The 72,089-nt window shown below is 48.9% G+C and overlaps 1 protein-coding gene across 1 annotated transcript; it reads right to left on the bottom strand.

Moving 5' to 3' along the window:
* Window positions 1-26,711: 26,711 nt before the first annotated feature.
* LOC139280977 (mitochondrial Rho GTPase 2-like) lies at window positions 26,712-71,084 on the bottom strand. The gene is made up of 15 exons (XM_070900816.1): window positions 71,034-71,084; window positions 64,852-64,904; window positions 64,301-64,409; window positions 63,470-63,571; window positions 60,372-60,470; window positions 53,505-53,613; window positions 50,953-51,073; window positions 50,193-50,277; window positions 49,939-50,084; window positions 46,682-46,782; window positions 45,684-45,814; window positions 40,612-40,692; window positions 40,176-40,298; window positions 38,508-38,710; window positions 26,712-34,339 (listed from the first exon to the last, which is right to left on the bottom strand). The coding sequence occupies exons 3-15, from the start codon at window positions 64,355-64,357 to the stop codon at window positions 34,222-34,224; spliced, it is 1,476 nt and encodes a 491-aa protein (XP_070756917.1). The 5' UTR covers window positions 64,358-64,409; window positions 64,852-64,904; window positions 71,034-71,084; the 3' UTR covers window positions 26,712-34,221.
* Between the last annotated feature and the right edge of the window lie 1,005 nt (window positions 71,085-72,089).

Below are 72,089 nucleotides of genomic sequence, written 5' to 3'. Positions count from 1 at the left end.
TGTGTGTGGCCTCCCTGTCCTCCTTTGAGGGCTGCAGAGTCTTCTGCCTGCTCTCTAACGGTGTTGGGAACCTGGCTGTTCCAGGTCCCATTTGGGGAACTCGTTGGTTCTGACCTTTCGCTCCCAGACATGGCCGAGGTAGCGACTGGGTCTGGGGGCTGCTCTGTCTCCACCCGGGTGGTGGGCGACAACGACCAACTGCGCGTATTGGCCCCGTTTTCGTTTACAGGTCCGTGGCGAATAGTGCCATCGGGTGCCTGCAGCGTGGGATAGACCTGGGGAAGGGTATCAGGATCAGTGCCTTCACCCTCCTGAGGTCGCTGACCCATAACTCATGGGAACACCTGGAGCAGGGCATCAGGATCAGCGCCTTTACCCTCCTGAATTCGCTCGCTTGCTACTCTTGGGGACACTCTATTCCTGACATCTCGCAACAACATTTTGTTCTTTACATTCTTAATCGGTTCGTTACATTGACTGCCATGCATACAATGTCTCTTTAAGTTCAGTTGGTTGCAGGTCTCCTGTAAGAGAACCCTGCTGGCTTTACCCCAATCAAATCCTTTGTTGGAAACCACATGTTGGTCCCTCAGCGTTGCACCTCGTGATATTGCCGCAGCCATCTTTTTTTTCAGCCACGCTGCCCCTCGCTGCAGCAGGAACGCCATCTTGCCTCTGTCCTTGAGGTCGACTGCCTTGATCGTTCTCTCCCGCGATTCTGCCACAAAAGCTGGAAGGGTACCTGTGAATTCGATCTTCCTCCCCAGGAGTCCAGCCACTGGAGCCGGGAAGGTACTTTTACGTTGTTCCGGTCGGATCATTGCCATGCAGTCATGATGGACGGTCTGTGCCTCAGGTGCTGCGTTGGTCTGTTTTTTGGTGCCTGGCCCAAGTGAAGGTGAGCTTTTGCTCTGCCTCTGAGCACGGAGGACATCGATTGCTGGAGTGAAGAGGTCTTCCCATTTCCACCGGATCTTCCCCATCCACCTTCTTCCGAGTAGCGTTAGATCATCACCTGCAACAATCCACAGAGGTAACTTGTGCACCACGCCATTATGGATTACACTTAGATCCGCACTACCAAAGACTGGGATCGACTCCTTGGTGTAGGTGCACAACTTTTCCTGTACTGGGACCAGCTCGGGTCGTTTTTCCACAGCCTCTCAAAGGCATCCTGGCTCATTACTGACTGGCTCACTCCTGTGTCCACTTCCATGAAGACTGGAATGCCGTTTATCTCGACTTCCATCTTCACTGGAGGACAATCGGTGGTGCAGGTATACACTCCATACACTTCTTCTTGGGGCTGAGCTGCCTCTCTGGCCAAATCATCATACTCCCCGCTGGATTCAAAGTCATCTACCGACTCCTCTGCTAGACGGTGAGTCGTATTTCTTTTACACATACGCTGGAGGTGGCCCTTCATGTTACAGGCTTTGCACACGTACTCAGCAAACCGACACTGGTGAGCCCTATGGTTTCCTCCGCAACGCCAGCATGGTGCTACTTGATTAGCACCCCTCGGCGGACTCTGATTTCTGGAACCCTGAGGTCTGTGCTCTCTGCCCTGGGCAGAGCCACGTTCTACAGTTTTGCCTGTGAAAGGCACCATTCTGTGTACAGTACTCGCTGGGTTTGAGTCCACAGGATGAATAATTTGCTTGGTGCTGGAGGTCGAGGTCATGAACGCCTGACTGATGCTGATGGCTTTCTGCAGGTTGACTGTGGTGTCGGCAGATAATAGCTTGTGAAGGAGGCCCTCGTGGCCTATTCCTATAACGAATGTCTCGCAATGCTTTGTTGAGGTGTGTGCCAAAATCACACGGTGCCGCAAGTCTCCTGAGGTTGGCAGCATATTTTGCAATCTCCTGGCCCTCAGGTCTGCGGTGGGTGTAGAATCTGTGCCTGGCCATGAGGATGCTCCCTTTTGGTTTTAGTTGGTTGCGAATTAGTTCAGTCAGCTCATCGTATGTCTTATCCTTGGCCTTCATGGGTACCAGCAAGTCCCTGACGAGGCGGTAGACCTCAGGCCCACAACTGGTCAGCAGTATAGCCTTGCGCTTCTCCGCCAATGTGTCCGTCTCCCCTGCCAGGTCGTTTGCCACAAAATATAGCTCGAGCCTTTCTGTGAAGGCATCCCAATTATCACCCTCTGCAAAGTCTTTTAGTGTGCCAAAGGTAGCCATAATCGCGTGAAAGTCCGTATTCTCGTCGCCAGTTATTATGTCTGCAGTGTACTTATGAATGACTCCACGAGGGAATGTGTTGTACTCAAACTGTAGTGACCTTGGTCCTTTATTCGTAACTCCAGAGTGAGACAGCCACATGGTGGCTCCCCTTTTATACAGCCCCTTTTATACAGCCCCTGCCACCAGGGCAGGAAACCCCCGTCTCCACCAGTTGCACCCTCCAGTGGTGCCAGCATGTATATACACAGTGTAAACCTTATTGATAGTACATCAGGTAAACAAGTCTCCATCTTATGCAACTATACAGTGACTACACAGAGAGTATATCAATAGTCTGCATATATAACAGACCCAGAATGATGCAGGGCCCTGGGCTTGTATCGGTCACATTGGAAAGGCTTGGTGCAGAAGTACATACATACCTGCTTGAATCAGACACTAGGAGTGATTATCCCAAGTCAGGCTGTCATCGAGACACTCATACGTTCCCCTGTTCGTACATTCCCACCATTCACTTAGCAGATCTATTTTTCAAGTACCAGCCAACATCTTGGCTTGTGTTCTTATAATAAGCATCTCATTGCCACACGGCTATGCTCAGACACACTGACTACCGGTTCCAATCGCACATCTCATTCTCACCCTACCAATCAAGCCGCTGATATATCATCTCTCCCCCAAAAGCTATTGAGGCTGGGGGGGTCAATTGAAAATTTCATAACTGAGATTGACAGCTTTTTGTTATGATACGTCCTTACTACACAGTATAAATGCACACAAGGCCCATGCTTGAGAGAAGGTCAGTCTGTGACCTGTCCTTTATTCCTTAGCACTCAAGTGATGAAGGTGGGTGGAGCTTCCCCTTTTATACCTGAAGGTCCAGGTTAGGAGTGTCTCCCACCTAGTGGTCAGTGTTCTCACGGTGTACAACTTAGGTCAGTTTATACATGGGTTACAATGCTGGTTGAATACATGACATCACCTCCCCCCCCAAAGTCTTATTGGGATCACAGGTTGAGTCTCTCTGGTGGTTTACGCTCCCTTGTAGAGCGCCTGAGTTGGGGCTCCGGTTGTTGGGCGCTGGCCTGAGTGTCTGCTGTTTGCGGTGCCTCAGGCCTGTCCGGACTGCCCACAGTGACTGGGCTCTCCTCCCTTTGGTTCCGGTGTTCGGTCACCTGTGGTGGAGTGAACTCTATATCGTGTTCTTCCTCTGCTTCTTCTATGGGGTTGCTGAACCTCCTTTTTGTTTGATCCAGATTTGTCCATTGGTAAGTTTAACTACCAGAATCCTATTTCCCTCTTTGGCAACCACAGTGCCAGCGAGCCATTTGGGCCCTGCAGCGTAGTTGAGGACAAAAACAGGATCATTTACATCAATACATCGCGCCCTCGCATTCCTGTCATGGTAGTCATATTGTGACTGGCACCTGCTCTCAACAATTTCTTTCATGGTGGGGTGTATAAGGGATAACCGGGTTTTGAGCGTCCTTTTCATTAGTAGCTCTGTGGGTGGAACCCCTGTGAGCGAGTGTGGTCGGAATCTATAGGCCAACAGGAGGCGTGATAAGCGGGTTTGTAGGGAACCCCCTTGGATTCTGAGCATCCCCTGTCTGATTATCTGCACTGCTCGTTCTGCCTGGCCATTTGAGGCCGGCTTGAACAGTGCCTTTCTAACATGGTTAATTCCATTGCCTGCCATGAAGTCCTGGAATTCAGTGCTTGTGAAGCACTGGCCATTGTCGCTGACCAAGATGTCCGGTAGACCGTGGGCGGCGAACATTGCCCGTAGACTTTCTACTATGGCAGAGGATGTGCTTGAAGTTAAAATGTCACACTTGATCCATTTGGAGTAGGCGTCTACTACAACCAAAAACATTTTCCCCATGAAAGGACCTGCGTAGTCCACATGGATGCGTGACCAAGACTTGGCAGGCCATGGCCAGGGGCTAAGGGGGGCTTCCCTGGGCGCATTGCCCAGTTGGGCACACGTGTTGCACCTGCGAACACAAAGTTCCAGATCTGCGTCTATCCCTGGCCACCAAACATGTGACCTGGCAATTGCCTTCATCGTGACAATGCCCGGGTATCCATTGTGGAGTTCTCTGATGAACACCTCTCTGCCCATCTGGGGCATGACTACGCGGTTTCCCCACAGTAGGCAATCGGCCTGAATCGAGAGTTCATCCTTGCGCCTGTGAAATGGTTTAAATTTCTCAGGGCATGCCCTGAACGTGGCTGCCCAGTCCCCATTCTGGACACATTTCTTGACTAGAGACAATAGCGGGTCTCTATTTGTCCAGACTTTAATCTGATGGGCTGTCACGGGTGAGCCTTCGCTTTCGAAAACTTCAACAGCCATGACCATCTCAGCAGCATGCTCGGTAGCCCCCTCAGTGGTGGCTAGTGGGAGCCTGCTGAGTGCATCAGCGCAGTTTTCGGTGCCCGGTCTGTGCCGAATTGTGTAGTCATAGGCAGCTAACGTGAGTGCCCACCTCTGTATGGAGGCCGATGCATTTGCATTTATGGCCTTGTTGTCGGCCAAAAGGGACGTTAGGGGTTTGTGATCTGTCTCCAGCTCAAATTTCCTGCCAAACAGGTCCTGGTGCATTTTTTTTACCGCATATACACATGCGAGCGCCTCCTTTTCTACCATCCGTAGCCCCTTTCTGCCTGGGACAGACTTCTGGAGGCATAAGCTACCGGCTGTAACTGACCCTTGGCATTTATATGCTGCAACACACACCCGACACCATAGGACGACGCATCGCACGTTAACACAAGTTTCTTACATGGGTCATATAGCATTAACAGATTGTTGGAACATAACAAATTGCGTGCTCTATTAAAAGCCCTTTCCTGGCTGTCCCCCCAGACCCATTCGTGACCTTTGCGTAGGAGCACGTGTAGCGGCTCTAGCAGCGTGCTCAATTTGGGAAGAAAGTTACCAAAATAGTTCAGGAGCCCCAGGAACGAACGCAGCTCCGTCGTGTTACGGGGTCTGGGTGCTCTCTGGATCGCTTCCGTCTTGGACGCAGTAGGGCTGATCCCGTCTGCTGCTACTCTCATCCCCAGGAATTCTACCTCTGGAGCTAGGAAGATGCACTTCGCCTTTTTCAGTCGCAGCCCTACCTGATCCAGTCTGCGTAGCACCTCCTCCAGGTTGTGGAGGTGTTCTTCAGTATCGTAACCCGTAATGAGGATGTCTTCCTGAAAAACCACCGTCCCTGGAATCGACTTGAGGAGGCTTTCCATATTTCGTTGGAAGATCGCGACGGCCGAGCGAATCCCAAACAGACATCTGTTGTACTCAAACAACCCCTTGTGTGTCGTGATGGTGGTCAGCTTCTTCGACTCACTCGCCAGCTCCTGGGTCATGTAAGCTGAGGTCGGGTCCAATTTTGAAAAAAGTTTGCCACCGGATAGCGTCGCAAAGAGGTCCTCCGCTCTTGGTAGCGGGTACTGGTCTTGGAGTGACACCCGATTGATGGTGGCCTTGTAATCGCCACATATCCTGACTGACCCATCCGTCTTGAGCACCGGCACAATTGGGCTCGCCCAGTCACTGAATTCGACTGGCGAGATGATGCCTTCCCTCAGCAGGCGGTCCAATTCGCCTTCTATCTTTTCCCGCATCACGTACGGCACCGCTCTGGCCTTGTGGTGTACTGGCCTGGCGTCCGGGTTTATGTGAATCACTACCTTGGCCCCCATGAAAGTGCCAATGTCGGGTTGAAATAATGAGTCAAATTTGTCCAGGACCTGTGAGCATGATACTCACTCCACAGAGGAAATTGCATTGACATCGCTCCATTTCCAGTTCATGACAGCAAGCCAACTCCTCCCCAGTAGTGTGGGACCGTCCCCTGGGACAATCCAGAGTGGCAGTCTGTTCTCCGAATCTTTGTGGGTCACGACTACTGTGGTGCTGCCTAGCACCGGAATGATCTGCTTTGTGTAAGTCCGTAGCTGATCGTCAATCAGCGCTAATTTTGGCCTCCTGGCCTTGGATGCCCACAACTTTTTGAACTGTTTGATACCCATCAGGGACTGGCTGGCACCCGTGTCTAGCTCCATTGATACTGGGATGCCATTGAGGAGCACTTTCACCATTATCAGTGGTGTCCTGGTGTATGAACTGTATATGTGCTCCACATGAACTCGCTGAACTTCAGCTTCCAGCGATTTCCCCCAGTGTCCATTTCTGCATTTTCTGCAGGTATTTTGCTCATCTCTGCAAACTCCGGCTGAATGTATGCCTCCACGCCTCCAGCATGAGTTGCGGTTTGAAACAAAAGGTCCCTTGCCAGTCGATCGTCCCTGACTGCCCCTGTTATTGTCCTTGAGTGCACCATTAACAGGTGTTGATGGCCCCATTACTGGCCGCATTGTCCCCTGCAATGGCGTGAATCGCTGTTCAGCTTACCATTGTCTCTGTCGAACTCCCCCTCTGGGTTCGACTACATGTTGGGGCATGCCCGACTGCCCTTGTCTGCCTGGAGAACTGTGTGCTGCTTTAACAATGTTGAATCTCTGTCCCAACCATTCCTTAGCACAGTACCTCTCATCTGTTCTGCTAGTGGCCATGCTCGCGTGATTTAAATCCCAGTTTCTTATCGCCATTGATACGTCCTTACTATACAGTATAAATGCACACGACGCCCATGCTTGAGAGAAGGTCAGTCTGTGACCTGTCCTTTATTCCTTAGCACTCAAGTGATGAAGGTGGGTGGAGCTTCCCCTTTTATACCTGAAGGTCCAGGTTAGGAGTATCTCCCACCTAGTGGTCAGTGTTCTCACGGTGTACAACTTAGGTCAGTTTATACATGGGTTACAATGCTGGTTGAATACATGACATGTTAGGTAAGGATATTAGGGGTTATGGAGCAAGGCAGGTAGATGGAGTTAAGATACAGATCAGCCATGATCTCATTGAATGGCAGAGGTAACTCGAGGGGCTGAATGGCCTCCTGTTCCTATGTATCTGCCAGACAGTTAATCCTGTCTTTTAGTTTGCATTATGCAAAGAAATCCATCCATCCCTCAACACTTGTGTAGAAGCCAATACATGAACAGCCCAACATGTAGCCTGAACCCAGAGCTCCAAAACCCAGATCTGTGCACACACCTGTGACCAAAGAGAACGTGGGGAGCTCAGGAGAGGAAGTGACAGAAGTGGAGGGGAATGTAATGAAGAGGAAGTGTACCTGAATGTGATGCCCTCTGCTGCCCGGTGCATTGAGTCCCACAGGCACCGCAGCCACAGTACCCTCTGCTCATTCGATGGCGCTGCCTGGGGGCAGAAAAAACACCAAACACTGACCTTGTAAATTACAAATAAAACTGTGTGTCATTTCTGTATTACCGGAAATGTTGTTTCTAATAAAGATATGTTCAATTAACAATTAATAAATAATCTCATTATTGAGCACAAGATCACCCTCTTTTTAACACATTCTTACTCTGCCCTTTCATCGCTTCCCTTAGCAGAGAGGTCAACAACCAGTGGGCAAAGAGTTCATGTAATTGGGGGGAGGTTTAGAGGGGATATGAGGGGAAACTTCTTCACCCAGAGGGTGGTGGGGATCTGGAACTCACGGCCTGAAAGGATGGTAGAGGCAGAAACCCTCACCACATTTAAAAAGTACTTGGATGTGCACTTGAAGTGCTGTAACCTACAGCGCTACGGACCTAGAGCTGGAAAGTGGGAAGCTGGTGGGAACACAATGGGCCAAAATGGCCTCCTTCCGTGCTGTAAATTTCTATGATTCTATGATCACGACCCATCTGCGACTGCAAGGGTTCATGGACAACCTGCTCTCAGGGTTTTCACTATTGCCATTCCCAACTGGGCTGTCGGGATCATTTGCAAAGAAATAATGACATGGAAACAGGCCCTTTGGCCCATCAGTCCATGCTGGTCCTCCAGGTGAACAGCAGTCCCACTGAAGGGCAGTTCCATGGATGTCAGCTCCCTCTGACCACAGGAGGGTGAGTGAACTGAGCTCCATCGGGTTTCAATAATCGATGGAACTGATTTCCCTCCTTGTGGGGAAATTATTTGGCGTAATTTTTCTGTACACAGATACCAGGTAGGGCATGACGGGCAAAGCTCAGAAACAAACCATTGTGATCGCGGTGTATGGAAACAAGGAATGATGCAGGGGAGATTACTGGAAACACTCAGCAGGTCAGGCAGCATCTGTGGAAAGAGAAATATTAACGTTTCAGGTCGATGGCCCTTCACCAGTTCTGAGGAAGGGTCACAGACCTGAAACATTAACTCCGTTTCTCTCTCCACAGATGCTGCCTGACCCGCTGAGTATTTCCAGCATTTTCTGTTTTCTATTTCAGATTCAAGCATCCGCGGTAGTTTGCTTTTGTATTTGCAGGGTGCGGGGCCGGGGGTGGGCAGATTACTGTCCATGATCTCTGTTGGGCTTTCTCTTGCATACTCGATTCTTGGCTCTGACATTAACTCCATCCCTTTGCTGCCGTGTGATTAACGACGGTGACTTCATCCATCTCCGGCCACCTGGTCGGTAACTGGCTGTCTTTATTTGGGATCCCTTTGGGGTTCCTGGTGACCGGTGGAGGTGGTGCCCCACTGACAAAGGGTGCCCAGGCAGGGTCCCTGCATGTGCAATTACATCGCCATAAAAGGCGAATGGACAGAAAATCCCTGGCTGAGAGAGTGCAATCTCGTGACATTTTAACCCTTACTCCACCAGGGCCAAACGCTCCATTTCTGATGGGGTTTACAAGTATGGTTTCTGGCCCCATTCATGCCGCTGTCTAAAACGTCTGTTATTCCTGGAATGTTCAATTCTGTCCTTAATTTTCTCACCTCACGCTAAGCTGTCTATATATCCCATAACTTACCAAGATTATAATCTTCCCATTGGATAAAACAACTTCAAATGGATAGTTGTGATTGATGGTCATTGTTCTCTCACAGAATGTATCTAAAATCGTCAGAGTGAAATAAGTGTTAAAGCCGACAATTTATCCTAAGGAGAGGTCACAGAGAGCCATCTTAACACAGCTCACAATCAGAGGACACACGCACAGACACACACACACACACACATAGCCATCTTAACACAGCTCACAATCAGAGGACACACGCACAGACACACACGCACACACACACACATAGCCATCTTAACACAGCTCACAATCAGAGGACACACGCACAGACACACAGACACAGACACACATAGCCATCTTAACACAGCTCACAATCAGAGGACACACGCACAGACACACACGCACACACACACATAGCCATCTTAACACAGCTCACAATCAGAGGACACACGCACAGACACACACGCACACACACACAAAGCCACCTTAACACAGCTCACAATCAGAGGACACACGCACAGACACACACGCACACACACACATAGCCACCTTAACACAGCTCACAATCAGAGGACACACGCACACACACATAGAAACATAGAAACATAGAAACATAGAAAATAGATGCAGGAGTAGGCCATTCGGCCCTTCTAGCCTGCACCGCCATTCAATGAGTTCATGGCTGAACATGCAACTTCAGTACCCCATTCCTGCTTTCTCGCCATACCCCTTGATCCCCCTAGTAGTAAGGACTTCATCTAACTCCTTTTTGAATATATTTAGTGAATTGGCCTCAACAACTTTCTGTGGTAGAGAATTCCACAGGTTCACCACTCTCTGGGTGAAGAAATTCCTCCTCATCTCGGTCCTAAATGGCTTCCCCCTTATCCTTAGACTGTGTCCCCTGGTTCTGGACTTCCCCAACATTGGGAACATTCTTCCTGCATCTAACCTGTCTAACCCCGTCAGAATTTTAAACGTTTCTATGAGGTCCCCTCTCATTCTTCTGAACTCCAGTGAATACAAGCCCAGTTGATCCAGTCTTTCTTGATAGGTCAGTCCCGCCATCCCGGGAATCAGTCTGGTGAACCTTCGCTGCACTCCCTCAATAGCAAGAATGTCCTTCCTCAGGTTAGGAGACCAAAACTGTACACAATACTCCAGGTGTGGCCTCACCAAGGCCCTGTACAATTGTAGCAACACCTCCCTGCCCCTGTACTCAAATCCCCTCGCTATGAAGGCCAACATGCCATTTGCTTTCTTAACCGCCTGCTGTACCTGCATGCCAACCTTCAATGACTGATGTACCATGACACCCAGGTCTCTTTGCACCTCCCCTTTTCCTAATCTGTCACCATTCAGATAATAGTCTGTCTCTCTGTTTTTACCACCAAAGTGGATAACCTCACATTTATCCACATTATACTTCATCTGCCATGCATTTGCCCACTCACCTAACCTATCCAAGTCGCTCTGCAGTCTCATAGCATCCTCCTCGCAGCTCACACTGCCACCCAACTTAGTGTCATCCGCAAATTTGGAGATACTACATTTAATCCCCTCGTCTAAATCATTAATGTACAGTGTAAACAGCTGGGGCCCCAGCACAGAACCTTGCGGTACCCCACTAGTCACTGCCTGCCATTCTGAAAAGTACCCATTTACTCCTACTCTTTGTTTCCTGTCTGACAACCAGTTCTCAATCCATGTCAGCACACTACCCCCAATCCCATGTGCTTTAACTTTGCACATTAATCTCTTGTGTGGGACCTTGTCGAAAGCCTTCTGAAAGTCCAAATATACCACATCAACTGGTTCTCCCTTGTCCACTCTACTGGAAACATCCTCAAAAAATTCCAGAAGATTTGTCAAGCATGATTTCCCTTTCACAAATCCATGCTGACTTGGACCTATCATATTACCTCTTTCCAAATGCACTGCTATGACATCCTTAATGATTGATTCCATCATTTTACCCACTACCGATGTCAGGCTGACCGGTCTATAATTCCCTGTTTTCTCTCTCCCTCCTTTTTTAAAAAGTGGGGTTACATTGGCTACCCTCCACTCCATAGGAACTGATCCAGAGTCAATGGAATGTTGGAAAATGACTGTGAATGCATCCACTATTTCCAAGGCCACCTCCTTAAGTACTCTGGGATGCAGTCCATCAGGCCCTGGGGATTTATCGGCCTTCAATCCCATCAATTTCCCCAACACAATTTCCCGACTAATAAGGATTTCCCTCAGTTCCTCCTCCTTACTAGACCCTCCGACCCCTTTTATATCCGGAAGGTTGTTTGTGTCCTCCTCAGTGAATACCGAACCAAAGTACTTGTTCAATTGGTCCGCCATTTCTTTGTTCCCCGTTATGACTTCCCCTGATTCTGACTGCAGGGGACCTACGTTTGTCTTTACTAACCTTTTTCTCTTTACATATCTATAGAAACTTTTGCAATCCGTCTTAATGTTCCCTGCAAGCTTCTTCTCGTACTCCATTTTCCCTGCCCTAATCAAACCCTTTTTCCTCCTCTGCTGAGTTCTAAATTTCTCCCAGTCCCCGGGTTCGCTGCTATTTCTGGCCAATTTGTATGCCACTTCCTTGGCTTTAATGCTATCCCTGATTTCCCTTGATAGCCACGGTTGAGCCACCTTCCCTTTTTTATTTTTACGACAGACAGGAATGTACAATTGTTGTAGTTCATCCATGCGGTCTCTAAATGTCTGCCATTGCCCATCCACAGTCAACCCCTTCAGTATCATTCGCCAATCTATCCTAGCCAATTCACGCCTCATACCTTCAAAGTTACCCTTCTTTAAGTTCTGGACCATGGTCTCTGAATTAACTGTTTCATTCTCCATCCTAATGCAGAATTCCACCGTATTATGGTCACTCTTCCCCAAGGGGCCTCGCACAACGAGATTGCTAATTAATCCTCTCTCATTACACAACACCCAGTCTAAGATGGCCTCCCCCCTAGTTGGTTCCTCGACATATTGGTCTAAAAAACCATCCCTTATGCACTCCAGGAAATCCTCCTCCACCGTATTGCTTCCAGTTTGGTTAACCCAATCTATGTGCATATTAAAGTCACCCATTATAACTGCTGCACCTTTATTGCACGCCATCTTAACACAGCTCACAATCAGAGGACACACATACACATACACAGACACATGCACACACACACACACACAATCAGCTTAACACTATTCACAATCAGAGGGCACACAACATCGTAACTAAATGTTACAAAGAATGACTTACAAATCTGACATCAATTCTGCCCCATAAGATGCCCTGTGAGGAAATTACAGAGGAACAGTTTAATATATTCATATTAAAAAAAACATTATTCAATATCTTATGGGTGAATGTAATTCTATTGAAATTCAATGGTAATTTTCAGTGTAGTAAAGCATTGGCAATAATAATAAAAACAGAAAATGCTGGAAATCTCAGCGGGTCAGACAGCATCTGCGGAGAGAAACAGAGTTAATGTTTCAGGTCGATGACTCTTCGTCAGAACTGGAAAAAGTTTGAGATGTGACAGATTTTAAGCAAGTGAAAGGCAGGGAAAGGGTGGGGGGCAGGAAAGAACAAAAGGGAAGGTTTGTGATAGGGTGATAGGCAGAAGAGATTAAATGACAAAAGGACACTGATAATATTAAGCCCCATTTCTGAAAGGATACAAAAGGATTTATATTATTTTGAAATGGTTTATAACAATTACCATCTCACTTTCATCAGACTAGTGCATAATTCTGAAAGTTCACCAACACAGAACTGCACTCTCTCATTCAACACGTGTTCTTGTGTTTGGGACGGGTGTGTGGAGCTGAAATTATCATTAAAAGTACTCTCATTGAACTGTTCCGTCAGGAAATATAAACCTGCTCATTCCTGAAACACACATTTCTGAAATTTCCATCATTATCTTGTGATTGACTAAATGATCATTTTAATGTCTCCTGTGTGTGGTGAGCAGCGGTGTGGAAGGAGCGTCATGTTCAGTATGGTCGAGGGAAACCTGATTAATATAAAGCAGCAGTTCCTGGGTGTGCTACCTCACGGTCAGTGTCGTTTTTGATCTTGTAGTAACATAACGTTATGTCATTCAGAACAAATCGGTAAAAGCGCCAGTTGAATTTCTGAAAGACAGGAGACGTGACACATTCAGCAGATACGAGTTAGGGATCAGAACACAGACTTCCAACTCGCTCAACATCGGCGGACATGAAATTCGGGCGGTTTCTATCTGGGCGGCCGATCGGCACCGCCTGTTTTACACCCAACAAGTGAGGAATCGACCGTACACTCGGTTTGTTAAATTGTGTTTCAGGTGGCAGCAAAAACAACGCTGTAAGTGAGAGTTTGAGATGGGCCAAGGTGCCGAATGCCTGCGCCCTGTGTTCTCCACCCTTGGTCACTCAGTATTGTGTTGTGAGCTTCGAGCAACCAGCAGTTTTTGTTTTATTGTGTGTCCTGGTTCTGTATGCCTGATTTCCTTCACCCTCCCATTGGTGGCCGTGCCTCCAGCTGTCTCGACCCTAAGCTCTGGAATTCCCTCCCTAAACTTCTCTGTCTTCCACTTCTTTCTCCTCCTTAAGTCGTTCTAAACCTACCTCTTTGAGCAAGAGCTCAGTGTCAATGTGTTTGTCTGTATACAGTCTGTTTCATCATCATAGGCAGTCCCTCGGAATCGAGGAAGACTTGCTTCCACTCTTAAAATGAGTCCTTAGGTGGCTGAACAGTCCAATATGAGAATTACAGTCCCTGTCACAGGTGGGACAGACAGTCGTTGAGGGAAAGGGTGGGTGGGACTGGTTTGCTGCACGCTCCTTCCGCTGCCTGTGCTTGATTTTTGCATGCTGTCTGCGATGAGACTCGAGGTGCTCAGCGCCCTCCTGGATGCACTTCCTCCACTGTAAAGGGGTGGTCCCGGGGGTCAGGTTCACCTCTGACCAACTTGAGCGGTTCGAATCGCTCCCACTCCCTTGGGTTCTAGACTCTGGGTTTATTTGGGGGGATGTGATAAAGTGCAAAGGACAACTGGTTTAGTGCAAAAGAACTTTGACTTTATTAAAGACAAGAAATTACAAACTTATAATTACTCTAATAAGAAAGTACAATGTCAAAACTTATTCAAACTTATTAAAGAACAATACCTTACACACTCAGAGGGGGTTACAATAGCTTATAATGACATTAATAGAGAACAACACATTACATATTCAAAGGGGGTTACAGTAGAATTACACCTCCCACTTCCCAATACCGAATTCTAGCTAGGTTGGACTCCAGGGCAGGCAGGGACTATGCTTACCAATCCTTTTGACAGTGGCAGATCACGGTTTTGGGGTTCGCTGGATGCGGTAGGGTCTGCTTGCCGTACCCCGAACGTCGGAGAAGACTTCTTGCTGCACAATCTTCAGTTGGGTTGAGTCCACTGATGCGGTAAGGCGCGTTTTGGATCTGTGGCTAGAAATAGGTTTCTACAGTCTTTTAGGTAATGTTTTACCCGTTGGTAGGTCAGGATTAGATTGTAGAGTGGAAACTTTTCGATTCTTCGTTTTTTTCCCCGTTGGAGTTTTGTTTCGAGTTTGGTCGATCGCGGTGGTTTTCCGTTGGTACCACAGTGGTTGTGGTCGGTTGCTGCCGTGATGGTGATGTTCTTCCTTCCTTCAGGACTTCAGGACTTCGAGGCTGGAGAAGTTAGTTTACAACTTCGCGTTATTTTCTCTCCTTGTCTTGATGACACAAGCGTGGTCTCGGTTGTATGGCAAAGTGTATCATACCCTCTGTTGAAACAGGGGGCCAGTTATACGGTTTGAGTTGTTCTAATCTTGGCGCCAAATCAGTTCAGAATTCTTTGTTTAAATTTAGCGGGCTTGACTCTTCTTTGTAATATTTTGGCGGGCTCGTTAAAAGTTAACATGTTTTGGGTGGGTTGATGTTCTAAAACTGTTTCCTAATGGAAATATTAGCTTGGTAATCACAATGTCCTTTTGTGCTTAGTTTTTCGCATACAGGCTGGATTGGGCCTCTTTGTGATGTACATGCTGAAATGGTTTTCCAGATTCAGGCTAATGGCTGGCTATCTCTGGGTTATTTGTTGTAATGTTAATGTCTCTTGTGGAGAAGGATTCTCGAATACCCATTGCTCCAGACAAGTTAACTTAGTCCCAGCACCCAGACAATTCCAATAATCAAATTGTCTCTTGTTAGTTCTTTAGGCCCGCCCACTGCCTTGAATTTGTCTTTTAAAATCCAAAATTCGATTAAAGTTCGTAGTTTCTTCCATAAACATTTTAGGATTTCAAACTTTCTGGTAGATATCCCAAATTAAATTTCCTTTCGAATGAGCCCAAACATTGGCCGGGGGGGGGGGGGGGGTGGTGTTCTTGTGAATATTGCACCCTTCACCACTTAGGGTGGTCTTTGGCCAGGGACTCCCAGGTGTCAGTGGGGATGTTGCACTTTATCAGGGAGGCTTTGAGGGTGACCTTGTAATGTTCCCTCTGCCCACCTTTGGCTCGCTTGCCGTGAAGGAGTTCCGAGTCTGTTTAGTGGTATGCCTGTACTGCTGAATATCGAATCATACAATAGGATCACTCACAAGTGTAACTATAGGACCCTCTTGTGAACCGAACTGGGCTTTCATGTCCTTCACGTGTCTCCACATGTGTAACATGTGGAACGCTAATTTTTTCAAAGGCAATCTAAGAAAACACTAATGCGACAAATTGTTAACCTATTATTTCTTACCCAGCAAGAAAACTTAATGGTTATAATTGGAACTTATTTATTGAATCAGTACAACTTGTCTTTGTATAATAATACAAATTAATGAACATGCTACATTTTACCCATCCCTAATTGCCCCTTGAGAAGGTGGTGGTGAGCCGCCTTCTTGTACCATGTGGTGAAGATACTCCCACAGTGCTGTTAGGGAGGGAATGCCAGGAATTTGACCCAGCAACGATGAAGGAACAATTGCTATCGAGTTGAATATTGCGATTATTTGGTGTCCAGAATAGGTCTCCATCCACCGGGGACTATTGGCAGTGTGCTCACTGTCCTGGAGGTTTTGAAACACCAAATTTTTCCCGGGGATGTTCTCTCGAACAGGAGCTGTGACCAATGCTGAAACTTTGGGACAGTTTCATTCTCAGGGGTCAGGTCAGGGCCAGAGAGCGTCCTCCAGCTACAATCTGAGCAGGAAGCAGTTTTTGATGTATTTGCCTTCGTCAAATCCAACAACTTCCAGCCAGAGAATGGTACCTTTACCTGGATAGCTGGTCGCTCCATTTCCAGCCAAAGTGATTATCGGCATGAACAATTTTGTGTCCTTCTGCGTACTGGGGGAGGGGGATGGGGAGAGAACCACTTCCAGCCTGTCGCTGCTGTTTGCCTTTGTTCTGTTTCCTGGGCTGTGAGAAACAGTTCCGTTCTCCACTCAGAACCCCAAAGCTTCTTTCTCCGTCGTCACCCCTCTCCTCAAAAAAATAAACCTCGACTCCTCCGTCCTTACAAACTACCGCTGAATCTCCAACCTCCCTTTCCTCTCCAAACGTGTTGTCGCCTCCCAAATCCGTGCCCATCTTTCCCGGAACTCCATGTTTGAATCCCTCCAATCCAGTTTCTGCCCCTGCCACAGTACCGAAACAGCTCTCATTGAAGTCACAAATGACATCCTTTGTGACTGTGACAAAGGTAAACTATCCCTCCCCATCCTTCTCGACTTAATGCCTCTCCGCCATCGTCCAGCTGGGTGGGACTGCACTCGCCTGGTTCCATTCTTATCTATCTAATCGTAGCCAGAAAATCTTCTGCAACGGCTTCTCTTCCCACCCCCGCATCGTTACCTCTGGTGTCCCCCAAGGATCTATCCTTGGCCCCCTCCTACTCCCCATCTATACGCTGCCCCTTGGCGACATCATCCCAGAACACAGCGTCAATTTCCACATGTACGCTGACGACACCCAGCTCTACCTCACCACCACTTCTCCCGACCCACATAGTCTAAATTGTCTGACTGCTTGTCCAACTGGATGAGCAGAAATGTTCTCCAATTAAATATTGGGAAGACCAAAGCCATTGTTTTCGGTCCCCGCCACAAACTCCATTCCCTAGCCACTGACTCCATCGCTCTCCCCAACCTCTGTCTGCTGCTGAACCAGACTGTTTGCAGCCTTGGATGTTACATTTGACCCTGAAATGAGCCTTGGACCACATATCCGCAGCATAACTAAGACCGCCTATTTCCACCTCCGAAACCTCACCCATCTCCGCCCGATACAGCTCATCTGCTGCTGAAACCCTCATCCATGCCTTTGTTACCTCTAGACTTGACTACTCCAATGCACTCCTGGCTGGCCTCCCACATTCTACATAAACAAGAGGTGATCCAAAACTCGGCTGCCCGTGTCCTAACTCGCACCAAGTCCCGCTCACCCATCACCTCTGTGCTCGCTGACCTACATTGGCTCCCGGTTAAGCAACATCTCAATTTCAAAATTCTCATCCTTGTTTTCAAATCCCTCCATGACCTCGCCCCTCCCTATCTCTGTAATCTCCTCCAGCCCTACAACCCCTCTCCCCCCCCCCCCCCAACCAAATGTCTGCGCTCCTCTAATTCTGCCCTCTTGAGCATCCCTGATTATAATCGCTCAACCATCGGTGGCCGTGTCTTCTGTTGCCTGGGCCCCAAGCTCTGGAACTCCCTACCTAAACCTTTCTTTCCTCCTTCAAGACGCTCCTTAAAACCTACCTCTTTGACCAAACTTTTAGTCACCTGTCCTAATTTCTACTTATGCGGCTCGGTGTCAAATTTTTAAATCTCATAATACTTTTGTGAAACGCCTTAGGACGTTTCACTACATTAAAGGCACTATATAAATAAAAGTTGTTGTTGTACAATACTTACAATCAACTTTCAAAAACATGGACTTCACAATTTCACGAATCTCTTCTCTCTCCACTAAATACTGCCTTTCTTCCCATCACATATCTTGATGCCAGTTTACCAATAGCAGCTCTGATCCCTGCAGTAGTGTCTGTCCAGCACCATTGCTGTATGTCAATAACTGGGCCAAACGTCAGCGCAGACAGAGAGGCCCACGACACACGGCGCCATTGCTCCACGGCACAGGCCGCGAGTCTCCGCGGCAGGTGAAAGAGGCTATTTTAAATACCGTAATTAAAGTTGCGCTAAGCTGGTGCTGAAACTATGAACGAATCTACCACTTGTTTCAACAATGTGTATTTATATCGCGCCTTTAATGTGGTAAAACATCCCAAGGTGTTTCACAGAAGCAATTATCAAACAAAATTTGACAGCTCACGTTTTTACAGAGCAACTACCTTTACCTGCCTCTCACAAAGAAAGACTTGCATTTCTATAGCGCCTTTCACGACCTCAGGATGTACAAAATTGTTTTACAACCAATGAAATCCTTTTGAAGTGTGGTAATGTGGGAAACGTGGCAGCCAATTTGTGCACAGCAAGCTCCCACAATCAGCGATGTGATAATGACCAGATAATCTGTTTTCGTGACGTTTACTTGGACCTACCGAGATGGCAATGAGATGGGGTTTGTGGCTCAGCAAGTTTACCCAATAAAGGATGGGATCCATACATGGTCCTAGGTTGGTCCGAGTTTTAGGCAGGGTTAGCCAATCTCTCACAGAATGGGGGGAGGGGAGGGGGGGAGCGGCTCAATAGGCCTCAGTGCCCTTGCGGGGGGGGGGAAGAGGGGAAATTGGGCTATGTTCCCACTCCTGATCTCGAGGCACAGGGGTATTGATGGGGGGGGAGGGAGGGGTGTTGGGGGGGAGGGATGTTGAGGGGGGGCGGGATGTTGGGGGGAGGGAGGGTGTTGGGGAGGTGTTGAGGGGCGGTGGAGGGGAGGGAGGGGTGTTGGGGGGGGAGGGAGGGATGTTGGGGGGAGGGATATTGGGGGGAGGGATATTGGGGGGAGGGGTGTGGAGGGAGCAGGGGTGTTGGGGGGAGGGGTGTTGGGGGGGAGGGGTGTTGGGGGGGAGGGAGGGGTGTTGGGGGGGAGGGAGGGGTGTTGGAGGGGTGTTGGGGGGGAGGGAGGGGTGTTGGGGGGGAGGGAGGGGTGTTGGGGGGGGAGGGAGGGTGATGGGGGGAGGGAGGGAGGGAGGGAGAGGTGTTGGGGGGGAGGGAGAGGTATTGGGAGGGAGGGGTGTTGGGGAGGTGTTCGGAGGTGCCGAGTGTTGGAGGGGGGGGGTTCAGGCTTGACTGCGATGTCACACATGGTGGAATACCCAGCTGACATTCATAGTTAAACTCAAAAAAATAACCACTCTGGAATTTATTAATAACTGAAAAATACACTTTAATAAAGGGCAGAGAACAAATAAAAACCACCCCTAAATATTTATTATATTCTGTAAATATTTAAAGATATACTCCTAAATAAATATACTCCTAAATATTTTGTACTGAAAGTATTTAAGTATATACTTTTAAATATTTTAGATACATCAATATATTTAACATATTCCCCAATATAATCATTTACTTGTATATATTTAATGATATAACCCGACATACTAAAATACTTGCCTAAATATTTAATATATATGTCCTAAATAGTTAATTATTCTCCAGTTTGCTGAGAAGCTAGTGTCCCAATTGCCTCCCAGCCTCTTGCACTAACATACCAAACTGAGCTGTGCACACAAACACAGTTAGTGTTGGTCTATTTACACACATACATTACACAACACAGAATCAGGACAAAGAACCCAATATGCAGGCAATCTTTTTATTGCAAACAGTCCAATGCTTCAGATTACATTTTATTTTCTCGAATAATTTCCTCATTACACTGAACAGTACTGAGCTCTGTCTATTAATAGATTGTTTCCCTGTAACTGAGAACAAGTTTGCAGTCGTATTGCTTGTAGTATTCTCGTGTCACTGTCTATCACTGTGTGCGGGTCCCTGTCTGTCTGTCTGTCTCTCACTGTGTGCGGGTCCCTGTCTCTCACTGTGGGCGGGTCCCTGTTTCTCACTGTGTGTGGGTCCCTGTCTGTCTGTCTGTCTATCTGTCCATTGTGTCCCGTAGGGAACGAAATCCGCACTGTGATTCCGGGAGGAGCTCCTCGGCCACAGGGAGAAGACGGTTGGGGAGAATTCTAGTGACAACTTTTCCAGTGGCTGATAGCAGGGAGATTCCCCTGTAGTTGCCGCAGTCGGACTTGTCCCCTTTTTAAAAGATGGTCACGATCACTGCATCTCTGAGATCTCCCGGCATGCTCTCCTCCTTCCAGATGAGCGAGATGAGGTCATGTATCCGCGCCAACAGCGCCTCTCCGCCATACTTTAGCGCCTCAGCAGGGATTCCATCCGCACCCGTAGCCTTGTTAATCTTGAGCTGTTTTGTGGCTTTGCCTACCTCATGCAACGTTGGGGTTTCACTGAGGTGGTGGCGGGTCGCATGCTGTGGGATGGAGTTGAGAACACTCGAGTCAAAGGCAGAGTCCCGATTGAGGAGATCTTCAAAGTGCTCCTTCCAGCGGGCCCTGACAGCCTCGGTGTCCTTGATGAGTGTTTCCCCGTTCTTGGCCAGCAGTGGGGTGGGGCCTTGGGAGTTTGGACCGTAGGTGGCCTTGACTGCGGTAATGAATCATTGCACATCATGGCTATCGACCAGTTGTTGTATCTCCTGTGCTTTCTCCATCCACCACTTGTTCTTTAGGTCCCGGGTTTTTTGTTGGACCTCAGCCTTGAGCCGTCTGTAACGTTGCTTTGTAGCTCCCGAGTTGGGTTGTTGCTTGAGGCTCAGAAATGGTCTGCGCTTGCGATCTATTAGTTCTTGGATCTCCTGATCATTTTCATCAAACCAGTCCTGATGTTTTCTGGTTGAGTAACCAAATGTCTCTTCACAGGCACTGGTTATAGAGGCCTGGAGGGCAGACCAAGCGCTATGGGGATTCAGCATCTCAGGGTCATCAAGGCACGCCAGGTTGGCTGTGAGGGGCTGGCTGTATAGGGCTCTCTTAGCTGGGTCTTTAAGTGCCCCGGCATTGACTTTTTTGCGGCACTGCTTCTGCTGTCCCCTTGCTTTGGGGCTATGTTAATGTTGATGATGGATCGGATTAGGCGGTGGTCCATCCAGCAGTCATCGGCTCCTGTCATGGTGCAGGTGATGTGCACATCCTTGCGATCCCTGGCTCGAACTATGACATAGTTGAGCAGGTGCCAGTGTTTGGAGCGAGGGTATTGCCACGATGTCTTGTATTTGTCTCTCTGGCGGAACAAGGTGTTGGTGATGAGGAGTTCATGTTCTAGACATTTTGTCAGGAGTAGGGTACCACTGGAGTTGGCTTTCCCTATCCCCTCTCTGTCAATCACGCCTCCCCAGAGGGCTGTGTTTTTGCCGACCCTGGCATTAAAGTCACCTAGAAGGATTAATTTGTCGCCCGTGGGGACACGGGACAGGGATGTCTCGAGGTTGGAATAAAAATCCTCTTTAGCCTCATCTGTTGCATCGAGTGTTGGGGCGTATGCACTGATGACTGTGGCGCGTTGGTTCTGGGATAGAGTGAGTCGAAGAGTCATGAGGCGTTCGTTAACCCGGCAGGGGAAGGTTTTGAGGTGGTCGAACAGCTAATTTTTGACGGCGAAGCCAGCTCCATGAAGGTGGCGTTCTTCCTCTGGTTTTCCTTTCCAGAAAAAGGTATAACCTCCACCATGTTCCTTGAGCTGGCCTTCCCCTGCCCGCCGGGTCTCACTTAGGGCAGCGATGTCAATGTCAAAACGTCTAAGTTCCCAGGCAACTATGGCAGTGCGGCGTTCCGGCCTGTTGCTGAGGCTTGGTTGGGGGCAAGCATTAGGGAGGTCAGCTGTCCGCTGGGGTTCCGAGGGATGTTTTAAAAAGCTTCTTCCAAGGTTTCTAAAGTTATTTAAAAGTTTCTCCAAAGATTTCCAAGTTGTTTAAAAGTTTATAAGTATTTCCAAATTGTTTAAAAAGTTACTCAGGTTGATTAAAAGTTTAAAAAATATATATTGAATTGATTAAAAGTTGATAAAAAGTCTAAAATGTAAATCAGTAGTTGGTTAAAAGTTTAAGATGTGAGTAGTAGGAATTCCGGCCCCTTGAAGAAATTACGGCAGCTTGGTCCCTTTGGATGGTTGAGCGGCGGCCCCGGAGTCCCTTTGGCCGGTTTTAAAAAGTCTTGGATGATGTCCCGGTGTAGGCCGCAAGCCCTGAACAGGAGCCGCAGGCCGGTGCAGGGGTCCCTCCGGCCCGGGGTAGAAGCGGGCCAGTATGGGGTCCATTAAAAAAGGAGGGAGAGAGAAAACAGGGAATTATAGACCGGTCAGCCTGACCTCAGTAGTGGGTAAAATGATGGAATCAATTATTAAGGATGTCATAGCAGTGCATCTGGAAAATGGTGACATGATAGGTCCAAGTCAGCATGGATTTGTGAAAGGGAAATCATGCTTGACAAATCTTCTGGAATTTTTTGAGGATGTTTCCAGTAAAGTGGACAAAGGAGAACCAGTTGATGTGGTATATTTGGACTTTCAGAAGGCTTTCGACAAGGTCCCACACAAGAGATTAATGTGCAAAGTTAAAGCACATGGGATTGGGGGTAGTGTGCTGAGGTGGATTGAGAACTGGTTGTCAGATAGGAAGCAAAGAGTAGGAGTAAATGGGTACTTTTCAGAATGGCAGGCAGTGACTAGTGGAGTGCCGCAAGGTTCTGTGCTGGGGCCCCAGCTGTTTACATTGTACATTAATGATTTAGACGAGGGGATTAAATGCAGTATCTCCAAATTTGCGGATGATACTAAGTTGGGGGGCAGTGTGAGCTGCGAGGAGGATGCTATTAGGCTGCAGAGTGACTTGGATAGGTTAGGTGAGTGGGCAAATGCATGGCAGATGAAGTATAATGTGGATAAATGTGAGGTTATCCACTTTGGTGGTAAAAACAGAGAGACAGACTATTATCTGAATGGTGACAGATTAGGAAAAGGGAAGGTGCAACGAGACCTGGGTGTCATGGTACATCAGTCATTGAAGGTTAGCATGCAGGTACAGCAGGCGGTTAAGAAAGCAAATGGCATGTTGGCCTTCATAGCGAGGGGATTTGAATACAGGGGCAGGGAGGTGTTGCTACAGTTGTACAGGGCCTTGGTGAGGCCACACCTGGAGTATTGTGTACAGTTTTGGTCTCCTAACTTGAGGAAGGACATTCTTGCTATTGAGGGAGTGCAGCGAAGGTTCACCAGACTGATTCCCGGGATGGCGGGACTGACCTATCAAGAAAGATTGGATCAACTGGGCTTGTATTCACTGGAGTTCAGAAGAATGAGAGGGGACCTCATAGAAACGTTTAAAATTCTGACGGGTTTAGACAGGTTAGATGCAGAAAGAATGTTCCCAATGTTGGGGAAGTCCAGAACCAGGGGTCACAGTCTGAGGATAAGGGGTAAGCCATTTAGGACCGAGATGAGGAGAAACTTCTTCACCCAGAGAGTGGTGAACCTGTGGAATTCTCTACCACAGAAAGTAGTTGAGGCCAATTCACTAAATATATTCAAAAGGGAGTTAGATGAAGTCCTTACTACTCGGGGGATCAAGGGTTATGGCGAGAAAGCAGGAAGGGGGTACTGAAGTTTCATGTTCAGCCATGAACTCATTGAATGGCGGTGCAGGCTAGAAGGGCTGAATGGCCTGCTCCTGCACCTATTTTCTATGTTTCTATCAGTGGCCGTGCCTTCAGCTGCCTGGGCCCCAAGCTCTGGAACTCTCTCCCTAAACCTCTCTACCTCTCTTTCCTCCTTTAAGACATTCCTTAAAACCTACCTCTTTGACCAAGTTTTTGGGCACCTGTCCTGCTATCTCTTGATGTGGCTCAGTGTGACATTTTCTTTGATAACGCTCCTGTGAAATGTCACTGTGGTTAAGGTGCTATACAAATGCACCTCCTTGTTGCGAAGAGATCGGTAATTCATGAAACATTCCTGTAAAAAGGGTGCACTTTGCTCGGGGGATTGTCTACCCTGTGAAGTGTAAATGTGTCTCCCTCACTGGCTCAGTGTAACTGGACCCCATAGGCCGGAGGGTCAACTGTTCCTGGGGACCCCAAAAGGGGGGAGGAGGGAAATTAAAATGAAAAGCTAAGAATTGGCAGAGTTAACGATGGCAGGGCTGGTTCAATCATCTACTCCTGTTCCTTCTCCGTATCGCCTTCTCGGATCTCAGCCAGGGGCCCGGGGGAAGAGGCTCCACACTGGGGCCCGGGGGGAGGGGGGACTCCACACTTGGGCCCGAGGGGGGGGGGGGAAAGGGAGGGACTCCACACTGGGGCCTGAGGGGGGGGGGGGAAGGGAGGGACTCCACACTGGGGCCCGGGGGGGGGGGGGCTCCAAACTGGGGCCCCGGGGGGAGGGGTCTCCAAACTGGGGCCCCGGGGGGAGGGGTCTCCAAACTGGGGCCCCGGGGGGAGGGGTCTCCAAACTGGGGCCCAGGGGGGAGGGGCCTCCAAACTGGGGCCCAGGGGGGAGGGGCCTCCAAACTGGGGCCCAGGGGGGAGGGGCCTCCAAACTGGGGCCCAGGGGGGAGGGGCCTCCAAACTGGGGCCCAGGGGGGAGGGGCCTCCAAACTGGGGCCCAGGGGGGAGGGGCCTCCAAACTGGGGCCCAGGGGGGAGGGGCCTCCAAACTGGGGCCCAGGGGGGAGGGGCCTCCAAACTGGGGCCCAGGGGGGAGGGGCCTCCAAACTGGGGCCCAGGGGGGAGGGGCCTCCAAACTGGGGCCCAGGGGGGAGGGGCCTCCAAACTGGGGCCCAGGGGGGAGGGGCCTCCAAACTGGGGCCCGGGGGGGAGGAGGGGCTCCACACTGGGACCGGGGGGGGAGGGAGGGGGCTCCACACTGGGACCGAGGGGGGGGTGGGGGCTCCACACTGGGGCCCGGGGGGAGAGGGACTCCACACTGGGGCCTGGGGGGAGGGGAAAGGGGGCTCCACACTAGGGCCTGGGGGGGGGGGGGGGGAAAAGAGTCCCCACTCTGGGGCCCGGAGGGGGGAAGGGGGCTCCATACTGGGGCCCCTGATCTGGGGAGCTGGGTCAGCCGAACGGATCTCGATCCCAGGGCTCCTGCTAGAAAGTGTTCATGTGGGGCTATTCGATAATGAGCGCACAGATTTTATTCCTGAAAACCTCATAGAAGTATGGCACAGAAACTGGCCATTGGGCCCAACCGGTCCGTGCCGGCTTTTATGCCCCACCCAAGCCTCCTCCCACCCTATCTTGCTACTTCTTTCTCCCTCATGTCCTTCAATACATCATTGGTGAGAATGGATGTCCGACTCTGGGCTTATTGGGCTGACATTTATTTAGACCCCGTATCACGGGCTGTTTTCCAGGAAGAACAAAGTCACATTAAACACGTGGAGCACCGACTATTGATGGAGCCTGTCTTGATAAGGTTTACAATTAGGTTGCAGTTTAATGTTTAACGTACATCGAAGGGAGCAGTCGAGTGAGATTGTCTTGCCCCTTTGGGAACAGAGGTCAGGGCCATTCTGCCCCTTTACTGCACGATCCCCACTGTCTACTGCACCAATACAGCCCACACCTCATCAATCTCTGGTTTACTCCTATCACTAGCTTTCTTTTTATTGGAGTACTAAGGTGAAGGGTCGAGACACAGAGTGAGAGTGCCAAGCTCAGAGGAGTAAAGGGCACTAATTTGAGTAGACAAGCCCTTACACCCAATACAGGTAAATGTGGCCCACGTGTTTACTCGACAAAAATTGTCAGCCACTCAGTGACCAAGGACGTAAACCAACCACATCGACCAAACTTCACTCTCATGCTCTGCTTTTCATCTTACCACAAATATCAACGTTCACAGGCATACAGCGTGTGAATGAATATTGAGATTGCAGGGCCGACGATGGTGTCCGTTATTCATTGATTATTTACTGATCAGACATGCAATGAGCCACTTCTGGATTCCCGATTAACCAGATGTGGAGAGTGGCCATTTCTGCGGTCTGGAGGAGTCCGTGTTCCACCTGTATGTTGAATGTGCGAGGTTGCAGACCCTCTTCCATTATTTGAAGGGACTGCTCCTCAACTCCTCATCTTTGGGCACCCTGTGCGGAGGAGAGCAGGCAGGTCCGAGGGCCTCCTCGTAGGACTGCTCCTGGGCATGGCCAAGGGGGCCATCAGCCGGTCCAGGCAGCGGGCGGTTGAGGGGGTCGTTCAGCCCGACTGCCTGCCTCTCTTCTGCGGTTACATCCGAGCCAGGGTGTCCCTGGAGATGGAGCACGTGGTGTCCACCGGTACGCTCGCGGCCTTCCGCGAGAGGTGGGCGCTGGAGGGACTGGAGTGCATCATCACCCCCGGCAACCAAATTTTAATTTGAACCATTATTGTTAAAAGTTAATTTGTTTAATGTGTTGGTTTTGGTGCCCCCCCACCTTTAATCAAGGGGCACGTGATTTACTTTTGATTTACAGGTACAACAAAAATAATTGTGGAAAGTGGCCAACGTACTGGTCTACACTGCACTAAACCATCTCAAGGAGCTCGGAAATTAATCATTGCATTATTCAAAATAACCTGTAGAAATGTACTGCAACACAATTAAAGACAAAACATTAGTTCTGAAAAATATATTTATCTTTCCAGTAAAAGGACAGGTACAGAAAGTCTCATTTAAAAGTCACCTGGAAACAGTTTCTGTTCACTGGCTTAAAGAATTTTACCACATGACCATTTTTAGACAAACAGGAACAAAAATAAATTTCAGTTCCAGTTACTGAGTGCAACAATCCGAAGATGTGATTAATGGTTTAACCCTGTCCGTGACCTTTTGTCAAATACTATTCTTCCCTCTCACACTGAGGGCTGCAGCACAAGGCAGGCAATTGATGGCTGGAGACACACCTCAGGGAACCGGTGAATCCTGAAAGCTCGGTGAGTTTGTGGAGCGAGAGACACTGGGAAGGTGGCTGGCCCGTGCCAAGGCAACTGGGGGAGCGGTGACAGACCTCAGTGTCCTCAGACTCTGGGTCGGGTGGGGAAAGGGACTCTATGGATATTGGATCAGGGCAGGTCTTATCTGTGACTTTATTGCAAGGGGGTTGGAGTACAAGAGTAAGGAAGTCTTGCTACAATTATACAGGGCCTTGGTGAGACCACACCTGGAGTTCTGTGCACAGTTTTGGTCTCCTTATCTAAGGAAGGATATACTTGCCTTGGAGGCGGTACAACGGAAGTTCACTCGATTGATTCCTGGGATGAGAGGACTGTCCTATGATGAGAGATTGAGTAGAATGGGCCGATACTCTCTGGAGTTTAGAAGAATGAGAGGTGATCTCATTGAAACATACAAGATTCTGAAAGGGATTGACAGGGTAGATGCAGGGAGGATGTTTCCCCCAGGCTGGGGAGTCTAGAACCAGGGGTCACAGTCTCAGGATAAGGGAAGGCCATTTCAGACTGAGATGAGGAGGAATTTCTTTACTCAGAGTTGTGAATGTTTGGAATTCTCTGCCCCAGAGGGCTGTGGAGGCAGAGTCTCTGAATATATTCAAAGCTGAGATCGATAGATTTTTGGAGTCTAAGGTAAAAAAATCAAAGAGCAAGTTATTATTTAAATGGAGAAAGATTGCAAAATACCGCAGTACAGCGGGACCTGGGGGTACTTGTGTATGAAACACAAAAGGATAGTATGCAGGTACAGCAAGTGATCAGGAAGGCCAATGGTATCTTGGCCTTTATTGCAAAGGGGATGGGGTATAAAAGCAGGGAAGTCTTGCTATAGTTGTACAGGTTATTGGTGAGGCCACGCCTGTAATACTGCGTGCAGTTTTGGTTTCCATATTTACGAAAGGATATACTTGCTTTGGAGCAGTTCAGGGAAGGTTCACTAAGTTGATTCTGGAGATGAGGGGGTTGTCTTATGAAGAAAGGTTGAGTAGGTTGGGCCTCTGCTCATTGGAATTCAGAAGAATGAGAGGTGATCTTATCAAAACGGAGAAGATTATGAGGGGGCTCGACAAGGTTGATGCAGAGAGGATGTTTTCACTGATGGGGGAGACTAGAACTAGAGGGCATGATCTTAGAATAAGGGGCCGCCCATTTAAAACTGAGATGAGGAGAAATTTCTACTCTGAGGGTTTTAAATCTGTGGAATTCACTACCTCAGAGAGCTGTGGAAGCTGGGACATTGAATAAATTTAAGACAGAAATAGACAGTTTCTTAAACGATATGGGAATAAGAGGTTATGGGGAGCGGGCAGGTAAGCGGAGTTAAGTCCATGATCAGATCAGCCGTGATCTTATTGAATGGCGGAGCAGGCTCGAGGGGCCAAATGGCCTACACCTGTTCCTATTTCTTATGTAAACTAGGGATATGGAGATTGGATGGGAAAGTGGAGTTGAGGTCGATGATCAGCCATGATCTGATTGAACATAAGAAATAGGAGCAGGAGTCGGCCATTTAGCCCCTTGAGCCTGCTCCGCCATTCAGTAAGATCATGGCTGATCTGATCTTGGCCTCAACTCCATTTCCCTGCCCGCTCCTCATAACTCTTGACTCTCTTGAATGATGGAGCAGCCTTGAGGAGCCACATGGCCGACTCCTGCTCCTATTTCTTAGGTTCTCCACTGAGGTCAAATAGCCTGCCAAGCCTCACCATCAAGACTCTCATGCGACGAAAGGTCATTTGGCCACGGTACCAGAGGGCAACTGGTGCCCATGGAGCTGTAACCCAGCGAGCATATAATAACAGAGGGGTTGTGGCCCTGGAGCGCCGCAGCATTTAACAGCAGTGGGGTCGGGGCCCAGGGGAGGTGCAACAGAGCTTGGTCTCCAGTCATCTTGGTTAATCCTTGCCACTGGACCAAGACCTAGCTCTGTCAAGCCTGTGTGGTGGCTGGTGTGCAACGGTCACCCCACGTTAAAAAAATCCACGCACAGGCAGCTTCCACCCTTTAAGATGTAACACCTGTGAGCTCATCATTTTTTGGTGTGAAGAGCGTCATCCTCGTCACGAGGGACTGACCAGTCGTCATAATAACCCAGCCACCGGGAGCGGAAGGGAGAACGGGGACCAAATTCAAGAGGAAAACAAAAGGTGGCTTCAAGTGAAAGGTGCTGACGTGGTCAGAACCATTGACTGATGGGTCATGCAATGGCCAAGCAGGAGCACAAAACAAAATCAATCAACATGCCAACATACTCAGCGGTACATAAACGTACATGTTCAGAGTGAACAGGATCAGGACAAATCCTTCATTGGGTGGTAGCAGTAAAACCATATCGGGTCGGATGTTTGGGAAGAGTCGAGGGGGCTCAACGTTTGGGGAGTGGGAGCTCCTTGGGACCAGATACCCACCCTGGATGACCCTTTGGGTCTTGTACCCACCTGTAGTTTGGGGATTGCGGAGGCACCAGTTGGCACTGCACAGTCTCTCTATATTGCAGAGCAGGGAAAAGTCTACAAGCCGGCATTCGCAGCCAATGTTTCCCTCAGCCAGTGGCAGAGCAGACATGCAAAACGGGCAGGGTCCGAAGGGAAGGGGCAAGCGGGCATGGGTCAGTGCCTGTGTGTCGACCCCCCCGCGTTCTTGATCCCAGGCGTGACACTGGGCAGTGGCGGTGACACAGAAGACATTTGGAAGCGCCGCTCAACAGCTCCAGCCAGCCAAGTCGTGGCAGCGTTGGGGCTTGAGAGGGGAATGGCCTGGTTGAATATCCTCCTGCCAATTAGTGGATGTCTTGGGCCCAGAGATAAAGGGGCAAAAATAACCAGCGGGAGGAAGAGCTTTTAAAGAGATGGTTCGGGTACAGTCGAGGTACATTCCCACGAGGGGGAAAGGTAGGGCCAACCAAAGCCAGAGCTCCCTGGATGATGAAAGAGAGAGAGCGATAAAAGAGAGTGAGATAAGCAGAAAAAGGGGGGGGGGGGGGAGAGGGGGGTATGACCAATGTCAGGTTGAGAATACAAGTGAGAACCAGGCTGAATATAGAAAGTTCAGAGGGGAAGTGAAAAAGGAACTAAGAGGGGCACAGAGAGAGTATGAGAATAGAATGGCAGCTAACATAAAAGGGAATCCAAAAGTCTTCTATAGGCATATAAATAATAAACAGGTAGTAGGAGGGATGGGGCCGATTAGGGACCAAAAGACCTACACATGGAGGCAGAGGGCATGGCTGAGGTAATAAATGAGTGTGCGACAGCAACCACACGTTAAAAAAATCCAAGCACAGGCATCTTCCACCCTTCAACGTGTAGTTCGGGATCTGGAATGTCAGGTCCGTCATTGAAACACCTGTGAACTCACCCTTTTTGGTGGAAGCGAGTCATCCTCGACACGAGGGACCGCCCAAGAAGAAGAAACGAGTACTTTGCATCAGTCTTTACCAAGGAAGAAGATGCTGCCGAAGTCATAGTGAAAGGGGAGGTAGTTCAGATACTGGATGGGATAAAAATTTATATACTCGAAAGGCTGTCTGTAGTTAAAGTAGATAAGTTACCAGGACCGGATGGGATGTATCCTCGGATGCTAAGGGAGATAAGGGCCAAAATTGCGATGTACTGGCCATAATCTGCCGATCCTCCTTAAATACAGGGGTGACTGGAGAATTGAAAATGTTATTCCCTTGTTCAAAAAAGCATGCAAGGATAAACCCAGCAACTATAGACCAGTCAGTTAACCTCGATAGAGCAGAGAAGGTTCAGAGATTTGATCGAGGTGTTCAAAATCATGAGGGATCTGGACAGAGTAGAGAGAAAGAAACTGTTCCCATTGGTGGAAGGGTCGGGAACCAGAGGAGACAGATTTAAGGCGATTGGCAGAAGAAACGAAGGCGACATGAGGAGAAACTTTTTTACGCAGCGAGTGGTTAAGATCTGGAATGCACGGCCTGAAAGGGTGGGGGAGATAGATTCAATCGTGGCTTTCAAAAGGGAATTGGATAAGTACCTGAAGGAAAACAATTTGCTGGACTACGGGGAAAGGGCGGGGACGTGGGACTAGCTGAAGTTCTCCTGCAGAGAGCCGGCTCGGGTTCGACGGGCAGAATGGCCTCCTCCTGTGCTGTAACCGTTCTGTGATTCTAAGAGCCAGTAATAAACTTCCCAAATATTTTTTAATCAAAGCAAAAAAACATGCAGGATTTCACAAGAATAGGAAAGATTTGCAGGGTTGTGGGGAAAGAGCAGGGGGAGTGGGACTGATTGGAAAGCTCTTTCAAAGAGCCGGCACAGGCTGGATGGGCCGAATGACCTCCTCCTGTGCTGTACGATTCAATGTCATTCTGCTTTGTCGGTAGAAGAATGCAAGAGTAACGAGAGATTGTGGAGATTTTAGATCCAGTTCTTGGAGGACACAGTCCCAGTTCAATCTCACTCAGCAAAACCAACACTCCCTTTTCACAACTGGCACAGAAAAGCCATTGGAATACAAACGAGGAATAGAACAGTCCCGGGAGTGTTCCGCTGCTCAGGCATATTCTCGAGTGAGCTCAGGATTGGCACAATCGCTGCACCCGGCCTGCGTGGGAGAGTTCAACTCCCTTCCGGGGCTGACAAAACTTTCCAGCACACCTACCCTCACCTGAAGACACATCTTACTCAGTTTGAACATACTGGGTTGATGCTTCTCATCCAGTGTTACCAGTTCTGCCCTGCCTCAAAACCCTCGGACTCAGTTTAATTCATTGCCAGCAAAAAAATCCAGGCTGGTAAATATCCCCCAAGGACAGAACATTTACAGCACAGAAGCAGGCCATTCGGCCCAAGTGGTCTATGCTCCACACGGGCCATAAGTGGATGGGGTCAGCACGATAACAACGGGCTAATGCTGTACTTCAAATAATACCTCTCTGGCGCTCCAGCACTGGAATAGAACGAGGCCATCCCACGATATTCGTTATGTTGCAAACATACTACAAGGTGTTGGCGGGATGATGCCAGGCAGCAAATGAGCAAACATGCAAAAGCAGCTCATTATTTCTCACATTATTATTATTATTTCGCCTTTGGACAAGAGGCGGGGCTGATCTCAGCCAAGGCAGCGAATTGAATTGGCAGCAGCTGCCCCAGAAGTGGAAGGTTGGGAGTAAGGCACGTTTGGTGGTACAAGGTAGAGGGAGCTTTATTCAGCGACTGACTGAGGAAGCCGACAGCGAGAGCCTGAACTGGGAACGCCAGCATTCGTATTCCATAAGTTAAAAGCTCAAACATTCAACACTTTAACAAAAGGTTAGGCCCAAGGCAACACGGAGCAGGGGAGTTAATGGTCTCTCTGCCCTTTGAGGGTTTGCAGGGAGAAGTGTTTGGGGATGGGAGTGGGATTTAAGTCACAGAATTATCTCTGTGCATCGTGCTTACAACTATTTTATATTATTGTGCTTTTAATCAAAAATGGGACAATTAATCTTGGGACACAGCATTTAAAAATACTTTAAAAAAAAAAGGACCCTCTCACTAACTCAGTATGATTCAATGCAGCGAATCTTAAGGCTCATGAGACAGGCCTGTGACCCAGTGATGCCACAGGGACACTGCCAGTGTCCACTCACATCGGTCATATATCTGCAAAAAATACCACACCAATTGGTTACAGAGCCAAGGCGGGTAAATGGAGTTAAGATACAGGTCAGCCATGATCTGACTGAATGGTGGAACAGGTCCAGGGGGCCGAATGGCCTCCTCCTGTTCCTAACGTCGTGTCCCGGAACATGAATTGCGGTTAGGATCTCAACACAGGAATTAAGGAACATGGAGAAGTCAACGGTTAAGGAAACAATTTGTGTAAATAGAGACTAGAATCTCCAGTACAGTTCAGGAAAGGTCACTGATAGCATTTAAAGAAAGGCAGATGTGCCTCATCACAGGATCAGGAGATTTCAAGGCAGTTCATAATCAATAAATTACTTTTTTTGAAGTGTAGTTACAGTTATATAAATAAATGCAGCAGCCAATTGTATAGATCGTGCATTATTTCTCAAACAGATGGGTTTGTGATATAACCTTGTACCTGTTTATCCAGTGATCAGGAGAATCAAAATTGTAAACGGAGATATTGGGTGCTGGTCCAGAGCGGGTTGTTTTGGGTACACAGGGCCTGGGGCCTGCTCTGGTACACACAGGGCCTGCTCTGGTACACACAGGGGCTGCCCTGGTACACACGGGGGTAGGCAAGTCTGGTACAGTCAGGTCTGGTACACAGGGGGGCAGGCAAGTCTGGTACAGTCAGGTCTGGTACACACGGGGGCAGGCAAGTCTGGTAGAGTCAGGTCTGGTGCACACAGGGGCAGGCAGTACCTGGACTGTACACTCAAAGCGCAGGCATTTGTAGAATCCAGACTTCCATTACTTTACTCACACACAATCTGCAGAGACGACGCGAGTCTCATTCTCTACACCAACAATATCAAAAGGTACAAACGAAATACCCTCTGGTTTTTCTTCCCTTAAATGAAAAAATACACAAGATACTTACATTGAGTTGTAAATTCTAGTATAAAAATAGGGTGAGAAACACTTTGGTTCTCATACTTTACTGAAGTACCATTGTCTCCGTTCTCCTGACAGCTTTTAGATCATCCCACAGAACAGAGAGGTTTTACTTTACAATCAGAAACGTGTTCAGTGTCCGATACTAAAAATAAGTCGCCAGAAAAATGTGCTACTTGCAGTTTAACCGGGGCTCTGCTGGGAGACGTGTCGAGCTGCTGAGTGGGGTAGAGGGTCAATAGGCCCATAGAATCGGGGGGCAGCAGGAGGACAGTAGAAGTTGGCCAGATATTGAGGCGGGTAGGTGCGGAGTTAAACACACTGTCGTTACTTGCGACTGGCCAATTGGGGAGCGAGTCAAGCCAACGCTCCACAGCTCAGACTGGTCCAATGGATACTCGTTACAGCTGTAGCGTGGGAGGCCCATTCCTGCACGATTGCTACATGTCTTGTCCAAATACTTGGGCAGCACAGGCGGATTATTCAGTTCTTCTACCGTTAAAGCCGATTGTTCCTCCCCCTCCCCCCACCCAAAGATAGCCATGAATAAAATCCCACAGCCGGCAGATCAGTGCTTTGTCCCCCTCGTGGAGCTCCACCTCCAGGACACCGTCCTCTCTGTGCTGACCTGCCGTCTCCCGCTATTTCTGCCTGGCCAATGCTTTGTAGATGGCAAGTCCCAGGAAGGCCACGACGGTGGCTCCCAACGTGATTCGCAGCCAGAAGGATGAGAAGCTGAGCTCGGCCTCGTTCAGGTCTCTGCAGAAGATGCGAGAGAGGGAGAGAGGCGCATAGAGAGAGAGTGCGAGAGAGGGAGAGAGAGAGAGAGAGAGGGAGAGAGAGTCAACAACAGTTTGTATTTATATAGTGCCTTTAACGTAGTCAAACGTCCCACGACACTTCACAGGTACGCTATCAAACAAAATTGGTGGTGGGGGTCTAGAACTCACCACCTGAAACCCTCATCACATTTACAAAGTACTTGGATGTGCACATAAAGAGCCGTGACCTACAGGGCTCCGGACCTAGTGCTGGAAGGTGGGATTAGGCTGGGTAGCTCTTTTTCCACTGACGTGGACACGATGGGCCGAAAGGCCTCCTTCTGTGTCGTAATTTTCTATGATTCGATGAAAATGTAACACCGAGCCACATAAGGAGATATTGGAACAGGTGACCAAAAGCTTGGTCAGAGGTCGAGTTTAAGGAGCGTCTTAAAGGAGGAGAGATAGAGGGGCGGAGAGGTTTAGGGAGGGAATTCCAGAGCTTGGGGTCCAGGCAATGGTGGAGTGATTATAATCAGGGATGCTCAAGAGGGCAGAATTGGAGGAGTGCAGATATCTCAGAGGGTTGTGGGGCTGGAGGAGATTACAGAGATAGGGAGGGGCGAGGCCATGGAGGGATTTGAAAACAAGGATGAGAATTTTTAAATCAAGGCGTTGCTTAACCGGGAGCCAATGTAGGTCAGCGAGCACAGGGGTGATGGGTGAGCGGGACTCAGTACGAGTTAGGACATGGGACAGCCGAGTTTTGGATGATCTCAAGTTTACAAGGCCTCTGTCCACAGTAAAGCACATCTCACATTCGGTGCTGAAAGTGGCAGCTGAGGGCGAAATGTCAAATAGGAGGAAAACATATTTATTTAACTTTAGTTTTTCCAACGTCTTTTGGCAATCCATCATGTAATAGTGACCTGTGTCACACAGATTATCTGAAGAGCTGTGAACTGTTGGCTTGTGTCTCCAGCGTATGGGAGGGAACTGTACACACGCGACACTTACATAGTCGCAGATTCCTGCAGTTGAATGTGTTAATATCGGTTAAAAAAAAACAGTGGGAAGGAAAGAGAGAAGGCTGTGGGGAGCAGGTGTAGCAATGCAAAGCAACTAAGGTTGCAGCATCTGCGAGAGTGCGATCATGTCATGAAAACACCTCTGTTCTCAGGCAATCACACACTGCCCAACCCATAGAAAAGCTTTGTGGGAAGGTTGGCTACTGGGAGAACTTGCTTACGTGTTGCAGCCATGACACATGACACATGTACATCGTCCCCTAGCCATTCTCCTCCAAAGCTGAGCGACCGTGAGGCACATGGGGGACCATGGAGCAGATAGCCGAGGTATCTGCTACAGTTGCCATGTGGTCAATGGCAGACTGTAGTGCAGACAATTCAGTCATGGCATTGCCCACAGTGGTGTTGGCTGAACCCTGGCAGTCTGGGCACCCTGACTGGAACCAGACCACGTTCCAGTGTGCTCCCCTCAGACTGTAGCGTCGGGGGAACACGTTCAGGCTCGAGGGCTCTGCTCTTTCTGAAAGCTGGACCGGTGAAGTCTGAATGGGCTTGAGCTTTATAAGATGAAATCCGTCCAGCTTGAAATGATGAAGGGAATAGATAGTGCTCAAGTTGATGCCTTACTGCAATTATATTGGGCCCTGGTGAGACCACACCTGGAGTATTGTGCACAGTTTTGGTCTTACCTAAGGAAGGATATACTTGCCTTAGAGGGAGTGCAACGAAGGTTCACCAGACTGAATCCTGGGATGGGGGGGATTGTCCTATGAGGAGAGACTGAGTAGACTAGGCCTATATTCTCTAGAGTTTAGAAGAATGAGAGGTGATCTCATTGAAACATACAAAATTCTTAGAGCTTGACAGGGGAGATGCAGGGAGGATGTTTCCTCTGGCTGGGGAGTCTAGAACCAGGGATCACAGTCTCAGAATAAGGGGTTGGCCATTTAGGACTGAGATAAGGAAAAATTTCTTCACTCAGAGTGTGGTGAATCTTTGGAATTCTCTACCCCAGAGGTCTGTGGAGGCTCAGTCTTTGAGTATATTCAAGACAGAGATCGATCGATTTTGGATATTAAGGGAATCAAGGGATCTGGGGATAGTGCAGGAAAGTGGAGTTGAGGTCGAAGATCAGCCATGATCTCATTGAATGGCTGAGCAGGCTCGAGGGGCCGAATGGCCTACTCCTGTTCCTAATTCTTATGTTGACAGTTTGTTCCAAGTAAATAGGTTAGGGAGGACCAGATTGTGCAAGGCCAGATCTAGGTTAGATGTCACGAGTTGGTTCTTTCCCCAGAGAACAGTGGGCCCGTGGAAGAGGCTGTTGGCTCATGCAGTGCACTCCGATCTGTTCTGGCTGGAGCGGAGATTGCTGCTGACAAGAGGGAGGCACTTTAATCAGGGCCAGAGTGGTCCAACCATCTCAGCCATCCACCCCAACCCCACACTCACCCTACCTGTTATGTATGTAAACCTGTAATTACCATGTCTAACCACCAGAGGGCATACCCCCTGGAGTCCCAAGGGATCCCACAATCCCTTGGGAACACCTGTATATAAGGAGGCCTCACAGGCTGGAGAGGCACTCTGAGATCTGCAATAAAGGGCTACAGTCACACCTTACTTTGAGCTTATAGTATCTAGTCTGACTCTTTATTCAAGACATAACACTACCGATACTCAATCTTCCTCTTGACTCCTCCAATTCCAATCATACTTCCTCCCTCCCCCTCAACCTTCCCTCTGGTACAACCCAAGGACATCCTCACGCCCCCCCCCACACACAATCTAGCCCCACTCCCAATTACATGTAGACACTAATCACTTCCCAAATCAGATTACCTGGCTACCGGTCCCACACCAACCCAACCCTGCCTCGTGGTGAGACCAGTAACCACCAGCACCGACAGACGTACAGTATCCTCACCCCCCCCCCCCGCACAGTATCCTCACCCCTCCCCGCCCCCCCCCCCGCACAGTATCTTCACCCCTACCCCCCACCCCATCCCGCACAGTATCCTCACCCCTCCCCGCCCCCCCCCCGCACAGTATCTTCACCCCTACCCCCCACCCCATCCCGCACAGTATCCTCACCCCCCCCTCACCCCCGCACAGTATCCTCACCCCCCCCCCCGCCCAGTATCCTCACCTCCCCCCTGCCCCCCGCACAGTATCCTCACCCCCCCCCGCACAGTATCCTCACCCCCCCCGCACAGTATCCTCACCCCCCTCCGCATAGTATCCTCACCCCCCCCGCACAGTATCCTCACCCCCCCCGCACAGTATCCTCACCCCCCTCCGCATAGTATCCTCACCCCCCCCGCACAGTATCCTCACCTCCCCCCTGCCCCCCGCACAGTATCCTCACCCCCCCCCGCACAGTATCCTCACCCCCCCCGCACAGTATCCTCACCCCCCCCGCACAGTATCCTCACCCCCCTCCGCATAGTATCCTCACCCCCAACCCCCCGCACAGTATCCTCACCCCCCCCCGCACAGTATCCTCACCCCCCCCCGCACAGTATCCTCACCCCCCCCGCACAGTATCCTCACCCCCCCGCACAGTATCCTCACCCCCCCCCCCGCACAGTATCCTCACCCCCCCCCCCCGCACAGTATCCTCACCCCCCCCCGCACAGTATCCTCACCCCCCCCCGCACAGTATCCTCACCCCCCCCGCACAGTATCCTCACCCCCCCCCCCGCACAGTATCCTCACCCCCCCCCCCCGCACAGTATCCTCACCCCCCCCCCCGCACAGTATCCTCATACCCCCCCCGCACAGTATCCTTACCCCCCCCTGCACAGTATCCTCACCCACCCCCCGCCGCACAGTATCCTCACCCCCCCCCGCACAGTATCCTCACCCTCCCCCCTGCACAGAATCCTCACCCCCCCCCGCACAGTAGCCTCACCCCCCCCCCCCCCCGCACAGTATTCTCACCCCCCTCCGCACAGTATCCTCACCATCCCCCCCCCCCCCCCCGCACAGTATCCTCCCCCCCCACCCCGGCACAGTATCCTCACCCCCCCCCCCCCGCACAGTATCCTCCCCCCCCCCCCCCAACCCGCACAGTATCCTCACCCCCCCCACCGCAACCATCCTTCAGCAAAGCTGGGAATATTGCGGAATACTCACGGGAACGCTGCGGCGAGTGTGAGCCGGGAATAGATCAGCGAGTTTGTCGCTTCGTCGTTGTTGCAGCTGAAGTGGAAGGGGGCTGGGAGTCGGTGCTTGTAGCAGAATTCCACAGGCGTGATCCCGTGTTCCTGCTTTTGTTCCAGCAAATCACACTTCGATGCCACAAAGACGCAGGGGATCCTGCTCTCCATGTAGTGTTCCTGTGGAGATGCAAACCATGAATGTAACAGAAACTTAACTGGACCAGCCACATCAATACTGTGGCAACAAGAGCGGGTCAGAGGCTGGGTATTCTGCAGCAAGTGTCTCACCTCCTGACTCCCCAAGGCACGAGTCAGGAGTGTGATGGATTACTCTCCACTTGCCTGGATGAGTGCAGCTCCGACAACACAAGAAGCTCAACACCGTCCAGGACAAAGCAGTCGCTTGATTGGCCCCCCATCCACCACCTTCAACATTCACTCCCTCCACCACCAGCGCACCGTGGCTGCAGTGTGCACCATCTATAAGATGCACTGCAGCAACTCGCCAAGGCTTCTTCGGCAGCACCTCCCGAACCCGCGACCTCTACCACCTAGGACAAGGGCAGCAGACGCATGGGAACACCACCACCTCCACGTTCCTCTCCGAGTCACAAACCGTCCTGACTTGGAAATATATCAACCGTGCCTTCATCGTCACTGGGTTAAAATCCTGGACCTCCCTCCCTAACAGCACTGTGGGAGTACCTTCACCACACGGACTGCAGCGGTTCAACGCGGCGGCTCACCACCATCTTTTCAAGGGGCAACTAGGGATGGGCAATAAATACTGGCCTAGCCAGCGATGTCCACATCCCGGAATTAATAAATAAAATTTTGTTGAAGTTGCCATTATAACTTCTCACTTCACCTGGCGGTGTAGAATGGGCGCCCGTTGTACATCCCGCTCAACTTTCCTTTCTGTTGGAGGTTAAGGGAAAGGAAATTCGGACAGGGTGTACAACGGGCGTATGATCAGCTGTCGCCCGCTATTTCATCCCCCCCAATCCCCCGCTGAAGTGGAAGGTTCTGTCCTACCGCTAATGACAACCATTCCCATATATGGGCATCTGGGGGTGACAGGTCTATTTTTCTCGCATGGCCAGGCACGGACTGGTGCCAACGCATGGCCAGGCACGGACTGGTGCCAACGCATGGCCAGTACAAGCAGCGGGCATGTGACAGTAAGCCGATGTAAAACTTGCATTTATATAGCGCCTTTCACAACATTAGGACGTCTCAATGTACTTGACATTGAATGAAGCACTGTTTTTTTGAAGTGTATAATGTATAATGTCGGAACCACAGCAGTCAATTTGTGCACAGCAAGCTCCCACAAACTAGAATGTGATAATGACCAGACCATCTGTATTTAGGTGTTGGTTGAGGGATAAATATTGGCCAGAACACCAGGGAAAACTCCCCTCCTCTTTTTCAATATAGTGTCATGGGCTCTTTTATACCCACCGGTTGGTTTAACGCACTGGGACACCCGGAGAGTGATAAGAAAACGCTGTAATAAATGCTTATTCCTGGGTCTGCAATCTCCCTGGAATGCACAGGGTATGACAGAGGCGTGCAACTCTGCCTCAAGCCTGTTCCAGAACGTGCTCTGTTATCTGTCAGACAGTAGCTCTGAGCTTACCTTGTAAATACTGGCACAGTAGTTGAAGGATTTGGCATCGGTGATATCGTACATCAGACAGGCAACGTCACAGGCTGCATTGGAGGCTTTCAGGAACTCCGTGTCAACATCCACCTCATGCAGCTAGGGCAGAGAGAGGCACGTGTGAACATATATATACTGCTGGACATAGACAGGACATACAGATGGTCAGAAACGGAGAGAGATAGGGCTGGAACAGAGGCATACATAGACACACGGCAGTACGCGCGCGCACACACACAGGGCCGGACGCGCGCGCGCACACAGATTGTGAAAGCAGTGCACTGTAATAACATATTAACATGTATTTAAAGTGCTCAGGTGATGATGTTAATGACAGTAATTGTGCTGGAAGGAATTTATTGCACTCTGACACCAATCCTCCATCGCCTGTTATTCTAAGGTCCCAGCTCACTATTAAATACTTGTCCTGGCTGTTGATTTGCACCGTGTTGATTGTGAAGTCAGAGACATCGCCGCCCATCTCACTCTGCGTCTGAAACAAAACGACAACGCTTGTAAAGCAGCATCGGAACTCCGAGATTATTGCAGTCTGAACTTCCGGTTTGGTTGGCACTGCAGCGTGCAATGTGCGCGCTCTCGCAATGGAGGCAACACTGGTAAAGCCGCACGTATTTCCCACCCTGGCTGCCTTGAAGCACCGCAGTCCGTGTGGTAATGGTGTTGGGTAGGGAATTCCAGGATTCTGACGCAGTGCTAATGAAGGAACATCGTAACTTCATTTAAATAGCGCCTTTAATGTTGTAAAACGTCCCAAGGCGCTTCACAGGAACCTATCAGACACAATCACAAAGCCTTAAAGGAGGAGAGAGGCGCGGAGGGGTTTAGGGAGGGAATTCCAGAGCTCGGGGCCTCGGCAGGTGAAGGCACGGCCACCAATGGTGGAGCGATGAAAATCGGGGATGCTCATGAGGCCAGAATTAGAGGAGTGCAGAGATCTGAGAGGGTTGTATGGCTGGAGGAGATTCGAGATAGGGAGGGGCGAGACCATGGAGGGATTTGAAAACAAAGATGAGAATTTTAAATTCAGATGTGGGCAGGCAGAGAGAGCAAGGCAGACTCCGGGCAGAGTGCGTTGGAGAGGCGGGAGATCGCTGAGGCAGGCCTATAAAAGGCCCAACATGGCGGCAGTTCGGGGAGTGTGTTGGAGAGGCCCAGCCGGTGCAGCTGCAGCGGGGAGAGAAGGCAAAAAAGTAGAAAGAAATTGAAAGGTGACGTCACAGCCAAGGGGGTAAGTGATTGGCTGGTGATTGGTAAGTAGCTTTTCTTTTTCTTTTCTATTTCAGTAAGTAACCTTTAGCCTTGTTGTTGCCTAATTAAGTTAATCTAGGGGTTAAGTCATGGCAGGAGAGCTCGGTCACATGATATGCTCCTCCTGTACCATGTGGGAAATCAGGGACGCCTCCGGTGTCCCTGACGACTACGTGTCCGGGAAGTGTATCCGCCTTCAACTCCTGACGAACCGCGTTGCGGAACTGGAGCTGCGGGTGGATTCACTCTGGAGCATCCACGATGCTGAGAATGATGTGAATAGCACGTTTAGTGAGTTGGTCTTACCGCAGGTAAAGGGTACACAGCTAGATAGGGAATGGAAGACCAACAGGAAGAGCAGTGCAAGAAAGGTAGTGCAGGAGACCCCTGCGGTCACCACCCTGCAAAACAGATACACCGCTTTGAGTACTGTTGAGGAGGATGACTCATCAGGGGAGAGCAGCAGCAGCCAGGTTCATGGGACCATGGCTGGCTCTGCTGCACAGGAGGGCAGGAAGAAGAGTGGGAGAGCAATAGTGACAGGGAATTTGATTGTAAGGGGAATGGATAGGCGTTTCTGCGGCCGCAACCGAGACTCCAGGATGGCATGTTGCCTCCCTGGCGCAAGGGTCAAGGATGTCTCGGAGCAGGTGCAGGACATTCTGAAAAAGGAGGGTGAACAGCCAGTTGTCGTGGTACACATAGGTACCAACGATATAGGTAAAAAACGCGATGGAAGTTCTACGATCTGAATTTAAGGAGCTAGGAGCTAAATTAAAAAGTAGGACCTCATAAGTAGTAATCTCAGGATTGCTACCAGTGCCACATGCTAGTCAGAGTAGGAATCGCAGGATAGCACAGATGAATACGTGGCTTGAACAGTGGTGCAGAAGGGAGGGATTCAAATTCCTGGGACATTGGAACCGGTTCTGGGGGAGGTGGGACCAATACAAACCGGACGGTCTGCACCTAGGCAGGGCCGGAACCAATGTCCTAGGGGGTGTGTTTGCTAGTGCTGTTTGGGAGGAGTTAAACTAATATGGCAGGGGGATGGGAACCTATGCAGGGAGACAGAGGGGAATAAAATGGAGCCAGAAGCAAAAAATAGAAAGGAGAAGAGTAAAAGTGGAGGGCAGAGAAACACAAGGCAAAAAACAAAAAGGCCACTTCACAGCAGAATTCTAAAGTGTCAAAGTGTGTTAAAAAGACAAGCCTGAAGGCTCTGTGCCTCAATGCGAGGAGTATTCGGAATAAGGTGGACGAATTAACTGCACAGGTAGCAGTTAATGGGTATGATGTGATTGGCATCACGGAGACATGGCTCCAGGGTGACCAAGGCTGGGAACTCAACATCCAGGGGTATTCAGCATTTAGGAAGGATGGACAGAGAGGAAAAGGAGGCCTGGGTGGCGTTGCTGGTTAAAGAGGAAATTAATGCAATAGTAAGGAAAGACATTGGCTTGGATGATGTGGAATCGATATGGGTGGAGCTGCGGAATACCAAAGGGCAGAAAACGTGGGTGGGGGGCCACCAAATAGTAGTAGAGAGGTTGCCGACAGCATCAAACAAGAAATTATGGATGTGTGCAATATAGGTACAGCAGTTATCATGGGCGACTTGAATTTACATATAGATTGGGCTAACCAAACTGGCAGCAATGCGGGGGAGGATTTCCTGGCGTGTATTAGAGATGGTTTTCTTGACCAATATGTCGAGGAACCAACTAGAGAGCTGGCCATCCTAGACTGGGTGATGTGTAATGAGAAAGGACTAATTAGCAATCTTGTTGTGCGAGGCCCCTTGGGGAAGAGTGACCATAATATGGTAGAATTCTTTATTAAGATGGAGAGTGACACAGTTAATTCAGAAACTATGGTCCTAAACTTAAGGAAAGCTAACTTCGACAGCATGAGGTGCGAATTGGCTAGAATAGACTGGCAAATGATACTTAAAGGGTCGACGGTGGATAGGCAATGGCATACATTTATAGATCACATGGATGAACTTCAACAGTTGTACATCCCTGTCTGGAATAAAAATAAAACAGGGAAGACGGCTCAACTGTGGATAACAAGGGAAATTAAGGATAGTGTTAAATCCAAGGAAGAGGCATATAAATTGGCCAAAAAAAGCAGCAAACCTGAGGACTGGGAGAAATTTAGAATTCAGCAGAGGAGGACAAAGAGTTTAATTAAGAGGGGGAAAATAGAGTACGAGAAGAAGCTTGCCAGGAACATAAAAACTGACTGCAAAAGCTTCTATAGATATGTGAAGAGAAAAAGATTAGTGAAGATGAACGTAGGTCCCTTGCAGTCGGATTCAGGTGAATTTATAATGGGGAACAAAGAAATGGCAGACCAGTTGAAAAAATACTTTGGTTCTGTCTTCACAAAGGAAGACACAAATAACCTTCTGGAAATACTAGGGGACCGAGGGTCGAGTGAGAAGGAGGAACTGAAGGATATCCTTATTAGGCGGGAAATTGTGTTGGGGAAATTGATGGGATTGAAAGCCGATAAATCCCCGGAGCCTGATTGTCTGCATCCCAGAGTACTTAAGGAAGTAGCCCTAGAAATAGTGGATGCATTGGTGATCATTTTCCAGCAGTCTATCGACTCTGGATCAGTTCCTATGGACTGGAGGGCAGCTAATGTAACACCACTTTTTAAAAAAGGAGAGAGAAAGCGGTAATTATAGACCGGTTAGTCTGACATCAGTAGTGGGGAAAATGTTGGAGTCAATCATTAAGGATGAAATAGCAGCGCATTTGGAGAGCAGTGACAAGATCGGTCCAAGTCAGCATGGATTTGTGAAAGGGAAATCATGCTTGACAAATCTTCTGGAATTTTTTGAGGATGTAACTCGTAGAGTGGACAAGGGAGAACCAGTGGATGTGGTGTATTTGGACTTTCAAAAGGCATTTGACAAGGTCCCACACAAGAGATTGGTGTGCAAAGTCAAAGCACATGGTATTGGGGGTAATGTACTGGCGTGGATAGAGAATTGGTTGGCAGACAGGAAGCAGAGAGTCGGGATAAACGGGTCCTTTTCGGAATGGGAGGCAGTGACTAGTGGAGTGCCACAGGGCTCAGTGCTGGGACCCCAGCTCTTTACATTATACATTAATGATTTGGATGAAGGAATTGAGTGTAATATCTCCAAGTTTGCAGATGACACTAAACTGGGTGGTGGTGTGAGCTGTGAGGAGGATGCTAAGAGGCTGCAGGGTGATTTGGACAGGTTGGGTGAGTGGGCAAATGCATGGCAGATGCAGTATAATGTGGATAAATGTGAGGTTATCCACTTTGGTGGCAGAAATACGAGGGCAGAGTATTATCTGAATGGTGGCAGATTAGGCAAAGGAGAGGTGCAACGAGACTTGGGTGTCATGGTTCATCAGTCATTGAAAGTTGGCATGCAGGTACAGTAGGCAGTGAAGAAGGCAAATTGCATGTTGGCCTTCATAGCTAGGGGTTTTGAGTATAGGAGCAGGGATGTCTTACTGCAGTTGTACAGGGCCTTGGCGAGGCCTCACCTGGAATATTGTGCTCAGTTTTGATCTCCTAATCTGAGGAAGGATGTTCTTGCTATTGAGGGAGTGCAGCGAAGGTTCACCAGACTGATTCCAGGGATGGCTGGACTGACATATGAGGAGAGACTGGATCAACTGGGCCTTAAGACACTGGAGTTTAGAAGGATGAGAGGGGATCTCATAGAAACGTGTAAGATTCTGACGGGACGGCACAGGTTAGATGCGGGAAGAATGTTCCCGATGTTGGGGAAGTCCAGAACCAGGGGACACCGTCTTTAAATAAGGGGTCGGCTATTTAGGACTGAGATGAGGAGGAACTTCTTCACTCAGAGAGTTGTTGACCTGTGGAATTCCCTACCAGAGAGTCGTTGATGCCAGTTCATTGGATATATTCAAGAGGGAGTTAGATATGGCCCTTACGGCTAAAGGGATCAAGGGGCATGGAGAGAAAGCAGGAAAGGGGTACAGAGGTGAATGATCAGCCATGATCATATTTAATGGTGGTGCAAGCTCGAAGGGCCGAATGGTCTACTCCTGCACCTATTTTCTATGCTTCAATGTTTTCCTCGCTTGAATCGACCTCACGTGCACTGGTTAGTGCCAAACCACGCGGCGGGAATGAGGGAGAGGGGCGAGATCCACCCCTCACTTCGCTGTCGAATCGCAGGGGGATCAAACCTACCTCCAAGCTGCGTCCCAGGAAGGCCTGCAGGAACGCTGTTTTCCCAGTGCCCTTCGGTCCAATCACCTTACACAGGAACACGTTCCTCTGAGTCTGACCCTTCTCCAGATCCAGCTTCTTGCCCCGAGTGACTGAAATGGTATAATTTTAAAATAAAAAAACGTTAGCCTTTCAGCTCGAGGACGGCTACCGAAATAACCGCAGCTGCTCCAGCAACACTAATCCCGGGAATCAGCCATGAGCGTTATATGGGAGCAGGGGAGTGGCTGGATTCCATTTACTCCGCCCCTGTAGAGGCCGCCTCGCGCTGAGGGTTGGTTCCGCAGGTCCTCCCGAGGGGTCGTTTCTCATACGGCCCCAATGGGTGCCAGTGGGCTATTCGACTGCAGGGTGAATCGAAGCCATGTCCTCACACAGGCCATTCAGCCCCTCGAGCTTGTTCCAATTAGATCATGGCTAATCTGTCTGTTAACTCCATTTACCCGCCTTGGTTCCGTATCCTTTAATACCCTTACCCAACAAAAATAAATCTCCGTTTTTGACATTTTCAATTGACTGTTTCCCCCCCCCCCCACTCAACCACAGTATCCTCAGCTGTTTGGGGGAGAGAGTTCCACATTTCCACTACCTTGTGTGTGAAGAAGTGCTTCCTGACATCACCCCTGAATGGCCTGTCTCTAATTTGAAGGTTATGTCCCCTTGTTCTGGACTCCCCCTACCAGAGGAAATAGTTCCTATCTACCCAATCAACACCTTAATCAGATCACTTCTAAACTCGAGGGACAGTCACACATGGTAACAGAGAGCTGGCTGATCTTTCCCCTCCCCAGCCCAGGGTGCGGAGAGGGATCTGTCCAATCCATTTGAGTTCCGTTCCACCCCTCCCGCTCCCGGAATCAGGAATGCGAGAGCCCCACATTATTCCCACCACCTCAGCCTGTGGTGAGGCAGGCTACAGGCAGTGTCCTGCTCAGACAGGTGTTAGCGTCGTTCCCTACCTGTGATGCCTGCAGTCTGGGACTCTTGATCCATGATGGTGGTGTATCCCAGGTATCCCAGATACTCCATACAGCGATGGACATCTAAGTAGGCTGTGAACCTACCGTGGAGAAACCAGAGGGGGGGTAAGCGGCTGCTCAGGTCAGTGCAGTGTGCAGGCCAGGCAGCAAACAGCAGCTATTTCAATTCCAATGGCTCTGGGATCGGAGGGAGACAATTTAGGTTTACTGTACCTCCAAAAGCAACATTCAAAATTAAAGTCTTTTTCCGCAAGGTTCTGCACCGGCCTTGCAGAGCGAGGGAGAGGCAGTTTTATGCAGTGAGTTATGAAGATTGGAATGTGCTGCCAGACAGGGTGGTTCATGCAGATTTAACAGTAACTTTCATCAGGGAATCAGATATATACGTGAAACAAAAAACATTGCAGGCTGTGGGGGAAGAGCAGGGGGAGTGGGACTAATTGCATCGCCCTTTCAATGAGCCGGCACAGGCACGATGGGCCAAACGGCCTCCTCCTTCTATGAGAGACAAGGGATCACATGCAACATGAAGGATGTATCTGACTCCACGCACATTCACTGAGCCCACCTTCCAACACAGGACAGTCCCTGAAACACCCGACCTCTTGCTCACCACCTGTCCTTCAATTCCCCTCTCCTTCCCGATTTCCCTTCCTTCCCACCTTAAACTTAATTCCCTTTTACACACTTTCCGCTTCCATTTTTTGAAGCTTTTAATTTTATTTCTCGCGTTCCCCCGCCCCCACCGCCCCGTCCTTTCCAATCTTGGACTGGGTGTTTCCACTGAGCCAATCCACACAATGGTGGAGCCCTTGACTGCCGTGCCATGCAATAAGTCTACAATGTGATTCGACACCCCATCCAGTGTCTCGCCAGGCTGCGTATTAAACGGCAGGGAGGGAGGAAAGAGCGGTATGGGATGGGGTGGGGTGGTGGGGGGGGAGAACGATGGCGTGGGAAGGGGGCCCCCAACAATCCTGTCGCTCTTTCATAAATCACAAACCCTCATAGCCACAGGCCCGACACATCCCTCAAATCCCTTTCTCCCGAGAAATGCACACCTCGGCGCTGAATTTTTATAACAGCTATGCAGCACCTTTCATATCCTCACCGCCGACTAAGTACTTTTGTAGTGTAGTCCCTGTTGTAATGTGGGAAACACGGCAGCCAATTTGCGCACAGCAAGCTCCCACAAACCTCAATGTGATAATGACCAGATAAACTGTTTTTCTGTTACACTGACCACAACTGGGACCACAACTGATTACAATATACATAGATGACCTGGAAGAGGGGACAGAGTGTAGTGTAACAAAATTTGCAGATGACACAAAGATTAGTGGGAAAGCAGGTTGTGTAGAGGACACAGAGAGGCTGCAAAGAGATTTAGATAGGTTAAGCGAATGGGCGAAGGTTTGGCAGATGGAATACAATGTCGGAAAGTGCGAGGTCATCCACCTTGGGAAAAAAAAACAGTAAAAGAGAATATTATTTGAATGGGGAGAAATTACAACATGCTGCGGTGCAGAGGGACCTGGGGGTCCTTCCCAAAAAGTTAGTTTGCAGGTGCAGCAGGTAATCAGGAAGGCGAATGCAATGTTGGTCTTCATTGCGCGAGGGATGGAGTACAAAAGCAGGGAGGTCCTTCTGCAACTGTACAGGGTATTGGTGAGGCCGCACCTGGAGTACTGCGTGCAGTTTTGGTCACCTTACTTAAGGAAGGATATACTAGCCTTGGAAGGGGAACAGAGACGATTCACTAGGCTGATTCCAGAAATGAGGGGGTTACCTTATGATGATAGATTGAGTAGACTGGGTCTTTACTCGTTGGAGTTCAGAAGGATGAGGTGTGACCTTATAGAAACATTTAAAATAATGAAAGGGATAGACAAGATAGAGGCAGAGAGGTTGTTTCCACCGGTCGGGGAGACTAGAACTAGGGGGCACAGCCTCAAAATACGGGGGAGCCAATTTAAAACCGAGTTGAGAAGGAATTTCTTCTCCCAGAGGGTTGTGAATCTGTGGAATTCTCTGCCCAAGGAAGCAGCTGAGGCTAGCTCATTGAATGTATTCAAGTCACAGATAGATACATTTTTAACCAATAAGGGAATTAAGGGTTATGGGGAGCGGGCGGGTAAGTGGAGCTGAGTCCACGGCCAGATCAGCCATGATCGTGTTGAATGGCGGAGCAGGCTCGAGGGGCTAGATGGCCTACTCCTGTTCCTAATTCTTATGTTCTTATGTTGATTGAGGGATAAATATTGGCTCCAGGACACCGGGGATAACTCCCCTGCTCTTCTTTGAAATAATGCCGTGGAATCTTTTAAATCCATCTGAGAGAGCAGATGGGGCCTCGGTTTCACGTCTCATCCCTCAGTACTGCCCCTCCGACAGTGCGGCGCTCCCTCAGTACTGCCCCTCCGACAGTGCGGCGCTCCCTCAGCACTGCCCCTCTGACAATGCAGGCTCCCTCAGTACTGCCCCTGCGCCAGTGCAGGCTCCCTCAGAGCTTGCCCCTCCGACAGAGTGGCACTCCCTCAGTACTGCACTGGAGAGTCAGCCTGGATTTATGAGCTGAAGTCCATGGAGTGCGGCTTGAACCCACAACCTTCTGACTCAGGCGAGTGTGCTCACCACTGAGCCGCAGCTGACACAAATAAATCGGACCGAGCGAAAGGGTTCATATACCACGTGAGACAAGTAAAAGAAAAATTAGAAGGTGTGAAATTTTCTTCCCAACCAGTAAAACTTGAGCACATAATCCAGGCTGACACTCCAGTGCCGTGCTGAGGGAGAGCTGCACTGTCAGAGGTGTCGTCTTTCGGATGAGACATTAAACCAAGGCCCCATTTGCCCTTTGGCACTATTTCGAAGAATAGCAGGGGAATTTTCCCCGGTGTCCTGGACAATATTCATCCCTCAATCAACATAACAAAAAAAAACAGATTATCTTGTCATGATCATGTTGCTATTTGTGGGAGCTTGCTGTGTGCAAATTGGCTGCTGTGTTTCCCACATTACAATAGTGACTACACTTCAAAACTACTTCATTGGCTGTAAAGCACTTTGAGCCGTCTGGTGGTTGTCAAAGTCGCTATATAAATGCAAGTCTTTCTTTTTAACCTCCTGAGGCAGTCAATTACACAGATGATACCTCGAGGGGGTCGAGCTCCGAGAACGACCTCAGTAAATGTGAAGTGTGCTGGCAAATTGCACAGTTAGAGATGGGCACTTACGTCCAGTGACACAGGTAGCCGTGAAGAGTGATCCAGCCCCTTTCGTCTGTGCACACCGTGTTAAAGACCTCTGGGCCCCAGGGGAAGTAGGGAAACACACTGAATAAATTCTTCAGTTCAATCGGAGAGAGGACGCCATCGTTATCCTGTGCGCAGGGAAATCGCAGGTGAGACAGGAGGTATGCCGCACGTAACTCCACCCCCCCTCACCCCGCCCGCCAGGCATGCTGCAGGTCTCGGGGAAAGCCACTTACCGCATCGAATTTCTCAAAGATGTGCTGGAGGAACAGGTAGGTGCAGTGATTCAACTCAGTGGTACAGTCAGAGGGAACTCTTAGCCTGCAAAGAAATATTCAGCTGGGTGATTTACAGACTCCTGTAAAAGTCCACACACGTCATTTAGACCGTTACTAACGCAATGACCGCCACTCTTGGGTTAAAGGTCAACTTGTTCCACGGTATAAATCGAGAGGGTGGGAGAGGGGCGGAGGCATCCTCTGTTTGCATGGGAACATTCAGTTGTATCGTTGGGCCTGAGGACTACTTGATCAGGATATGAATTTGATAAGAGTTCTTAATTCGGCTCAGTTTACCCACTCGGCCATCAGGCCAGCTTAAAGCCAGTTTTTGAATCAATAGCTCTTCCACTTTGGGTTCAGATTGAAGGAACATAGAAACAGCAGCCACGAAGAGCTAAACCGTCCCTCCAACCCAAGTGCTTTGCTTTTCTTCGTAGGCATTATCAACAGCCTCATGTGGGGATCCGATATTGAGTTAAGCTTCTCAGTTTGCAACATTAATTCCTCCAATTGTCAACCCGCCTGCTGCCCCCACCCGCAACAGTTGCCACCAACACCTGCCTGTGTCAACATCTGCCCCAAACCACCACCTGAAACACCAACATCTGCCCCAAACACCAACATCTGCCCCCGTGCTCCACCCTGGACTCAAAGCCCGAGGCTTCCAGGAATGTGACCGGAACCCTCACTGCCCTCAGCTGGTGCCCATACTCACTGCGGGTGGAGGTAGTCATCAGTCAGGTCCAAGCCATCGTCGTAGCCGAACTTCCGGAGCACTGTCCAGGTAGTCTCGTGTCTTCCTCGCTGGATAAACAACATGTTCAGGAACAGGAAACCTGAGGGGGGGGGGGGGGGCGGTGGGGAATGAGACGCGACACAAGGTTCAGCCAGTGTGTCCAAACCAACAGCCCATTACTGAGTTAATCAGAAACCATCACGATCTCATTTACCGGGAGTATAATGTCACAGCCTCGCACTCCGCTCGATACACCGCAGTTCAGGCACAGATTCATCGGGGCACAGCACGATGGTGGATCCCTCAATCAGTTCAAACAAAGATCCTGAATGGTTGTCCCCACAATCACAACTGTGCTGTTTTCTGTAAGGTATGTATGCCTGGGTTTACCTGCCACCAGGAGGAGCGACCGTCGGAGGTCATTGGGCCACAGACACACACATACAGCCCTTGTATATAAAAGAAAGCCTCCATGTTTAATCCTCACAGAGCTAATAAAGTAGAGCCAGGTAGCACCTGATTGAGTTCACGGTACTAAGCCTTTTTAGTTATTACATATGCAACATTTTCAACGAGCTGGGGCAGCGGGGGGGGGGGGAAAGAGAATGCGGAGAACTGCTCCTAGTCACAGAAGGGGCAAGCAGGCAGAAATCTCCTCAGTCACCTTGCACAGAGAGTTTAGAGTCGATGCAGCAGTGCTCCTTTGAGATAATGGCTATTCTGGGGCCCGTCCACACTGCTGTCTTCAAGAAATGTCCAATTACTAAGTATTATTCCCATTATTACACCCTTCATGCTCTCTTTCGTTCTTTGAAAGAGCAATCCAATTAGTCCCACACCCCCGCTCTTTCGCCACGGCCCTACAATTTTCTTCCCTTCAAGTATTTATCCAATTCCCTTTTAAAAGTTATATGTCGGATCGGGATCACACATACTTCAATCAGAAGATCAAAATGAAGTCCCCTTTAACTGGTTCGAGTCCACTCCACGAGCCTTCACTCAGTAAACTGAACATTGTGAACCTCACGGAGTTGGGAATAATAAGGGACAGTAGCAGCATGGATACAGAATTGGCTCAGTGACAGGAAACAGAGAGTAGTGGTGAACGGTTGTTTTTCGGACTGGAGGAAGGTATACAGTGGTGTTCCCCAGGGGTCGGTACTGGGACCACTGCTTTTCTCGATATATATTAATGACTTGGAGGTGGGTGTACAGGGCACAATTTCAAAATCCGCAGATGACACAAAACTCGGAAGTATAGTTTATATTGAGGAGGATAGTGATAGACTTCAGGAAGACATAGACAGGCTGGTGGAATGGGCGGACACGTGGCAGATGAAATTTAAGGCAGAAAATGCGAAGTGATACATTTTGGTGGGAAGAACGAGGATAAGCAATATAAACTAAAGGGTACAATCCTAAAGGGGTGCATGAACTGAGAGATCTGGGTTGGACAAATTGGATGCAGGGAGGATGTTTCCCCCTGGCTGGGAAGTCTAGAACAAGGGGTCACAGTCTCAGGATACGGGGTAGGAAATTTAGGACCGAGATGAGGAGAAATGTTTTCACTCAGAGGATGGTGAACCTGTGGAATTCTCTACCACAGAAGGCTGTGGAGTCCAAGTCACTGAATATATTTAAGAGGGAGACAGATAGATTTCTAGACAAAAAAAACATCAAGGGGTATGGGGAAAAAGCAGGAATATGGTGTTGAGATAGAGGATCAGCCTTGATCATATTGAATGGCGGTGGAGACTCGAAGGGCCAAATAGCTTACTACTGCTATTTTTCTATGTTTCTATGTGCACAAATGGTTGAAGGTGGCAGGGCAGGTTGAGATAGCGGTTAAAAGAGCAATCGGGATCCTGAGCTTCATAAATAGAGGCATAGGGTACAAAAGTAAGGAAGTTATGATGAACCTTTATAAAACACTGGCTCGGCCTCAACTGGAGTATTGTGTCCAATTCTGGGCACCACATGGTTCTAGGGAAGAGGGACTTCAGTTACGTGGATAGACTGGAGAAGCTGGGATTGTTCTCCTTGGAGCAGAGAAGGTTGAGAGGAGATTTGATCGAGGTGTTCAAAATCATGAGGGGTCTGGACAGAGTGGAGAGAGAGAAACTGTTCCCATTGGGGGAAGGGTCAAGAACCAGAGGACACAGATTGATTGGCAGAAGAACCAAAGTAGACATCAAGAAAAACCTTTTTACGCAGCGAGTGGTTAGGATCTGGAATGCACGGCCTGAGAGGGCGTTGGAGGCAGATTCAATCGCGGCTTTCGAAAGTGAGTGGGAAAAGTACCTGAAGGAAAAAAATTTGCAGGGCTACGGGGAAAGGGCGGTGGGAATAGGACTGGCTGAGGTGCTCTTGGAGCGCCGGCACGGGCTCGACAGGCCGAATGGCCTCCTTCTGTGCTGTAACCATTCTATGATTCTATGTTAAAGGAACCCCTGGCCCCTTGGGAGAAATTGAACATCTGACCAAGAAAGGGGGTTATAATCGGTGCCATGTTTCAGTCACAAACCGCTTACCACTCAAAGTCAGCCCGTCGTCCAGGATTCCATCGGATGTGTTTTTCCAGACTACAGTTTTAACATCTTCTAAAGCTTGTGGTGATAAGGGGTTCCTGAAACAGTATTTCTGAATGAAGAAATCAGAGAGTACGCAGTGAGGTCAAAACTGTGGCTGTGGATTCGCTCCCGAAATCTGCACATTAATGGTGGATCGCCTTAGTTTGGTGTCTGTTTGCATTTGCTGGCCAAGTCTCTGTTATAGCACCTAGTGTCAGCACAGTTCCTGATCCATAAGAACATAAGAAATAGGAGCAGGAGTCGGCCATTTGGCCCCTCGAGCTTGCTCTGCCATTCAATAAGATCATGGCTGATCTGATCATAGACTCAGCTCCACTTCCCCGCCCACTCCCCATAACCCTCGACTCCAGTCTCCATCATGCCGGGTGGGATTGCTACAGTCTGTGGCCTATTCTCCAATGCATTTAACGGAGTTCCTCCTCACTCTTTGGACCAATCTCTACCACAGCACCTCTATCTGCAGTTATCAGACCTTTCCACATTACATACACTGGGGTCCACTTAATCCACATCACCCATCTCCAACCTCACACTTACAATTGCTTCAGTTACTAATTCAGCTTCTGGGTACATTTCCACCCAAACAAGTACCTTACCAAACAAACCCTTTAACTTAGGTCCACGTTAAAAAGGGACTCACTCGAGGGACTGCAGACGAGCAAATCCCCTCTCATAGAACCTTTACAGCACAGTAGGTGGCAATTCAGCCCATCGTGCCTGTGCCAGCTCTTTTAGAGAACTACCCATTTAGTCCTACTCCCCCTGCTCTTTCCCCCATAGCTCTGCAAATTTTTCCTTTTCAAGTATTTATCCAATTCTTTTTTGAAAGTTATTACTGAATCTGCTTCCACCGCCCTTTCAGGCAGTGTGTTCCAGACCACAACAACTCGCTGCGTAAAAAAACAAAAAGCCCCATATCTCCCCTCTGGGTCTTTTGCCAATTATCTTAAAAGGATCTCCTGGAGGAGTTGCTGTAAATAAGAGCTCTTGGTTGCTGTAGAGCAACTCCTCTAGGAGATAGCATTTAAATGGAGAAAAATTGCAGTGCTGCAGTACAGAGGGACCTGGGGATCCTTGTGCATGAAACACAAAAAGTTGGTATGCAGGTACAGCAAGTAATCAGGAAGGCAAATGGAATGTTGGCCTTTATTGCAAGGGGGTAGAGTATAAAAACAGAGAAGTCCTGCTACAACTGTACAGGGTATTGGTGAGGACACACCTGGAGTACTACGTACAGTTTTAGTCTCCGTATTTAAGAAAGAATATACTTGCATTGGAGGCTGTTCATAGAAGGTTCACTTGTTTATTCCGGAGATGAGGGGTTGACTTATGAAGATAGGTTGAGTAGGTTGGGCCTAAACTCATTGGAGTTCAGAAGAATGAGATGTGATCTTATCGAAACATACAAGATAATAAGGGGGCTCAACAAGGTGGATGCAGAGAGGATATTTCCACTGATAGGGGAAACTAAAACTTGGGGACATAGTCTTAGAATAAGGGGGCCACCCATTTAAAACTGAAATGGGGAGGAATTTCTTCTTTCAAAGGATTGTAAATCTGTGGAATTCTCTGCCCCAGAGAGCTGTGGAGGCTGGGTCATTGAATATATTTAAGGCAGAAATAGACAGATTTTTGAGCGATAAGGGAGTAAAAGGTTATGGGGAGCAGGCAGGGAAGTGGAGCAGAGTCCATGATCAGATCAGCCATGATCTTATTGAATGGCGGAGCAGGCTCGAGAGGCCAAATGGCCTACTCCTGCTCCTATTTCTTATGTTCTTATGGTTGTTCGGAAGCTGCACCAACAGCTTTGGAGCAACGGAGAGCAAACATTACAGAATCTAAAGCTCTACATCTGGAGAGAAGGCCTTTTACAGAGTTGTGAAACATAGAAAATAGGTGCAGGAGTAGGCCATTCGGCCCTTTGAGCCTGCACCACCATTCAATAAGATCATGGCTAATTATTCCCTCAGTGCCCCTTTCCTGCTTTCTCTCCATACCCCTTGATCCCCTTAGCCGTAAGGGCCATATCTAACTCCCTCTTGAATATATCCAATGAACTGGCAAAAACAACTCTCTGCGGCAGGGAATTCCACAGGTTAACAACTCTCTGAGTGAAGAAGTTTCTTCTCATCTCAGTCCTAAATGGCCTACCCCTTATCCTAAGATGATGTCCCCTGGTTCTGGATTTCCCCAACATCGGGAACATTCTTCTCGCATCTAACCTGTCCAGTCCTGTCAGAATCTTATACGTTTCTATGAGATCCCCTCTCATCCTTCTAAACTCCAGTGAATAAAGGCCCAGCCATCCCTGGAATTAGTCTGGTGAACCTTCGCTGTACTCCCTCAATAGCAAGAACGTCCTTCCTCAGATTAGGAGACCAAAACTGAATGCAATATTCCAAGTGAGGCCTCACTAAGGCCCTGTACAACTGCAGTAAGACCTCCCAGCTCCTATACTCAAATCCCCTAGCTATCAAGGCCAACATACCATTTGCCTTCTTCACTGCTTGCTGTACCTGCATGCCAACCTTCAATGACTGATGAACCATGACACCCAGGTCTCGTTGCAGCTCTCTTTTTCCTAATCTTCCGCCATTCAGGTAATATTCTGCCTTCATGTTTTTGCCCCCAAAGTGGATAACCTCACATTTATCCACATTATACTGCATCTGCCATGCAGTTGCCCGCTCACCTAACCTGTCCAAGTCACCCTGCAGCCTCTTAGCGTCCCCCTCACAGCTCACACCGCCACCCAGTTTAGTATCATCTGCAAACTTGGAGATATTACACTCAATTCCTTCATTCAAATCGTTAATATTGTAAAGAGCTGGAGTCCCAGCAAAGAGCCCTGCAGCACTCCACTAGTCACTGCCTGCCATTCTGAAAAGGACCCGTTCATCCCGATTCTCTGCTTCCTGTCGGCCAACCAGTTCTCTATCCACATCAGTACATTACCCCCAATACCATGTGCTTTGATTTTGCACAGCAATCTCTTGTGCGGGACCTTGTCAAAAACCTTTTGAAAGTCCAAATACACCACATCCACTGATTCTCCCTTGTCCACTCTGCTAGTTACATCCTCAAAAAATTCCAGAAGATTCATCAAGCATGATTTCTCTTTCATAAATCCATGCTGACTTGAACCGATCCGGTCATTGCTTTCCAAATGCGCTGCTATTTCATCCTTAATGATTGATACCAAAATTTACCCCACTACTGATGTCAAGCTAACCGGTCTATAATTATCCGCTTTCTCTCTCCCTCCTTTTTTAAAAAGTGGTGTTACATTAGCTACCCTCCAGTCCATAGGAACTGATCCAGTCGATAGACTGTTGGAAAATGATCACCAATGCATCCACTATTTCTAGGGCCACTTTCTTAAGTACTCTGGGATGCAGACTATCAGGCCCCAGGGATTTATCAGCCTTCAATCCCATCAATTTCCCTAACACAATTTCCCGCCTAATAAGGATATCCTTCAGTTCCTCCTTCTCACTAGACCCACTGTCCCCTAGTACATTCGGAAGGTTATTTGTGTCTTCCTTCGTGAAGACAGAACCAAAGTATTTGTTCAATTAGTCTGCCATTTCTTTGTTCCCCATTATAAATTCACCTGAATCCAACTGCAAGGGACCTACATTTATCTTCACTAACCTTTTTCTCTTCACATATCTATAGAAGCTTTTGCAGTCAGTTTTTATGTTCCCTGCAAGTTTCCTCTCGTACTTTATTTCCCCCCTCTTAATTAAACCCTTAGTCCACCTCTGTTGAATTCTAAATTTCTCCCAGTCCTCAGGTTTGTTACTTTTTCTGGCCAATTTTTATGCCTCTTCCTTGGTTTTAACACTATCCTTAATTTCCCTTGTTAGCCATGGTTGAGCCACCTTCCCTGTTTTATTTTTACTCCAGACTGGGATGTACAATTGCTGAAGTTCATCCATATGATCTTTAAATGTTTGCCATTGCTTATCCACCGTCAACCCTTTAAGTATCTTTGCCAGTCTATTCTAGCCAATTCACGCCTAATATCGTCGAGTTCAGGACCTTAGTTTCCGAATTAACTGTGTCACTCCCCATCTTAATAAAGAATTCTACCATAGTATGGTCACTCTTCCCCAAGGGGCCTCGCACAACAAGATTGCTAATTAGTCCCTTCTCATTGCACATCACCCAGTCTAGGATGGCCAGCTCTCTAGTTGGTTCCTCGACATATTGGTCGAGAAAACCATCCCTAATACACTCCAGGAAATGCTCCTCCACCGTATTGCTACCAGTTTGGTTAGCCCAATCAATATGTAGATTAAAGTCGCCCATGATAACTACTGTACCTTTATTGCACACATCCCTTATTTCTTGTTTGATTTCTTGTTCCCCAACCTCACTACTACTTTTTGGTGGCCTGTACACAACTCCCACTAGCGTTTTCTGCCCTTTGGTATTCCGCAGCTCCACCCATACCGATTCCACATCATCCAAGCTAATGTCCCTCCTTACTATTGCATTAATTGCCTCTTTAACCAACAACGCCACCCAGCCTCCTTTTCCTCTCTGCCTATCCTTCCTAAATGTTGAATACCCCTGGATGTTGGGTTCCCAACCTTGGTCACCCAGGAGCCATGTCTCCGTGATGCCAATTACATCATATCCGTTAACTGCACAGTTAATTCGTCCACCTTATTCCGAATACTCCTCGCATTGAGGCACAGAGCCTTCAGGCTTGTCTTTTTAAACACACTTTGCCCCTTTAGAATTTTGCTGTAATGTGGTCCTTTTTGTTTTTTGCCTTGGGTTTCTCTGCCCTCCACTTTTACTATTCTCATTTCTATCTTTTGCTTCTGCCTCCATTTTATTTCCCTATGTCTCCCTGTATAGGTTCTCATCCCCCTGCCATATTAGTTTAACTCCTCCCCAACAGCACTAGCAAACACTCCCCCTAGGACATTGGTTCCGGTCCTGCCCAGGTGCAGACCATCCAGTTTGTACTTATCCCACCTCCCCCAGAACTGGTTCCAATGTCCCAGGAATTTGAATCCCTCCCTTCTGCACCACTGCTCAAGGCACATATTCATCTGAGCTATCCTGCGATTCCTACTCTGACTAGCACGTGGCATTGGTAGCAATCCTGAGATTACTACTTTTGAGGTCCTACTTTTTAATTTAGCTCTTAACTCCCTAAATTCGTCTCGTAGGACCACATCCCGTTTTTTACCTAGATCGTTGGCACCTATATGCACCATGACAACTGGCTGTTCACCCTCCCTTTTCAGAATGTTCTGCACCCGCTCAGAGACAGCTTTGACCCTTGCGCCAGGGAGGCAACATACCATCCTGGAGTCTCAGTTGCGGCCGCAGAAATGCCTATCTTCCCCTTACAATCGAATCCCCTATCACTATAGCTCTCCTACTCTTTTTCCTGCCCTCCTGTGCAGCAGAGCCACCCACGGTGCCATGAACTTGGCTGCTGCTGCCCTCCCCTGATGAGTCATCCCCCTCAACAGTACCCAAAGCGGTGTATCTGTTTTGTAGGGGGATAGCCGCGGGGGACCCCTGCACTACCTTCCTTGCACTGCTCTTCCTGTTGGTCACCCATTTACTATCTGGCTGTATACCTTTAACCTGCGGAGAGACCAACTCGCTAAACGTGCTACTCACGTCATTCTCAGCATCGTGGATGGTCCAGAGTGAATCCACCCGCAGCTCCAGTGCCGCAATGTGGTCTGTCAGGAGATACACTTCCCGCACACGTAGTCGTCAGGGACACTGGTAGCGTCTCTGACTTCCCACATAGTACAGGAGGAGCATAACACGTGCCCGAGCTCTCCTGCCATGACTTAACCCTTAGATAAACTTAATCTGGCAACAACAATGCTAAATGTTACTTACTGATATGGAAAAGAAAAAAAAAAACTACTTACCAATCACCAACCCCTTTGGTTGTGACGTCACCTTTCGATTTCTTTCTACCTCTTTTTTGCCTCTCTGCTGCTGCTGCTCCGAGCTCCCGCCTCTCCGACTGACTGCTCGAACTCCTGCTGGCCTTTATAGGCCTCCCGAAATCCCTGGACTCGCGCTGCTCCGAGCTCCCGCCTCTTCAGCTGACTGCTCGAACTCCTGCTGGCCTTTATAGGCCTCCCGAAATCCCTGGACTCGCGCTGCTCCGAGCTCCCGCCTCTCCGACTGACTGCTCGAACTCCTGCTGGCCTTTATCGGCCTCCCGAAATCCCCGGACTCGGGCTGCTCCAAGCTCCTGCCTCTCCGACCTCAGTACTGAGGCCCTGGAATTCACTTCCAGGGTTCATGGTTGAGGCAAAAACGGTCACCATTCCAGATTATGGTGGAGAGGTGGATGAAGGAACGGGGACTGAAGGCATATGGGAACAGGGCAGGTAAATGAGACACGGACTATTTGCTCACATGAAGGGTAAATGGCGACATGAACTGAATGGGCCAAATGGCCTGTTTCCATGTTATAACCTCAGTGTATTTCTATGTATAGGGGAACCGTATTGAGGTATATAAAATATTAAAATGGCATAGATAAGGTCAAAACAGATTAAATTGGGACGAAAGCACAAAGTTATAAACAAATATCACAAAAATCTTTATTCAGAGAGAAAAATTTTGGGATAACCTGCGAGGCACAGTAAGAGGGGCAGAAATATTCAGAATATTGATGCTATAATGGGAAGGTTCAGGTACTCGAGGGTTAAGCTTCAATGGCCCAAAAGGCCTTTTCTGGTCCACAGCTGCGAAATAAGCAGCACAAATTTTCATCGTGACCCTGCGCGTTACCCATCGGACACTTACCTGAAAGAAGTTCATCTCCGTGTCATTGAGGATCCTGTCATTGTCCTGGTCAGAGATGTTGAAAATCCGAGTCAGAGCCTGAACACACGGAGCTTTCAGCTAAAACACACACACACAGCTCCATCAGCCAGGGACAAAGAGGCACTCGCACCGGGGTCAAAAGCAACTTGACCCCTTAAACCCCTATTTATCAGGTAACAGCTGCAAGGGTATTGGCTGGAGACCAGCTAAGGAATAGCCAATTAGACCCACACAAGTCTGATGAACAAAATCGGCAGAGGGCCCTTCACACGGCTGTGAATCCCTTCAGATGAATCAGTATGCTCTTTTTTTTTACATTGTTCTTTCCTCCCCACTTTTAGATGTCTTCTGGCAGAGGTGCAGGCAATTATCTCTTGGTCACAATCTGCCCAACAACTTGCAAGAGTGACCTTTATAAAAAGGAATCATTCTCGGGATGTGGGCGTCTCTGGCAAGGCCGGCATTTATTGCCCATCCTTAATTGCCCCGAGGTGGTGGTGGTGGTGAGCATTTGTTGCAGCAGTTTTATACAATCAAACCCCTCGATTGGCCACTTCAGAAGGCTGTTAAGAGTCAACCACGTTGGTGTGTGGGACTGGAGTCACGAAGAGGCCAGACCAGGTAAGGACGGCAGGTTTCCTTCCCTAAAGAGCATTAGTGAACAAGCTGGGTATTTACGACAATCCGATAGTTTCATGCTCACTTTTACTGACATCAGCTTTTTAATTCCAGATCCTTTTCAAAACCTGAATTCAAATTCTCAAATTGCCATGGTGAGATTCGAACTCGCGCTATCTGGATTACCGGTCCAGTAACATAACCACGCCAGACAAGGTGCGAGAGAATTCCAGATTTCCCTCTCTCCCTACTACCCGGTAGGCCAGTGCTCAGTCCAGTTCTGAAACCCAGTAACAGCCCTTGCAATGGCCCAATGGGTAAAGGTACCTTTGATGAAACACACAGACCAGAAGGGTCAGGTTCAATAAATGCAAGTCGTTCCTTAACATATAACCACTGGGATAAATTAAGCACGAATAAAAGAACTAGCATTTATTTTTTACAACACCTTTTATTACCTCAGGACATCCCAAAGCGTTTTATAACCAATGACGTATTTATAAAGTGTAGAAACCGTCGTTATGTAGAAAACGCGGCCGCCAATTTGTGCACAGCAAGCTCCCATAAACAGCAATGTCATAATGGCCAGATAATTTTGGTTAAATATTGGCCAGGATACCGGGGATAACTCCCCTGCTCCTCTTCAAAGTGTCGGATCTTTTACATAAGAGCATAAGAAATAGGAGCAGGAGTAGGCCATACGGCCTCTCGAGCCTGCTCCGCCTTTTAATACAATCATGGACTCGGGTCCACTTCCCTGCCCGTTCACCATAACCCCTTATCGGTTAAGAAATTGTCTATCTCTGTCTTAAATTTATTCAATGACCCAGCTTCCACAGCTCTCTGAGGCAGCGAATTCCAGATTTACAACCCTGAGAGAGAAGAAATTCCTCCTCACCTCACCTCAGTTTTAAATGGGTGGCCCCTTATTTTGAGTATAGGAGCAGGGAGATCTTACTGCAGTTGTACAGGGCCTTGGTGAGGCCTCACTTGGAATATTGTGTTCAGTTTTGGTCTCCTAATCTGAGGAAGGACGTTCTTGCTATTGAAGGAATGCAGCGATCGGTCACCAGACTGATTCCCGGGATGGCTGGTCTGACATATGAGGGGAGACTGGATCGACTGGGCCTTTATTCACTGGCGTTTAGAAGGATGAGAGGGGATTTCATACAAACATATAAAATTCTGACGGGACTGGACAGGTTAGATACAGGAAGAATGTTCCCGACGTTGGGGAAGTCCAGAAGCAGGGGTTAAGGATAAGGGGTAAGCCATTTAGGACTGAGATGAGGAGAAACTTCTTCACTCAGAGTTGTTAACCTGTGGATTTCCCTACCGCAGAGAGTTGTTGATGCCAGTTCGTTGGATATATTCAAGAGGGAGTTATCCTTATGGCTAAAGGGATCAAGGGGTATGGAGAGAAAGCAGGAAAGGGGTACGGAGGTAAAAGATCAGCCATGATCTTATTGAATGGTGGTGCAGGCTCAAAGGGCTGAATGGCCTACGCCTGCACCTATTTTCTATGTTTCTATGCTCCCTACTTCTAGTCTCCCCTATCAGTGGAAACATCCTCTCTGCATCCACATTGTCAAGCCCCTTCACAATCTTATACGTTTCGATAAGATCACCTCTCATTCTTCTGAATTCCAATGAGTAGAGGCCCAACCTACTCAACATTTCCTCATAAGTCAACCCCCTCATCTCCAGAATGAACCTAGTGAGCCTTCTCTGAACTGCCCCAAAGCAAGTATATCCTTTCTTAAATATGGAAACCAAAACTGTACGCAGTATTCCAGGTGTGGCCTCACCATACCCTGTACAACTGTAACAAGACTTCCCTGCTTTTTATACACCATCCCCTTTGCAATAAAGGTCAAGATTCCATTGGCCTTCCTGATCACTTGCTGTACCTGCATACTAATCTTTTGTGTTTCATGCACCAGGACCCACAGGTCCCCCTGTATTGCAGCACTTTGCAATCTTTCTCCATTTAAATAATAACTTGCTCTTATGCCCACCTGAGCGCGCAGACGGGACCTCGGTTTAACACTTCATCCGAAAGACGGCACCTTCAACAGTGCAGCACTCACTCAGCACTGCAATGGAGTGTCAGCCTGAATTATGCGCTCAAGTCCCTGGAGTGGGCCTTGAACCCACGGACTTTTGACTCAGAGGCGAGAGTACTGCCCACTGCACCATGGCTGACAACGCAGTTTCTTTGGTGGGGAGGGAAAAACTACAGATAAATGTTAGTTGGGTAACTCTGATATTTTCACCCGCCCATTCTGCTATTCGGTCCCATTTTATGACCTCAGGTTGCATTTGTTTTGTGACATGAAATGAGGGTGATGTTGAAACAACTACCAGCCAATGTGACACGGACAGTGGACACGGTTTAATTCCGGAGCTCAGGCACAGTGCTCTGTCCAAAGGAAAGTAACATTATCTCGTTGTCTTACCTGTTTATCGTCTGAGTTGTACAGGGGCGCGGTTGGGTGCAGGACAGCCTTCTGTGCGTAGAAGAACAGCTCTGAAATATTCTTCAGGTTCTTAGCAGAACACTGCAAGATACAAAGAAGCACAAGGTGAGAGACCAGGGCACGGGGAAGGCGAGGAAGAGACGGGGACTTGTAGAGGCAGGGAGGGGGAGAGAGAGAGAGAGAGAGGGAGAGAGAGAGAGCGACAGACATGTAGAGGCAGACAACGCGAGAGAGAGAGACGGTGACTTGTAGAGGCAGAGAGAGAGAGAGAGAGAGAGAGAGACATGTAGAAGCAGACAGGGTGAAGTAGAGACGGGTAATTAGAAAGAACTCAACTGATTGGGAATTGTAGATGTGAATTCACATTCTAATACCTCACGGTGGAGCCGTCAGGACCACTCGGTCACTTGGTTAGCTTGCAGCCCCGTGTCTGCATTTACCAAGAGTGGAATGTGAAGCTATCACCGATTGTTGTAAAAACCCGACTGGTTCACTAACGTCCTTTAGGGAAGGAAACCTGCCGTCCTTACCCGGTCTGGGCCTATATGTGACTCCAGTTCCACACCAATCTGGTTGACTCTGCTTGAAGTGGCCTCGCAAGCCACTCTGTTATAATATCATCTCCGGGAAACTAGGGATGGGAAATAAATGCCAGCCTTGACAACCCTTGAAGCCCACATCCCAATAATAAATATTAGTTATGGGGGGGGGGGGGAGGGGGGGAGGGGGGCCATCTGACTACTTCCCAGAATTGCAATCCATAGAATGAGAGAGTTTCCCATTCCAGCGAAACTGATCCTCGGGTCTCACCTCCACACAGGTCTCGATCTCCGTGAACTGGTTCATGATGGGAAGAATGGTTTCCATTGAGCTGGTTCCCTCCAGGTCAGTTTTGTTACCCACCAGGATCACCGGAATTCTGGGAGAAATATGCGAGAAATCAGACAACACAACAGGATCTAAAAAAAAACGTGCAGCAGCTTAACAATTCGACGGGAAGGCCCTACTCTCAGCACCCATTGTCTGAAACCTCAGGCTTGCCATTTCCCCAATGCAACAACAGTATGCATTTATACAGCACCCGTAACGCAGCTAAAATGTCCCACGGTGCTTCACAGGAGTGAAATCTGACAAAAATCGACAGCTAAGACAGAAGATATATTAGGAGGGGTCAAAGGTTTGGGTTTTGAGGAGCAGAGAGAGGTGGAGAGATGGGGTGGGGGGAACACAGCAGACCCAAGGGACAGGATGGCCTGCTCTTGCCCCTATAATTACCACGATTAATTAGCAGCACCAGGGAAGCACAGAATGAAATCGCTACTTCCAGATTCCCCGGTCAGCCCCAGAATACTTTTACTTACTTGCTCTCCTTTTCTGTGCCGCCATTTACCAAAGGAATCCATTTACTTTGGATCTGGAAAACACCAGGAATAGACGGTTTGAGGCTTCCAGCCAACAGGTAATCATAAACGCTTTGGGTGTGGGAGTGATACATTCACCCTTCACTACGCGAGAGTGAATTTCACCCAGTTACCCCAGCACCCCGTAACAGTGCTTGCATCACTGGTACTTACAGTCTCTGTTAGACCCATACACCAAGTCTGATAACGTTTCTTGCACCATTGAAGATCCAATTGGCATTTTTTTACCCATTTTCCAAATTCGTTCTCCATCTTCTTACTCCATTATTGTCACTTTGTAAAGACTTTTATTTTAATTTGAAAAGTGCGCAGCCCCCCAGAATACTCATGGCATTCTTGGAATATTACAACACAAAAACTGACCATTCGGCCCAACCCCTAGGTGAAGATATAGAATCATATATCCAAATTTGCCGATGACACAAAGATAGGTGGAATTGTAGGCAGTGTAGATGGAAGCATAACATTAAAGAGAGATATTGATAGATTAAGCGAATGGGCAAAACTGCGGCAAATGGATTTCAATGTAGGCAAATGTGAGGTCATCAACTTTGGACCTAAAAAGGATAGAGCAGGGTACGTTCTAAATGGTGAAAAGCTAAAAACAGTGGAGGTCCAAACAGACTTTGGGGTCCAGGTACACAGATCATTAAAATGTCATGAACAGGTAGAGAAAATAATCAAAATCAAAAAGGCTAATGGAATGCTGGCCGTTATATCTAGAGGACTAGAATACAAGGGGGTAGAAGTTATGTTGCAGCTGTACAAAGTTTTGGTTAGACCACACCTGGAGCACTGTGAGCAGTTCTGGACACCTTAGGGAGGATATATTGGCTTTGGAGGGAGTGTAGTGTGGGTTTACCAGAATGATACCCGGACTTCAAGGGTTAAGTTACGAGGAGAGATTACACAAATTAGGGTTGTATTCTCTAGAATTTAGAAGGTTAAGGGGTGATCTGATCAAAGTTTTCAAGATATTAAGGAGAACAGATAGGGTAGATATAGAGAAACTATTTCTGCTGGTTGCAGATTCTGGGTACATAGAGCCAGACCTATCAGGAGTGAAATTAGGAAACACATCGACACACAAAGGGTGGTAGAATTTTGGAACTCTCTTGTGTAAACATCAATTGATGCTAGATCAATTGTTCATTTTAAATCAGAGACTGACAGCTGTTAACCAAAGGTATTCATTGATATGGGCCAAATGCGGGTATATGGAGTTAGGTCGCAGATCAGCCATGATCTCATTGAATGGCAGAGCGGGCTTGAGGGGTTGAAGGGCCTACTCTTGTTCTTATGTTCCCCATTCCTAATCAGTATGACCTTGTCCGAAGCTGGGATTGTAATCTTGGTGCATGTTCCATTCCACAGCTAGGGGTGGTAGTTGAGGTCATGAGTTCAAATCCCACCATGTCAAGTTGTGAAACTAAATTCAGCATTTGTGTCTCGCGACAAAGTAACCAGGGAAAAACCCAACTGGCTCACTGTTTGCCCTTCAGGGAAGAAAATGTTCCACCCCCATCTGGTCTGGGCGCTGGTCAGACAACACCGGGGGGTGACTCGGTTTTGTTTCTGGCGCCAGCCCACAAATTATCAGATTTATTCAATTAAATTTGCCATGGTAGGATCTGAACTCATGATCTCTGGGTTGCTAGTCCAGTAACTACTGTACCTTGCAATTATACAGCCCCTTTCACAACCTTAGGATGTCCCAAAGCACTTTACAGCCAATTTAAGCACAGCAAGATCCCACATCATCATAGGCAGTCCTTCGGAATTGAGGAAGACTTGTTTCTACTCAAAGTGAGTTCTTAGGTGACTGAACAGTCCAATAGGGGAATTACAGTCTCTGTCACAGGTGGGACAGACAGTAGTTGGAGGAAAGGGTGGGTGGGACGTCTGGTTTGCCGCACACTCCTTCCGCTGCCTACGCTTGGTTTCTGCATGCTCTCGGCGACGAGACTAGAGGTGCTCAGTGCCCTCCCGGATACACTTCCTCCACTTAGGGCGGTCTTTGGCCAGGGACTCCCAGGTGTCAGTGGGGATGTTGCATTTTATCAACAGCAAATGCGATAATGAGCAGATCAGCTTTTTTTCAGTAATGTTGATTGAGAGATAAATATTGGCTAGGGATACCAAGAACTTCCCAGGTCCTCCTCAAAATAGTGCCGTGGGATCTTTTACATCCACCTGAGCGGGCAGACAGGACTTCGGTTTAACGTCTCATGCGGAAAACGGCATCTGTGTCAGTGCAGCACTCCCTCAGTATTGCGAATGAGCCACGGCTGACACCCTAGCACAGGCAAGAAACACTAGCATACGTCTAACAATGTGTTTACTGGATACAATTATTTCTATGGGTTAGGACGTAATGTTCCCGTAAGGCACACCCTTGCTATAAAACAAGCCTGCTCGGCGCAATACCTCCAAATCACAGCATAAACTGTCCGCATGTACCAGGCAGCTGCTGAACATTCAGTCACCAGTGAAAGAAGCCCTTTGCTAGACAACAGCAGGCTCCACATGTCGTGACTAAGACACAGGGCTGCCTTGAACCAGGGATTCAGGGCGGTGACAACACACAATGAAGTTTACATACATTAAAAAATCCCCAATTGTGCTGGTCTAACTGGACGGAAATCCTCCTCACCGCAGGATTAATCTCGTCAAAGAATTGTCTTTACGGAGGAGTTCCTGTCTTGTGATGTACACAAAGTTGGTTAGTCTCGCAGGTTTCGATTACAATCTGAAATAGTCCTCTGGAATGGATGACCTAGATTGCTCTGTACACAGGCTGCCAGCACAGGGGTTCAAAGGTTAGAAACTCAACACGCCCGCACAATACATCAGGTACACAAGGCACTTAGCTCATGTATCAGTTGCAACTTTGCTGTCTCCTAGCTACGAGTGTAAGGCAACGTTTAACAACCTTCCCACCTCTCGGGTAAACTCACACATGTACACCAAGCTCCAGTTTCAGCTCAGTTAGCTCCTCGCTCTTATACACACATATACACACACACACACACACACACACACACACACGGACACCATCAGGTTGATGGCTATTGCTGTGGTAGCAGGGAAAGTTATAACCCTGCAAGGACATAGTGATGTCCTCTCCTCCACTCCAGAGATTCAAGACTTCAGCACAATAAGGAGAACTTTTTTTATGCAGCAAATAGTTATATGAAATGAAATACACTGTCTGAAAGGGTGGAGGAAGCAGGTTCTATAGTAACTTTCAAAAGGGAATTGGAGGGGGATGGATCGGCAGGGCACTGGGACTAATTGAACAGCTCTTTCAAAAGAGCCAGTACAGGCACGATGGGCCGAATGGCCTCCTTCTGTGCTGTATCACCGTTTGATAATCTGAGTTGACACTCCAGTGCAGTTTTGAAGGAGTGTTGCACTGTCGGAGGTGCCGTCTTTCCAATGCAACGTTAAAGCAAGTGTAGGAATTAACGGGTCATTTTCGGGTTGGCAGGCAGTAACGAGCAAGGATCAGTGCTTGGGCCTCAGCTATTCATAATCTTTATCAACGACTTGGATGAGGGGACTGAGCGTAATGTATCCAAGTCTGTTGTCGATACAAAGTTAGCTTGTGGGCAAGTAAGCAGTGAGGACACAAAGAGGCTGCAAAGGGATATGGACAGGCTAAGTGAGTGGAAAGAACATGGCAGGTGGAATATAGGGCTCAAGTTTCGGACCCTCTCTAGAACGGCGCACATCGGAGAGGTCCGCCTAATTTGTAGGACAAAAATTACACCGAATACATACCTCGCGATTCTCCGATAGCTGTAGGCCCGTTTCCAGCTGGGCATAGCGCAGCAGGAACTACTGGGGGCGGAGCTACAGCCCTGCGCCAAAAACAGGGCCGGCAGCTGCGCGTATGTGCAGTAGCTCCTGGCCCTCCCAGCGCATCCTGTCTCCGGGCGACGACCTTATCCCTGGCCGAAAGGACATCTCCCCTATCCCGGGCCGAGTGGCCTGACACATCTTACCTCGTCGGCGGCGAGGCCTGCCCGTCCGGCATCTCGCTGGGGGCAGGCCCCGCCCGAAGTCCTCCATTGGAGCCGGAGACAGCAGGGCCCGTTCAGCCCCCCTCCCCCCTCCATCTCCACCTCCCCCCCACCCCTCGCTCTCAGAAACACAGAGAGACAGTGACAGAGAGAGAGACACACACACACACTGTTGGAGGGGTGCTGCAGTCGGTAAGTAGAAAGTTAATTTTTTATTTATTGATTGATTGATTTTTTTTGGATTGATTTTTTGAGTTATTTATCATTTATTATTGATGATGGCTCTTTATTTGTAAAAGTGAAGTGTTTAAATGCTTGTAAGCCCCCCTCCCTCCACCCTATCTCTCGTTCCTCCGCCTGATGTATAAGTGTAGGCTAGGTTTTTTTTTTGAACGTACAAAAATCTACACTTACTCCATTCGAAGTTAGTTTGGAGTAAGTTTTCGCTGCCTAAACTTGTAAAACAGGTGTAAGTGACTGGACACGCCCCCTTTTGAAAATAAAATTCTGTTCTACAATGAAACTATTCTAACTCACTAGAACTGGAGCAAACTAAATGCCGAGAATTGCAATCTCGAAGATGCTCAAAAAAAATAGGAGCAACTCAGGCCGAAACTTGAGCCCATAATGTGGAGAAGTTTGAAGTTATCAACTTTGGTAGGAAAAATAGAAAAGTAAAATATTTTTAAATGGTGAGAGATTGGGAAATGTTGGTGTTCAGAGGGACCCTGGGTGTCCTTGTAAACAAATCACTGAAAGTTAACATACAGGTACAGCAAGCAATTAGCAAAGCAAATTATTATGTTAGCTTTTATTACAAATGGATTGGAATATAAAAGTAAAGAAGTCTGACTACAATTGTATAGGATCTTGGCGAGGCCACACCTGGAGTATTGTGTACAGTTTTAGTCTCCTTACCAATGTTCACTTGAATTTTTGGGGGTGAGCAGCCCATTTCTTTTATTCTTAAACCGAGGCCGCGTCTGCCCTCTCAGGCAGAGAGTAAAGGAGGGAGGCCATTCGGCCCATCGCGTCTGTTCCAGCTCTTTGTTAGAGCAATCCAAAACTAATCCCACTCCCCCACTCTCTCCCCATAGCCCACCAATCCCAAACTAATCCCACTCCCCCACTCTCTCCCCATAGCCCACCAATCCCAAACTAATCCCACTGCCCGCTCTCTTAATCCCAAACTAATCCCACTGCCCCACTCTCTCCCCATAGCCCACCAATCCCAAACTAATCCCACTGCCCACTCTCTCAATCCCAAACTAATCCCACTGCCCCGCTCTCTCCGCTTAGCCCTGTATCAATCGCAAACTAATCCCACTGCTTGCTCTCTCAATCCCAAACTAATCCTACTGCCCGCTCTCTCAATCCCAAACTAATCCCACTGCCCACTCTCTCAATCCCAAACTAATCCCACTGCTCACTCTTTCAATCCCAAACCAATCCACTGCCCTCTCCACTTAGCTCTGTATCAATCGCAAACTAATCCCACTGTTCCCAGTGTCTTCCTCTCCTTCAAATATTTATCCCATTTTCCCAAAAAGATGATCCCTGTACTAGCCACTCCCTGGGGCCAAGCATTGCAGACTCCAACAACCCTCTGTTATAAAGAAATCTCTCCGAAATGATGTCCTCACTTCCATAGTGATAATCCCTCAATTCCGACTCCCCAACCAGAGGAAACACACTCTTTCTATTCATTCTAAAACTCTTCATTTTAAAAACCTCCACTAAATCTCCTCTTCGGGATCTCTGATCCAGTGGGAATTATCCCAGCATCTCAAATCTCCGCTCATAACTATAGCTATCCATCCCCGGTGAATGAATGCTGAATGCTCTCCAAGCGTTTAATATCCTTCCTATAATGGGGCCCAAATAATGGCCTAACCATTGCCTTGTGCAAGTTTATCATCTCATCATGCCCCTACTGATAAAATCCTGGCTTATGGTTTTGTTTATTGTACAGAAGAAATTCAGGTCACAATAATATTCTTTCCTAATGACCTTAGGCACAAGGTGACTCATTGAACTAGTTTTTCCAGGAAGCATGGCATATTATGAAGGGTGAAGTGAGACGAAATGGTACAGTACCTTCTCGATGGTGCTCTTCTTATTTACATCATACACAACACAGACCACATTTGCCTGAAAAGCAGAAAGAGCAAGAGATATGAGACTTTGGGTATAAATAGTGGATTCTTCGTTCTGGGTCCTGGAACAACCCTGGGGAATTGAGGAGTGACACCTCCAACCTGGGGAAGCAGAGGGCATGAAGCAAAGCGTAGCAGATTATGTAGAGAAGGGGACGGGGGTAGAGACGGGGGCGCCAGGGGAGGGGGGGGAAGCGACGGGGACGTGGAAGGGGGAGGGTCAGAGACGGGGGCACGAGGGGGTGGGGGAAGGGGGGAGTTGGAAAAGCGAGGGGGGGGAGGGAGGGAGAAGCGAGGGGGGAGGGGAGGGAGGGAGGAGCGAGGGGGGGAGGGAGGAGCGAGGGGGGGAGGGAGAAGCGAGGGGGGGAGGGAGAAGCGAGGGGGGAGGGAGAAGCGAGGGGGGGAGGGAGAAGCGAGGGGGGGAGGGAGAAGCGAGGGGGGGAGGGAGAAGCGAGGGGGGGAGGGAGAAGCGAGGGGGGGAGGGAGAAGCGAGGGGGGAGGGAGAAGCGAGGGGGGGAGGGAGAAGCGAGGGGGGGAGGGAGAAGCGAGGGGGGGGAGGGAGAAGCGAGGGGGGGAGGGAGAAGCGAGGGGGGGAGGGAGAAGCGAGGGGGGAGGGAGGGAGAAGCGAGGGGGGAGGGAGAAGCGAGGGGGGGAGGGAGAAGCGAGGGGGGAGGGAGAAGCGAGGGGGGGAGGGAGAAGCGAGGGGGGGAGGGAGAAGCGAGGGGGGGAGGGAGAAGCGAGGGGGGAGGGAGAAGCGAGGGGGGGAGGGAGAAGCGAGGGGGGGAGGGAGAAGCGAGGGGGGAGGGAGAAGCGAGGGGGGGAGGGAGAAGCGAGGGGGGGAGGGAGAAGCGAGGGGGGAGGGAGAAGCGAGGGGGGAGGGAGAAGCGAGGGGGGGAGGGAGAAGCGAGGGGGGGAGGGAGAAGCGAGGGGGGGAGGGAGAAGCGAGGGGGGGAGGGAGAAGCGAGGGGGGGAGGGAGAAGCGAGGGGGGGAGGGAGA

The sequence above is a fragment of the Pristiophorus japonicus genome, chromosome 15 (genome assembly GCF_044704955.1).
Source record: "Pristiophorus japonicus isolate sPriJap1 chromosome 15, sPriJap1.hap1, whole genome shotgun sequence".
In the NCBI taxonomy this organism is placed as follows: domain Eukaryota; kingdom Metazoa; phylum Chordata; class Chondrichthyes; family Pristiophoridae; genus Pristiophorus; species Pristiophorus japonicus.
Note: the sequence above shows the minus strand (reverse complement) of the source record. Positions and strands in the feature narration are given on the sequence as shown.

What these genes read in the sequence shown, in the direction of transcription:
- LOC139280977 (XM_070900816.1), bottom strand. Translation starts at nt 64,357, where the DNA reads ATGGAAACCATTCTTCCCATCATGAACCAGTTCACGGAGATCGAGACC. An exon ending in TCCTGGGACGCAGCTTGGAG is followed by an intron (nt 40,693 to 45,683) that starts GTAGGTTTGATC and finishes GTTTTGTTTCAG; the next exon opens with ACGCAGAGTGAGATGGGCGG. An exon ending in GCCAGGACAAGTATTTAATA is followed by an intron (nt 40,299 to 40,611) that starts GTGAGCTGGGAC and finishes TCTCTGCCCTAG; the next exon opens with CTGCATGAGGTGGATGTTGA.